The 72,089-nt window shown below is 45.9% G+C and overlaps 1 long non-coding RNA gene across 1 annotated transcript; it reads left to right on the top strand.

The window, feature by feature from the left end:
- The first annotated feature begins 32,171 nt into the window (after window positions 1-32,171).
- Window positions 32,172-50,316, top strand: LOC121816475 (uncharacterized). Its single transcript, XR_006056088.2, has 5 exons — window positions 32,172-32,223; window positions 47,725-47,772; window positions 48,457-48,586; window positions 48,786-48,888; window positions 49,642-50,316. It is a non-coding gene; the product is annotated as an uncharacterized LOC121816475 (long non-coding RNA).
- Window positions 50,317-72,089: the final 21,773 nt, after the last annotated feature.

Consider the following 72,089-nt stretch of genomic DNA (forward strand, 5'->3'; position numbering starts at 1 on the left):
ATTCACACCTCTGTCCCCATGGAGGAGGCTGCTGTCAGGAGCTTCAGGAGGCTGGGGAGGTTAATGATGAGGAATGCAGGGCCTGCCGCCAAACTCATTTGGATTTGAATTCTGATTTGCCCATTTTATACCTGTATGACCCTGGGCCAGTGAGCACCTCTAGAGTCTGAGGTCCTCTTGCGGTGAATGGGGGGAAATAAGTAGGATAATTCATATGAAATGCTAGTACAGGGCCTGGCACAGAGTCAATACTTAGAATATGTTAAGTTGTTACTACTATTACTGGGGTAATCAAAAGTGTCCTGGACTGGGAATCAGAAGACTTGGGGTTCAGGTTCAAAACCTGATGTTGTATGGAAATAATAATTGTATGGAAATAATAGTTCATCATTATCACACACTGAAAAGGTACTGAATAACTTGTTAAATATTGACATCAGTCCTCTCCTTTAGGCCTCAAAACCATTGTAAGAGGTGGGGATCTTCATTCATCCAGATGTTGTAGGTGAGGGAGCTGATATACAAAGGGATGAGGAATTTGCTCAGAGCCCATGGCAGCAAGACCTCCAGAGCCTCCGCTCTGAACTAGTGTGTGCAACCAGCCCAGTCCCTTCCTTCACTGCTCCTGAGGCTGGCTTTGAGTTTTCCAAAGTACTGTGACTTTTTTTTTGTAAATTTCAATTTGAGGATAATTGCTTTACAATGTGGTTTTTGTCATACAGCAACATTAATCAGCCATAGATATTCATATGTTCCCTCCTCTTACGCCTTCCTTTCACCCCTTTAGGTTGTCGCAGAGCATAGGGTTGAGCTTCCTGTGTTATACAACATCCCACTAGCTATCTGTTTTACATATGGTAAGATATATGTTTCAACGCTACTCTCTCAATTCACCCCACTCTCTCTGCCCACCTCTATGGCCACATGTCTGTGTCTCTATTCCTGTCCTGCAAATAGGTTCATCAGGTACTGGGATATTTTAAAGGCTATTTTGAGGCATTAAAAAGCTGATATTGCTGTTAGTGTGACACTTTTGTTTTTGAGAACCTTGCTAGTCCTCACTGGCAGAGATGCTTCTGCCTCAGGGCCTTTCACTGGCTGTTTCCTCTGCTGAGAGCACTCTTCCTGCTGATCTCTGCATGGCAGCCTCCCCTACTGCCTTCAAGTCTTCACTGAAATCTTACCTAGTCAGTGAGGCCTACCTTGCTACTCTCTTTATAATCATATCTGTCTCCCTGCCCCTAATCTTTCCATATGCCATTAGTACGGTACTCGTCCCCTTCTAACATACCATGCAATGCGTTTATTCACTATGTTCATTTTTATTATGTAATTCTTCTCTTCCTGCCCCATTGAAATGTACTCTCTATTAAAATGTGCCCGTTTGTTCTCTGATATGTCCCATGTGTTTAGGTCAGTGCCTGGTGTATAGTTGTTGTTGTTCAGGTGCTAAGTTATGTCTGACTCTTTGCAACCCCATGGACTGCAGCACTGCAGGCTTCCCTGTCCCTCTCTATCTCCCAGAGTTTGCTCAGACTCATGTCCATTGAGTCTGAGATGCCATCCAACCATCTTGTCCTCTGTTGCCCCCTTCCCCTCTTGCCCTCAATCTTTCCCAGCATCAAGGTCTTTTCCAATGAGTCAGTTCTTTGCGCCATGTGGCCAAAGTATTGGAACTTCAGCATCAGTCCTTCCAATGAATATTCAGGTAGGCATTCAGTAAATAGTGATTAGTTGAATCAGTAAGTGAAGATGACCCTTTAACCACACTCCCCTCCCCTGTTTAAAATCCTTCCTAGGCATCTTGTCCTACAGGTCACTCATGGGGTAGAACAGTTTTTTGTGGGTTCCATGGTCATCTCTGGCTACCATAGTCGGTCTGGGCCCATCTGCTTCCAGTGGGCACCCTGGTGGAGGGGGTTTAGATTGGGGGGAAGATGAGGAGGGGGATTTTGAGTAAATCTGGAGGGAGGGGAGCCTGATGTGGCCTGATCCCTCTCTTCCCCGAGGACTGGACTCTCCTCCCCTTCCTTCTTGCAGCTGGCTCCACATTCGCAGGGCCCAGCCTGCCAATTCTCCCTCCCCAGTCACCCGCTGGAGAAACCCAATGCAATGGTTGGAAAAGCCTCGACCTTTGGCTCTGGCCTTTCCCAGGGGAAGAGCAGCTGCCGCCCAGGCATACCAGTGGCTGGTGGCCGTCCACCATTTTCTGCCTGCACTGCAGCCACAAGTTCTTGTTCCTGGGCCTCAGTTTCCCATCTGACAAATGAGATGGATTATATTGTCGCTTCTGATCTGACTCTGTTTTGCCAGGATTCTAGGACTTGATTCCAAAGCCCTTTTGTTCACAAAGTTAGCCCTTCTCTTCTCTGGCTCCCACAGTGCCTTGCTGGTCATCTGTGCTTGTCCTCACCAAGGGCATGGGCTATAGTTGTCCCTCCATCTCCCTCTGCCCTGCTGCTGCTGCTCCATCCCTCAGTTGTCTAACTCTTTGCAACCCCCTGGATGGCAGCATGCCAGGCTTCCCTGTCCTTCACCATCTTCCAGAGCTTGCTTAAACTCACCCAACCATCTTGTTCTCTGTTGTCCCCTTCTCCTCCTGCCTCCAGTCTTTCCCAGCGTCAGGGTCTTTTCCAATGAGTTGGCTCTTCGAATCAGGTAGCCAAAGTATTGGAGCTTCAGCTTCAGCATCAGTCCTTCCAATGAATATTCAGAATTGATTTCCTTTAGGATGGACTGGTTGGATCTCCTTGCTGTCCAAGGGACTTTCAAGGGTCTTCCCCAACACCACAGTTCAAAAGCATCAGTTCTTTGGCATTCAGCTTCTTTATGGTCCAACTCTCATATCCTTACATGACTACTGGAAAAACCATAGCTTTGACTAGACAGACCTTTGTTGGCAAAGTAATGCCTTTGCCTTTTAATATGCTGCCTAGGTTGGTCATAGCTTTTCTTCCAAGGAGCAAGTGTCTTTTCATTTCATGGCTGCAGTCACAATCTGCAGTGATTTTGGAGCCCAAGAAAATAAAGTCTGCTGGAAAGGACTGAATTGTGTGCCCCCCTTTCCCAATTCATGTGTTTAACATGCCTGTGTCAGGAGATAGAGCCTTTAGAGAAGTAATTACATTAAGTGAGGTCATGGGGTGGGTCCCTGATCCAATAGACCAGTGTCGCTATAAGAAGAGGAAGAATCAGCAGAGATCCCTGTAGGGGCATGCACAGAGAAAATATCCATTCTTAACCCAAGGAAAGAGCTCGCCCTAGAGATCAATCCTCCTGGCCAGGAGTCTTGGACTTCCTGTCTCCAGAGCTGTGACAAGATAGATTTCTATTGTTTAAGCCACCCAGTCTGGGATATTTTGTTATATCTGCTCTGCAGACAGAGCAGACTGATAAACGCGCTTTCCTAGTCTATCTGCTTCCAGAGGGTAGGGCCTGCCTTCAGTCCATTGAGGATGTTCTCAGGCACATGTGCTTACCTTGTCTCCCCACCCTGAACCCCCCGCCCCGCACTCACCCCCTGACCCTTCCTCCCCGATACCATTCCTGGTAGATAGTTGAAGAATGGAAGAAAAGACACGTAGTCAGAAGACTGATTTTGGAAATATATACAAATAGTCATTCCTTCCCAAGACATTTGCTAGGCTGGATCTTGTGTAAATGCTGCTGTTGAGTGCTGTAGGGAGGAGAGCAAGGAGATCAAACCAGTTAATCCTAAAGGAAATCAACCCTGAATATTCATTGGAAGGACTGATGCTGAAGCTGAAACTCCAATACTTTGGCCACCTGATGTGAAGAGCTGACTCCTTGGAAAAGACCCTGGTGCTGGAAAAGACCCTGGTGCTGGGAAAGACTGGAGGCAGGAGGAGAAGGGGACGACAGAGGATGAGATGGTTGGATGGCATCACTGACTGGATGGCCATAAGTTTGAGCCAACTCTGGGAGATAGTGAAGGACAGGGAAGCCTGGTGTGCTTTAGTCCATGGGGTGGTAAAGAGTCTGACATGACTGAGCAACTGAACAACAACAAGGGAGGAGAGGGAGGCTGGGAGTGAAGCTAGAGGTTCTGGGTTCAAGCCCTGCTCCCCACTTAGCAGCTGGGGCCCTGGAGATAGGTTCTTAACTGCCTGACCTCGGTTTCCTCAACAGTGAAACAGGAATAACACTCTCTCCTAAGCAGGTATTAAATGGCGCATGAGACTAGCCGTGTGTTAGCACATTGGACTGCTCATCAGTGAGAGTGAGTTTATATTAGGAGTATTAGTGACTCCTATTTCTTCATTGATTTAACGCATGTTTGTGGAGCACCCGTTAACTGATGGTGAATCTGCTGGTACTGGACGTACTGCGGTGAGCTTCCTGGATCTGGGTCCTGCCTTCCTGGTGGGCGCGGTCCTGATGACCTCCAGAGCCAAGCTACTGGATCCCATTCACTCCTATAACAACCGATGGGCTAGCGGTGTCACCGGGTCCCCGAGTGTGGAGGCCGCACCAGGCCCCAAGCGGCCCGCGCCCACCCCGGGTCTAGAAGCAGATGGGAGAACTGAACCCCGCGCTGCGCCCCCCGAGGCGCCGCGCCCACCGCCCCGGCCTCCCCGCGGCTCGCGCGGGCACAGCCGGGCGGGCTGCGGGGAGCTGGCTGAGCACGTCTCGGCGGTAAACAAGGCGCTGAACATGCTCCGCGGTGAACCTGGACGATTTAGACACTCAGCCCTAATTGCAGGGAGCCCGGGCTGCGGCACCCGCGCGGGGCGGATGTGCCTCGTCGCCGCCCGGCCCAATTGCTCCCATTTATCCCGGCCTCGCCCGCCCTGTGGGGAGCGCGCCGCCAGCAAACGGCGTGTCTTCAATCCGAGCGGCGGGGCGGCGGGATCGATGGCCGCCCCGCCCGTCATCAATCCCAGAGCAGGGACACGGGTCGATGCGCCTCGACCTTCGCGGGCTCCCGCGGCCTCCCCGGGACTGGATGCAGCTGGCCCGTCGGGCAGAGGCCGCGCGGTGCCGCGTCGCCCCGGGCCGGCTCAACCCGGCTCTGGGGGAGCCCTCGGGCAGTGGGCGCGGGGACAGGGGGCCGGGGACACAGCACAGGGCCGGGGTGGTGACCGTGCGGCCGCAGAGAAGGCTGCTTTCGCCGTCTCTCACCGTCCCCTCCCTTCCCCGCTCACCTTGCCCCATCGCCTGTCCGCGCCTCATCTCCATCTGTCTCTCCCCCACGTCTCATCTCACCTTTCCCTTTTCTTTCCTGCGCTCTCCCCCCACCCCCTCTCCACCTTCCGTCTCCCCCACCTCTCCACTCTCCCCCACCTCTCCACCCTCTCTTCGCCTGCCCTTGCCCCTCCTTTTCATCCCTTGTAGTCCCATCTGCCACTCCTGGAGGCTTCTCCCTCCCCTCCGCGAGTCTCTCGACCACTCTCGGACTGGCTCTGCCCGGGCGGGTCAGTTTCAGAGGTTTACACCCCACCCCCCGCCCTACCCCACCCCCACAGTCCCCTCCCCCACGCGCCGTCCCATTTAATGTTGCTCGATTGATTGAAAGGCTGTAGCGCCAGCCCTCCAGGCAGAGGCGCTGGTACCAGGCACTGGGTAGTAATTGCTTACTAGAGGGTGGGAAGACCCTCTCGACCCTTCAAACAGAATCAAGATAATGTCAGCAAAATTAAACTCCGGCCCTCTAATTACCTCCTCATTTTACTAGTAATGTTTTCATCTGAGCGCATGTTGAATGAGTCTTTGTCAGAGAAAATCAGCAACGCCAGCCTCACAGACAGCCAGAGAAATGCGAAGAACCTAAAACAGCGGAGGGAGCTTTTTGTTTAGACTCCCAAACATTTGAAAGCACCATCACTGTGCGACCCCACTCCGCCCCCCCCTAATTCTTTCTTCATGTATGTGTGTGTTAGTTGCTCAGTCGTGTCTGACTCTATGTGATTCCATGGACTGTAGCCTGCCATGCTCCCTTGTCCACGGAATTCTCCATGCAGAAGAATACTGAAGTGGGTTGCCATGTCCTTTTCTAGGGGATCTTCCAGATCCAGGTATCAAACCTAGGTTTCCTGCATTGCCGGCCAACTCCTTACCTTCTGAGCCACCAGGGAAGCACAGTCTTTCTTCACAAAAAGGAGGTCTTCCAATGCACAGGATCAGTACTAGGACAGCTGCTAACGCTCTCCTGCCTGAGGAGTCACACTCTGCTCTAGGCATTATCATCTTCCAAAGGGTTCTGTCTGCTCCCATCAGGAAAAAACAAACAAACAAACAAACAAAAAACCAGTCTGATTCTATGGGGTTTTTCTGCTAGCCATTACTCCAGAAAGTTCAAATCCCCATCTCCCTTTTGAAACCTTAAAATACTAAGCTAAAGTATTTTAGTTCCCTTGGGATGTTCCCTTGGGATGTGGGCTCTCCCAGCCTGAGAGTGGTGTGTCCCATTACCTACAAATCTTTCAGATTCAAATAGGTGGGAAGGATGCTTCTGATTAACCTGCAGGATCCTCTGCTGCGTTCAGCCCACCTTCCTATCCTGAGTGATTTCTGACTTTGTTGAAAAATTAGTCACAAAAAAGAACCACAGTATTAGTAGATTAAAAGTAGTTCAAAATTAGAATTGCAATAAGCAAACTTTGTTCTTCCTCCCTACACTCTTCCTCCCCTATTTTTAGTTGGACTTTAGGGATTTTACAGCAAGGAGATCAAACTAATCAGTCCTAAAGGAAATCAACTCTGAATATTCATTGGAAGGACTGATGCTGAAGCTGAAGGTCCAGTACTTTGGCCACATGATGCAAAGAGCCAGTTCATTGGAAAAGACCCTGATGCTGGGAAAGATTGAAGGCAGGAGGAGAAAGGGATGACAGAGGATGAATGGTTGGCTGGCATCACTGACTCAATGGACATGCATTTGAGCAAACTCCAAGAGATGGTGAAGGACAGGGAAGTCTGATGTGCTGAAGTCCATGGGGTCCCAAAGAGTCGGACATGACTGAGCAACTGAACAACAACAGGGGTTTTACTATTTGTGTGTGAGGATGGGAGCAAGAGAGACTCTGCCTCACTTTTACAAAAGGGCCTCAAAATTAGACTTCTGATACAGTCTACTGATAAATAGAGTCTGCTGTAAATTCATGTGATAACTTAGTGTGAATTGAAGAAAGATCTCTCTTTCACAAGACATTTTACTGCCAGCTGTCAGAAGATTGTCACGAAAAGTGTGCAAATCTATGGTAACTATGAGGAAAGTGGTGCCCTTGGAGGCCTCGCTCACAGTCAGAGCACGTCCATCCCTTCAGCAGCAACGTATGCGTCACTAATGGAGCACAGAGCTGGCAGTGCTCTGTGAATTAATGTTTTAAATCAACTGCATTTGTTTTGTGATTAGCACCAGGACACTGTATTAATCCCTTTGTGTGAAAACATTTGCTTGTTGAAAGTAGACATTAAGAATATCTCATCATTTTTATAAGCATCTTCTGGCATTTATTCATTTGGTTCAACATACCAGAACTCTTACAAAATTAGTCTACCCTCTTCTAACCTCTCAGGGGCCCTGGGAGCCGATCCTGAAGCCAGTCCAGCACCCATTGTCTTTCAGTACTCCCTCTGGAGACCACCTTTTCTCAACTCAAGAACTTCTGGTCATAGTGGGCCTAGACCTAACTGGCCAATCAGACTACTGGATTTTTCTTGAGATGGTCATGTGACCACATTTCCCATTGCGTTTGAATTTCAGAACTTTGTTTTAGACTGCTGTGGAGCACTCTCTGCTATGTGCTTTTCTGCTGGGGCTGCGAAGGCCTTGGGTTCCTGGCAGCCACTTTGCCACCATGAGGTGAAGATAGGCTGTGAGTGGATCTAACACAGAAGACAGAGATGGAGAGAGAGAGAAGAACTAGTCTTTCACACTCTGCTATTGACTTAAGCCGGGGAGAATTGTCCTTCTGGCCTAAATGAGGGGTTTTAGAGGTCAAAACCTCATTTCACAAGAGGAAAAACCCCAAGGCCTAAAGGCCAGGAAGCCAGAAAAAGCCAGAGCCAGCCTGAGAATCCAGTATTCCCTGTTCTTTTGTCCACAGGAAGTTTGATGGCCATGGTGGAGAAAAAGGGACCAAGGAAAAGCAGGTCCTGTGATAAAACAATTGAAATCTAGGCTTTTAATTAAATTAAACTCATTAGACATTTTGGGGAGCAACTCCCATTTCATACAGATATATGATAAATATCTGTCAAAGGCCAAATAGGTGTACTGTGTCAGGCACTGTGGGTGCAGTAGTGTGCCAAAGCTGACTCAGAGTGAGAGCTTGTGGGCTGCTGAAAGGGGCTATGTGCCTTGTCCACTGCCCAACCCAAGGAGGATCAAGGGTCAGAATCTCACATTGCGCAGAGCACAGCAATATGGCACCTCTGGGGGCTCAGTAAACAGTTATTCCTGAATATTGTCAGCCCAGTGGATTGGAATGCAGAACTTGACATGGTGCCCCCGCCCTGTAGGAATTTGCTCTGTCACATGGGACAGCCCTTCATAAGGTCTAATTCCCTGACTTTAAAAACAATGAGAAGAGTGCCAGGGGCACATGAGGAGAAGCTATCTCATGCCCTGCTGAATGCCAAGTTTCTTAATAATTTTCGGTGATTGGGAAGAGGGGGATGGTGAGTGGGGAAGCCAGAGGGGAACTGATGGAAAAGAAATGCTGTGGCCAATTAGCTGAAATGTTACAGTCAGTGCATCGCCGCCTGACGGGCTCATTAAGCCACAGAACTCTTTGACAGTTTTTGGTTGTAGTTAAGAGCCGACGTGGACCCTCCACTTTGCATGTGTGTGCAGTTGTGTACTTCTGCGTGTGCCAGGCTGTCTGTGCCTCTCACCCCCTGGGTGCTCCCCCTCCTGCCCCCCCCCCACCCCCCCGAGGGTCTGTGGCTTGTGCTGGCCGTTCCCCCCTCAAGTCTTTTCCAAATACCAAATGATTTCCCTGCATGCACAGATCCTATTTTCCCCTTGAAAGTTTAATCTGAATGCTCAATGTTCAGTTGCCAAAGGCTGTGAACTAATTTCTCCTGTCATTGCCACTTGGTGAAAATGTCATCATTAGTGAGGCAGGAGATGTTGAAGAAAGGCGAGAAGGGGAGAGGAGGTTGGGGAAGAGGGTCCGAGACCCTCCTGGAGACTCCTAAATGCCACAGCATTCAGAGACCCAGTGCTGGGTGAGGGTACTGCCCAGATGGAAGTCCAGCTGCATTCAGGGGGCTGACTGCTGGGCCGTGTTCCCTGGGTGCAGGGGAGCTCGCTTGGCCAGTATGTCCTGGGGACAGGCAGCCAGAATCCCGGTGACCTCTGTAATGAGAAACATTCCTAAACGAGAGCTCTGCCTTTTGCAAAATCACTGTTCTCTCTGTGACCTGGTGTGGCTTATGTAAGGGTCCTTGCAAGAATGACTCCTTGCAACTGGGCTGGGCAGGCTTTACGAACAAATCTGCCTGCTGCCTATGACTGTCACTTAGAGCTCAGCCAGCCGCTAGGGTCAATGCAATGCTAAGTTCCACCCTCAAAATTGCTTCCTGTCCTGCCGTGTCTGGTCATGTTCGTATTTCTCGTCCCTTTCCATTGCTTTTGCATCCCTGCTTTACATTTGATGTAATTTCTTTTGTTTAAGAACATGATTTTGAAATTAGCAAATAATTTCATTAAAAACCTACTAGAAACATTTCTGATACACGTTGACTCTTTCTACTTCCGTCCCTGACACACAGTTCTGATTTCTTTGTGCTAAATTTCATAAGTCATCTCATATTCAATTGGGGAATGAATAATTTACAAACTTAACAGGAACAAATACTGATTGACTGCAGCAAGAAATGCGCCAAACACTCTCTTCATGATTCTTCCCATTTTATCTTCACAAACAGCCCGATGAGGCTATGGTCCCAGTTTCCCGATGAGGGTCAGAAATAGTGATTTGCCCCAGAGTTCATAGTGCAGTAAATGGTTGAGCTGGGATTTGATCCTGAGACTAACTGACTTCTAGCACTTGTGTTATTTATAACACATTCCTGTTAGTGAGTTATAATCAGAGCTGGTTATAAATAGCTCTATCCCAAGCACTGATAACAGTGGTTGGGGCATGGGTTGTTGCAGTTAATTCCTTTTGTCTCTAGGCCTCAGTCCCCTTATCTGTGCAATGGGTATAATGTTCTGGGCCCTGCCTCCTTCACCAGTTTATTGTGGGAACTAAATTGGATAGTACATGGACAAAGTGGTAACAAAACAGCATTAGTCAGTGTGAGGAACATAAATGAATAGCTTAGAGTCTTCCCAACATCTTCCTAGCAGTCTTGGGCCTGTAAGCTATCATAAGAATCATGACCTGGAATAAGCCTTGGCTGGGATCTGGAAGTCCAAGTCCAGGGCTGAGGAAGGGATGGTGGGTAGCTGGAAGCTTCCTTGTCTAGAATCTGCATCCTTTCACCCATTGCGTAAAAACTGGTGATCTTGTTTTTAAAACTTTCCTCATTTCCCGGCTGCCCCCAGGAAAGAAGTTACATTTCTGCAGCAAAGTCTGCTTCCATATGTTCCCATTGCCACCCTTCCAAGCTGGTGGGCTTGTGTCCTCTTGGACCTGTAATGGAGGAGGGGCAAGAGACCTGTGGAATCTGGTTGGCAAGCACTGTTAAGGCGTTCCTTGACACCTGGATGTTGTCCTGGGCCTGCGGACAGGTGGGCTCCTCAGGGGCTGGCACAACCATCAGAGCATGGCCCCATATTGCCTCCTGGCTGAGGTGGTGGTCAACTCCAGTTGGACAAGTAGAGCAGTGACTGGGACCCTGGGACCACTGGCTGCCTCCAAGGCTAGTCTGGAAAGATGTCAGGAATGTATTTTGTACGATCACTTTGGCCTTTCTATGCATCTGCTGCTCTGAGTAGCTTCCGAGATGCCCAGCCAAGGGCCCCATCAGGCTGAGAGGTTTTCATCAGGCAGTGAAGTGCCCTCCCCTCCTGGCCTGCATCTAGAGTTAGGGACCCATCTTCCTGTGTCAAATGCAGAATTCAGGGCTGCCAAACTTGTTCCCTAGGCCCAGGGGCCCACCGTGCCTTCCTTCTGCACCTTTATTGCTTCTTTGATTTGAGAGCACTTACCCCAAACACTTACCTTGCAAAAATGGAGCAAAAGGGAACAAATGGAATTGGCTGTTCATATGAAATTTTATAAGATGCCAATATTTTTTTGCCCAGACACAGAGCAGTCCCTGAGATGCCTGTGAACTTTGGGGTCAAGGTCTGAGTCATGACCCCTGGGGGCTCTGTAGTTACAATAATACTCACTAGCACCTTCTATGGGGGGAGGCCTTGGCTTGTTGCTGGGAGATAGGACTGCCTTTAAGGAATCCCCCTGTTTCATAGCTTCCTGGGGGTTCAGGAGTGAGGGCCTGCTCTCAGGAGCTGACTCTGTAAAGGAGGAAAGATTGAGAGGCAGGTAACTAGCTTGGCATCCTCTTTCTTTTTCTTTTATGTCAGCTTTACAAAGGTTATTTCCCCCTTATTACCTCATTCATCATGATCTCTCAATAACTTAGTGAGTAATCAGGGAAGGGATTTATCCCCATTTTATGGAACTGAGGGTCAGAGAGGCCAAGCTATCTTTCCAAGGTCACTGGCCCACTGTGAAAATTGAACCCAAGATTCAAATGTATTTGTCTGACTCCAAATTTAACCAGTGCCTCTTCCAAGGATCAGTGTTTCACCTGGGTATTTTGTGAATGATGCAAACTATTGGAGTGTTTGCAGGGGTGCAGAACGAGAGAAAGTCTTATTAGGACAGGGGTAGCCCAGGAAGGCTTCTTGAAGGAGGTGGGTCTGGGCTGGCCAAGGAAAGAATCTGGCCACGCAGAGGGTGAATGACCTCTCAAGGTTGCTCTTTGCCCAAAGTCTCTGATTTTGCAGGATCCAGATGCTATCCTCGCCTCTGTCTCCACCTCTCTCATCAGGGACCAAAAGGCTTGAAATTAAAAAGTCATCATTTGCTGGAACAAGGCAGCTTCAGGCCCTGGGGCCTTGTCTATGAGGACCATACTTGACGGTGCCTGTTCACAGCCTGCCTGGGCTAAGGGGATCAGAAAGTCATTACCATCTGGCTGCTGAGCCAGGCTGGTCAAAGGAAGGACACAGTGGTTGGGCTGGACTCGCTGTCACCTGGCTCATGCTGGAAGCTACATCCCCGACTGGCTTGCACCTTGACCCCACTTCCTGCCCCTTCTCTCCAGCTGCTCCCTGACCTGAATCCCACCCTTGACTTAGGCCTGAGGAGGGTTACTGAGAAAGTCTGTAAACATAGCTACTTTCATTTCTGCGAGAGACATTTCCATAGCTTTTGCTCTGACCTTCCTGTGATGATGGTTCCCAGAGTGTCTGCTCTGGGCCAGGTGTAGTGTCTGTGCTGGGGAGGCAGAGAGAGGTCAGACACTCTTTTCCTTTGGAGGAAACTGTGTCTGGTGTGGGGTTATATGACGGGGACTCAACTTAGCTTGTTTTGCTTGTTGCTCCTGCTCCACATCTGAAGAAGGGTGTGGATTTCAGATCTGGGAAGCAGAAGAGAAACAGAGTAGTGGGGTACAGGGTGGGAGGCACCAACTCAAATACTTAGAGATCCAGGCAGTGAGGTGGGCCAGGTGGGGAATGTAGGGACCTGGTGGCTGCGAATCCCACCCCAAAGTGGGCATCACTCAGCTCTGGTCACCTGTCTGCGTGGAGGAATATGGACCCAGATTGCCACATCTCTGGATTTTTCAAAAGAAGCTGGAGATCTGGATTTTTAAGTATATGAAACTCTGAAATAACTGATAAAAATTCAATTAGTTATTTGAAAACATGGCACGGCGCACACATACACATGTATGTACGTGTGCAGGTCAGTTTTAGGCCACAAGTCGTGACTACAACTCTGTAGTAGAAAGAGAAAGTCTCGGGGAGTTCTCTGGTTGCCTAGTGGTTAGGATTCTGGGCTTTCACTGCCGTGGCTCAGGTTCAATCCCTGGTCAGGGAACTGAGATCCTGCAAGCCTTTTGGCATAGCAACTGTCCCCTCAATTTCTTCCTTCCAAAAATGTCTGGAGAGTGAAGGAGGAAAGGATTGGGAGAACACAATCAGAGATGCTATGTTGATTTACAAAGTAAAGGGCAAGGAATGAAAAAGTAAGAGAAAGAAACACTGTACATCTTGGGGCTGGAGGGAAGATGTAGGGTTTTGCATGAGAGACACTTGAAGGAGGTAGTCAGGTGAGAGAGATATCTGAAATAGAGGGAAGGACTTTGATTAAGATTGCTGTGGGGTTATGAATTAGACACTTTTAATGTACTCCAGTCAAAATTGATACTTCTCTATGGAATTTTCACTTGGCTGTTGGCTGAATTTTTAAAAAAATAAATTTATTTATTTTAATTGGAGGTTAATTACTTTACAATATTGTATTGGTTTTGCCATACATCAACATGAATCTGCCACAGGTATATACGTGTTCCCCATCCTAAATTTTTTTTAATGTAAATTTTTGCAATCCTGAATGACATGGAACCACAGCTTATATTTAGGATATAAGTATCACGTAGTATATTCAGTGTCATGACTCATCTGGAGTAAGTTTGATGAATTCATTATAACATGCTTGGTGGGATAGAGGAGAACAGAGCAAATCAATGAGGGTGATTCTGCCAGCCTTTCCAGCCCTTGTTCCCGAAGGAAGCATGAAATGAAGCTCCGAGCCCCTGTCAGCCTCAGCTCTCACACATTTCTCATGGTGTGAGCTCTCTGTGCTGAGTATGATTTGGGTTAGTTGTGTGTGTATGTTTTGTTCAGTATGGATCCTAACCACAAGTCAACCATTTCACTTAGTACCTCAACAACAGAAACAGAGTTTTCTTCCCAAGCTGAAAGAAAACAGGACTACTGATGGGTTGATGACTAAGCCATGATGGCATCCTTCTGAAGATTTTCAAGGGTGATTTTGAGCCTGAGTGACTTTTGCCTTGTGTGCTGACTTTATAACCTACTCTTTGCATGCTATGTTATGTGTTGGTTATAAAATCATAAAGAAAATACCGTGATTGTCCAAGGAAAGTGCTGATTGTCTTTAAAGATGTGGTGGGGTGGGGTGGATAAAGGGAGGGAAAGGTTGAGGAAGGCTTTACAGAAGACGTAAAATTTCTCTAGGGCCTAAGTAGAAGTTTGTCAGACTTGGAGGTGTAGAAGTGGAAATTCAGAAGAAAGACATTCTAGGCAGCATGCAAAGGAAAGAGAGGAAAAAATATTGACCGATTTGGGGACTGGCATGTCATTTTATGTGATTGGAGGTGATAATTAGCAGGGATAGCTCCAGCTATGGCCAGATTACTCAGTTTTATACATCATGCCAAGAAGTTTGGAACTTTATTCCATAGATCATATTTCAAAGCAATGGAAGTGGTGGGTTTTCCAGACTTACCTAGCATCCAGTCAAAAAGGGAGGAATATAGATGAGATGACTTTGAAGGTTCCATCCACCTCTGTGATTCCGACTCTGTTTTCCAGGTCTTCTCTCTTCCAAGGAGGCTTCCCAATCGTGCATTCCCACAGGTTGTTTCCTTGTGTAAGGCAATGGCACCCCACTCCAATACTCTTGCCTGGAGAATCCCATGGACAGAGGAGCCTGGTAGGCTGTAGTCCATGGGGTTGCGAAGAGTGGGACAGGACTGAGCAACTTCACTTTTACTTTTCTCTTTCACCCATTGGAGAAGGAAATGGCAACCCACTCCAGTGTTCTTGCCTGGAGAATCCCAGGGACGGGGGAGCCTGGTGGGCTGCCGTGTATGAGGTCGCACAGAGTCGGACACGACTGAAGCGACTTAGCAGCAGCAGCAGCAGCAGCAGTATTTTCTGTATGACCCTCACACATAGTACATGTATATTGTTTATTTACTCATCTATTTATACTTCATTTATTCAGCACATATTTAATCTATGCTTTTCTCCATTTTGGATATAATGTTAGACTGTGTGCATGAAAAAGATGAACAAGATGGAGGAAATGGCAACCCTCTCCAGTACCCTTGCCTGGAAAATCCCATGGACAGAGGAGCCTAGTAGGCTATAGTTCATGGGGTCACAAAGCGTCTGGACATGACTGAGCGACTTCACTTCTCCATTATGGGTATAATGCTGGATTTTGTATATGAGAAAGAGGAACAAGATAGGCATAACCTTACTCTCACAGAGCTCATGTTACAGGAGGGAAGCAACCTTGCACAAATAAGGATGTCGTTTCCAGAGACTTATAGGCATTTTAAGAAAATATCATGAGGTGACTTGATTGCTTCCGTGGGGTAGAAGACCAAAGATAATTTCCCCAAGAAGTGTATGTGGTTTTTTTTTCAACTGAAAATAAAAGATAGGTAGAAATTAGGAATAGAAGGCAGCAAGAGTACTTCAGGGGGAGAGAACAGTGTGGGCCGAGGTCTCGGGGTGGGAAGGACTTGTGGGATTTGAGGAACTGAAGAAAGGGGAGCGTGGCTGCAGTGCACAAGGGGATGAGGAGAAGACAAGGCTGCAGAAGCAGTTCTGGCGGACTCCTGGAAGGACTGCCAGGTCTTCCTTTGGTGTCACAGGACGTCACCGAAAAAATTTGACATGGTACTATCTATATTTTACAAAGGTTACTCTGTTTGCACTGGGGAGACTGGCTAGCAGGGCCAGACAACAGAGGGAGTTTAGGGGCCATTACAAGGATTCAGGCTGGATTAGGTATGGCAGTGGAGATAGACAGAAGTGGACAGATTTGATCAACACTTGTCTGGTTAGCTATAGGAGATGAGGGAGATGGGGTTGTCAAGGGCTTTGGGCTTGTGTGTATATACCACAGGCCACCAGGTGGTCAGTAACTTCAGTGGTTCCTTCACCTGTAGGACTACTGATTTTGTATATTACAAGGACTTAGTAGATTTAAAAACAAAGCAACTTTACTGAGATATAGTTCATATACTGTACAATTCACGTATTTAAAGCATACAATTCAATGGTTTTTACTGCACTTACAGAGTTGTACAGCCATCCCCATAATCAATTTTAGAACATTTTCATCATCTCCCAAAAGAAATTCCCCACCCAATAGCAGTCACTCCCCATTTTCCCCTCCTTCTCACAGCCCTGGGCAACCACTAATCTATTTTCTATCTCTGTGGATTTGCTTAATCTAGATATTTCATAGAAATGGAATCATAAAATATAAGGCCCTTCCTGTCTGGCTTCTTTTACTTAGAATAATGTTTTCAAAATTTATTCTTACTGTATCATGTACTAATTCATTCCTTTTTATTACCAAATAATTTCCCGTTGTATGGATAGACCACATTTCATTTATCTATTTTGTTAATGGATGGACTTTTGGGTTGCTTTTACTTTCTGAATGTTAAAAATAATGCTGCTGTGCACTGTTTACAATAGCCAAGACTTGCCAGCAAACTGAGTGTCCATCAGTGGATGAATGGATAAAGAAGATGCGGTGTGTATATATATATATATATATACAGTGGAATACTACTCAGCCATAGAAAATGAGATAATACCTTTTGCAGCAACATGGATGGGCCTGGAGATTGCCATACTAAGTGCGGTAAGTCATCCAGAGAAAGACAAATATTAATATATGATATCCTTATATATGGAATCTAAAAAATGATACAAATGAACTTAAAAACACAAAACAGACTTACAGACATAGAAAATAAACTTTTAGTTACCAAAGGAGAAAGGCTGAGGGGGAAGAGGGGTAAATTAGGAATTCAGGAATAATATGTACAAACTACTATATATAAAATAGATATCAGTAGGGACCTACTGTATAGCACGGGGAACTATACTCAATATTTTGTAATAAACTATATGGGAAAAGAATCTGAAAGATAATATATATGTATGTAGCAATACATGAACTGCGAACTTCCAGAGGTTCAAGCTGGTTTTAGAAAAGGCAGAGAAAGCTGAGCGCGGAAGAATTGATGCTTTTGAACTGTGGTGTTGGGGAAGACTCTTGAGAGTCCCTTGGACTGCAAGGAGATCCAACCAGTAGCCATTCTGAAGGAGATCAACCCTGGGATTTCTTTGGAAGGAATGATGCTAAAGCTGAAACTCCAGTACTTTGGCCACCTCATGCGAAGTGTTGACTCATTGGAAAAGACTCTGATGCTGGAGGGAATTGGGAGCAGGAGGAGAAGGGGCCGACAGAGGATGAGATGGCTGGATGGCATCACTGATTCAATGGCCCTGAGTCTGAGTGAACTCCGGGAGTTGGTGATGGACAGGGAGGCCTGGCGTGCTGTGATTCATGGGGTCACAAAGAGTCGGACATGACTGAGCGACTGAACTGAACTGATGTACGTGCACACACACACACACACACACACACACACACACACACACATACTTCCCTGGTGACTCAGCGATAAAGAACCAACCTGACAAGCAGAAGATGTAGGTTCGATCCCTGGGTCAGGAAGATTCCCTAGAGAAGGGAATGGCAATCCATTCTAGTACTCTTGCCTGGGAAATCCTGTAGACAGAGGAGCCTGGCAGGCTACAGTCTATGGGGTCCAAAAAACAGTTGGACATGAATTAGCAACTAAACAGAACCAACAAAATATATGTATACATGAATCACTTTGCTGTATACCAGAAACTAACCCAACATTGTAACTGAATGACATTTCAATTAAAAAAAATTATCTTTTGGAAAAAATAATTCTGCAATTAGGTTCATTTGTATCATTGTCCCACACATATGTGTTATACAAACTTTGTTAATATGCAATAATTGTTTTTCTTTTTCTGACTTACTTCACTCTGTATGACAGACTCCAGATCCACCCACATTACTAAAAATGACCCAGATTTGCAGGGCCGGAACAGAGAATGCAGACACAGAGGATGGACATGCCGACACAGGGAGGGGAAGAGCAGGGCGGGCTGAATTGGGAGAGTACCACTGACATATACACACTCCCACGAGTAAAACGGATGGCAAGTGGGAAGCGGCTGTATTGCACCGGGAGCTCAGCTCAGGGCTCTGTGATGACCTAGAGGGGTGCAATGGGGGATGGGAAGGAGGCACAAGAGGGAGGGGTATATATATATATATACATAACTGATTCACTTCCTTACTTCAGCAGAAACTAACGCAACTGGTAAAGCAATGATACTTCAATAATAAAAGGAAATAATGCTGCTATGAACACTTCTGTACACGTTTTTGTGTGGAAATATGCTTTTACTTCTCTTGGATGTATACCAAGTGGAATTGCTGGGTCATATGGTAACACTGTTGAAACTTTTGAGAAATTGAGAGACTTTTTTCCAAAGTGGCTGCACCATTTTACATTCCTACCAGCAATATATGAAGGTTCCAATTCTCTGCATCTTTACCAACACTTGTTACATCTTTTTTATTATAGCCATCCTTGTGGGTATGAAGTGGTATCTCTCTCATTATAGTTTTGATTTGCATTTCTCTAATGGCTAACAACAGACTGGTTGCAAATAGGAAAAGGAGTACCTCAAGGCTGTATACTGTCACATTGCTTATTTAACTTATATGCAGAGTACATCATGAGAAATGCTGGACTGGAAGAAACACAAGCTGCAATCAAGATTTCCAGGAGAAATATCAATAACCTCAGATATGCAGATGACACCACCCTTATGGCAGAAAGTGAAAAGGAACTTAAAAGCCTCTTGATGAAACTGAAAGAGGAGAGTGAAAACGTTGGCTTAAAGCTCAACATCCAGAAAACGAAGATCATGGCATCTGGTCCCATCACTTCATGGCAAATAGATGGGGAAACAGGGGAAACAGTGTCAGACTTCATTTTTGGGGGCTCCAAAATCACTGCAGATGATGACTACAGCCATGAAATTAAAAGATGCTTACTCCTTGGAAGGAAAGTTATGACCAACCTAGATAGTATATTCAAAAGCAGAGACATTACTTTGCCAACAAAGGTCTGTCTAGTCAAGGCTATGGTTTTTCCAGTAGTCATGTATGGATGTGAGAGTTGGACTGTGAAGAAAGCTGAGCACCAAAGAATTGATGCTTTTGAACTGTGGCATTGGAGAAGACTCTTGAGAGTCCCTTGGACTGCAGGGAGATGCAACCAGTCCATTCTAAAGGAGATCAGTCCTGGGTGTTCTTTGGAAGGAATGATGCTAAAGCTGAAACTCCAGTACTTTGGCCACCTCATGCGAAGGTTTGACTCATTGGAAAAGACTCTGATGCTGGAGGGAATTGGGAGCAGGAGGAGAAGGGGCCGACAGAGGATGAGATGGCTGGATGGCATCACGGACTCAATGGCCCTGAGTCTGAGTGAACTCCGGGAGCTGGTGATGGATAGGGTGGCCTGGCGTGCTGCGATTCATGGGGTTGCAAAGAGTTGGTCACGACTGAGCGACTGAACTGAACTGAGCTGAACTGAACTGAACTGAATGGCTAGTGATGTTAAGCAGCTTTTCATGTGCTTATTGGCTATTTACACATTTTCTTTGGAGAGATATCTATTCAGATTCTTTGGCTATTTTGAATTCAGTTGTTTGTCTTTTAAGTTGTAATAGTCCTTTGTATATTCTAGGTACAAGTTCCTTATCAAATATATGATTTTGCACATATTTTATCATTCTGTGGGTTCTTTCCACTTTCTTAATTGTGTCCTTTTGAAGCACAAAAGCTTTTAATTTTGAAGAAGTCCATTTAATTCAGTTTTTTTTTTGTTTATGTTTTATTGTCGTGTCTAAGAAATAATGGTCTAATCCAAAGTCACTAATATTTACACCTATGTTTTCTTTAAGGAGTTTTATAGTTTTAGCTCTTAGATTTTGATTGATTTGGAGTTAATTTTTCAATATGGAATGAGGAAGGAATTTATTCTTTTACATATGCATATTTGATTGTCCCAATGCCACACCCAGCGGAGAGACTATTTCTTCCTCATTGAATGGTCTTGGCCCCCCTGTCAAAAATCAAATGGCCCATGTATGAGTTTATATATGGGCAGTCAGTTCTATTCCGCTGGTCCATATGTCTCTTCATGTGTTAGCACTACACTGTTTTGATTACTGTAGCTCTGTAGTAAATGTTGAAATCAGGAAGTGTGAGTCCTTCAATTTGTTCTTTTCCAAGATTATTTTGGCTGTTTGGGGCCCCTTAAAATTTCCTATGAATTTAAGAATCAGCTTTCCTTTTCTACAAAAATGGCCATTGGAATTTTGAGAAGAATTCTTTCAGATCTATAGATTGCCTTAAGTAGTACTGATATCTTAATATTAAGTCTTCAGGTTCTTGAACACTGGATGTTTTCATGTTTATTAGGCTCTTTTAAAATTTCTTTCAGCAGCATTTTATAGTTTTCAGAGTATATGTTTCACACTTCAATTAAATTTATTGTGAAGTATTTTATTTTTTAATGCTATTGTTAGTGAAATCGTTTTCTTAATTTAATTAATTCAGATTGTTCATTGCAAGTGTAGAGAAATACAATTGACTTTATATATTGATCTCATATCCTGAAACCTTGCTGAACTGGTTATCAATTCTAATAGCTTTTTAGTGGATTTCTTGAGATTTTCTGTGTATTAATACAAGATCATGTCATCTGGAAACAGAGACAGTCTTACCGCTTCTTTTCCAGTTGGCTGCATTTTATCCCATTTTCTAATCTAATTTACTTGGCTAGAATCTTCAACATGATGTTGGATAGAAGTGCTGAGAGTGGACATCTTTACCTTATTCCTGGTAATAATTTTTTTAAAAATGAAATTCAATTTAGATGGCAAGTTTCTTGAAAGCATCTTAAGTGAAAAACAAACTCTTAGGGAAAGAAAAAAACACAAAAGCTTGATATTTTGTGAGTGAGTGAAGTGAGCAAAGTTGCTCAGTCATGTCGACTCTTTGTGACCCCAGGACTGTAGCCTACCAGGCTCCTCTGTCCATGGGATTTTCCAGGCAACAGTACTGGAGTGGATTGCCATTTCCTTCTCCAGGGGATCTTCCTGACTCAGGGATCGAACCTGGGTCTCCCTCATTGTTCAGTTCAGTTCAGTTGCGCAGTCATCTCTGACTCTTTGTGACCCCATGAATCGCAGCACGCCAGGCCTCCCTGTCTATCACCAACTCCCGGAGTTCACTCAGATTCATGTCCATCGAGTCAGTGATGCCATCCAGCCATCTCATCCTCTGTCGGCCCCTTCTCCTCCTGCCCCCAATTCCTCCCAGCATCAGAGTCTTTTCCAAGGAGTCAACTCTTCTCATGAGGTGGCCAAAGTGCTGGTAGACAGATGCTTTACCGTCTGAGCCACCAGGGAAGTCCATGATACTTTATAGCCATGCATATTCTACTCTGGAAGGTTTATCTGTCCTGAAATCTCTCCATTATGGTGCCTCATTGTTCAGTGACCTGGCAGAGACTGTATTACCCTGAAACAATGGAAACTGTGCTGCATGGCTTGGCCCAGAAGCCCCTCAAAGGAAGGACTTGTTACCCAGTTGCTGGGGAATGCAGTCACTCTACGGCCTCCAGCTATCAGTCCATTCAGGGATTATTTGGGTTGCCTTGCCCAAGATCACACCTCTTCCTGGGTGGTTTAAAGGCATGATCTTCTTGCCCCACTTTGGCCCAGCTCCTTCATTCTCTCTGATGCTCTTGGTAATTGCTCTCCTTTCTTCCCCAGTAGCATATTGAACACCTTCTGACCTGTGGGTGGGGGGGCTCATCTTTTGGTGTCATATCTTTTTGCCTTTTTATATAGCTCATGGGCTTCTCATGGCAAGAGTACTGGAGTGATTTTCCATTCCCTCCTCAAGTGTTTTAAAAAGCTAAAACATCACTTTGCTGACAAAGGTCCATATAGTCAAGACCTATGATCCTTCCAGCAATCATGTACGGATGTGAGAGTTGGACCATAAAGAAGGCTGAGCACCAAAGAATTGGTGCTTTTGAATTTTGGTGTTGGAGAAAACTCTTGACAGTTCCTTGGACAGCAAGAAGATCAAGTCAGCCAATCATAAAGGAAATCAACCCTGAATACTCATTGGAAAGACTGATGCTGAAACTGAAGCTCCAATACTTTGACCACCTGATGCAAAGAGCTGACTTATTGGAAAAGGTCCTGATGCCGGGAAAGACTGAAGGCAAAAGGAGAAGAGGAACACAGAGGATGAGATGGGTGGATGACATCACTGATTCAGTGAACATGAACTTGGGCAAACTCTGGGAGATGGTGAGGGACAGGGAGGCCTGGCATGCTGCAGCCCATGGTGTTGCAAAGAGTCAGACATACCTTAGTGACTGAATAGCAGCAACTTCTTGCCCCAACTCAGGACAATTCTGAAGATCATTCCAACTCTATAGCTCCTAGGAGGCTTGGCCAAGCCTGTTGTTGGACTTATATTGCACCTCAACTTCACTCTTCCTTCCTCTTCGGCTTCCTTCTTCTCCTTCCACTGGTGATGATCCCACCACCTCATGTGGCGCTGTGTGCTTGCACTCAGTCGTGTCCGACTCTTTGAGACCCTAAGGACCGTGGCCCACAGGGCTGCTCTGTCCATGTAATTTTCTGGGCAAGAACACTGGAGTAGGTTGCCATTCCCTTCTCCGGGGAATCTTCCCAACCCAGGAATTGAACCCGTGTCTTTTGCACCTTCTGCATTGGCAGGTGGATTCTTTAACACTAGTGCCACCCGGGAAGTCCTGGTGGTAAAGAATCTGCCTGCTAATGCCGGAGACATAAGAGACTCGGTTTTGATCCCTGTCAGGAAGATCCCCTGGAGTAAGAAATGGCAGCCCACTCCAGAATCCTCATCTGGAAAATTCCATGGACAGAGGAGCCTGGTGGGCTACTGTCCCTGGGGCCTCAGAGAGTCAGACACGACTGAGCAACTGAACACACACACACTTCTTGCTCCAACTCAGGACAATTCTGAAGATCATTCCAACTCTATAGCTCCTGGCAGGCTTGGCCAAGCCTGTTGTTAGGCTTATATTGCATCTCAACTTCTCTCTTCCTTCCTCTTCTTCTTCCTTCCTCTGTTCCACTGTTATTGATTCCAAGGGCACCCCTTCATAGACATCTGGCATGCTAAATTCCATATCAGAGTCTGTTTTCTGAGGAATCCCACCTATAGCACTCATGCCTGCCTGTTTCCATGCTGATGGGACACAGAGCTCAAGTATCTACATAGGGAACTGTGTCAAAAGAATAACATCTCTTGGGAGATTTAAATAATATTTTTTCCCATATGTAGGCCCTGGGTCCTTTCTTTTTTTGGGAACCAGTAATGACACTTTATGCATTCTTGGAGTAATTTTATATATGTATATAAATACATTATGTATTCCTGTGGTGACTTCTGTTGAGAACCAGATATATGATCTTCTCCAGGATGCTGACTAAGGAGTGATTCCCCTAGAAGTTGATCCTAGCCCATGCTGAGCTTCACTCCTAATTTTGTCCAGGTCAACATTTTTTTTTTAGTAACTCTGGCTAAAAAATGACTTCCCAGAGATATCAGGACCCAGTCCCAGGAACTATAAACATTATCCTCTAAGAAGTCTTTGCAGGTGTGATTAAATTAAGGGTTTTGGCATTATCTGATGATCCATGATTCTGGATTATCTAGTTAAAGTATTAATAGCTCAGTTGTGTCGGACTCTTTGCAACCATGTGGACTATAGCCCTCCAGGCTCCTCTGTCCATGGAATTCTCCAGGCAAGAATACTGGAGTGGGTTGCCATTTTATTCTCCAGGGGATGTTTCTGACCTGAGGATCAAACGTGGGTCTCCTGCATTGCAGGCAGATTCTTTACCATCTGAGTCACAAGGGGAACTCTGGATTATCTAGGTGGATCCCAAATCCAATCACAAGTATTATTAATATATAAGGGAAGGAGATTCAACACAGATGAAGAGAAGCTGATGTGATTATGGAGCAGAGATTGCAGTGATATGGCCACAAGTCAAGGGAGGCTAACAGCCACCAGAAGCTCAAGGAGGTAAGTCACAGATTCTACCCTAGAGACTTCGGATTGGGTTTGGGCCTTTGATTTCACTGGGTGTGTCCAAGTAAAACTGATTTTCAACTTTTGGCTTCTAGAACTAGGAAAGACTAAATTGCTGCTCTTTTAAGTCATCAAGTTTGTGGCACTTTGTTACAGTAGTTTCAGGAAACAAATCTAGTGGTCTTTACTTATGCTTTCCCCTCTGAAGTGTCTCTATACTCCTGAAGCAATACTGAAGACAAGGAGCATTCTACAAGTAAGATCTAAAAAGAGCTTGTGGAGAAGAGAGAACCCCACCATTTCCTGGTACAAGGTCCTTCAAGGCAGCTATGCAGAAGATGTGTGTGTACCACTTCTCGATGTTGGTACAGGTTGCAGCTAAAACCAGGGATAAAATAACAGGTCTGGAGGCTTGTCAGGTTGCAGTCTCCTTTTAAATCTTTCACAAATAACTTAAATGTTTCTCCTTATGATTGGGAGTTGAATTCACCAAGACAAAATGAACCAGGCCATGTGCATGCATGCGAGTGTGCTAAGTCGCTTCAGTTGTGTCCAACTCTTTGTGACCCTATGGACTATAGCTTGCCAGGCCCCTCTGTCCATGGGATTTTCCAGGCAAGATTACTGGAATACGTTGGCATGCCTTCTTCCAGGGAATCTTCCCAACCCAGGGATCTAACCCTGGTCTCTTATGTCTTCTGCCTTGGCAGGTGGGTTCTTTACTAACGTGCAACATCATCCTAATTCTTTCCTTTATTTGTGTGCATTTTGTCTCATTGTTACATTATTGTCATATACTAGGGACCCTGTTTCTAGGAAAACTGAGTGAAGTACGAATGGCTTGGATTTACGTAATCTTTACTTGGTCCAATCCAACTTGATCTTGGGGTTGATCTTGGGTCCCCTCATTATGGATGCACAAATACAAATGTTAGGCATTTCCTCCTCTTTTCTGTTTATTTTTTTCACCCAAATTGTTGGTGTCCTGTACACTTTTCCCTCAGTTTACTCTCTTAACTAATTTGATTTCTACTAAACTTGATAACTTTCTTCACTCTGGTGCAATAGATTTCTCATGGATCAGTACTGTTAACACATTTCATCAAAGACAGTGAGGGTTTGCTTTAAAAATTCATAGATGATAAAACCTGTAAGGCAGAACTTTCTAATTCAAGCATGGGGTGGCAGAGTCAGGATTTAGAAAGATTTATGATTGTTTGGAAAGAGATATCCCAAACCACCATACTGAAATGAAACAAAAGATAGAACTATAGAATCTTGCATTTAGTTTCAAAATGATCAATTGTATATGTGTAGGAAGGGTGAGACTTTATTTTCCAAATGAAAGTCATTTATATGAAACAGATCTGGAGGATTCAGTTGAGTCCAGTCTCAATATAAGCCAATTGTGTGATGTGCCTGCTAAAAATCTTGCACAGTTGTGGGCTGCATTAATAGGAGTATAGTGACAAGATTGAGGGAGGAGATTATGTTTTGGACTGGCCAGGTTGCTCGTGTTCTCTTCTGGAGTTGGATGGGTAGGATATATAAGGAGGGGTGGAGTTCAGAGGATAGAGGATTTGAAATATAGAGAGTGAGGGATCTGAGATGGTTCTGGAGAAGAACAGACCAAGGGCAGACAAATCACTATTTCAAGTTCCTGAGGGACCAACTGTGTGAAGGAGACACAGCTAAGGGCAGCCCTGCCCCAGGACTAGGGCTGGGCAGATCTCAGCCCAGAGAGGTGTCCGGCCAACGGAGGAGTTTCTCTGAGCTGTCTGGAGTCTCTGTCTTTGTGTAGGGGGAGAATGAACATCTGTCAGAAAAGCTCTGGAAAGAATGCATTTGGAAAGAGACTGGACCAGATGAGCTCTTTCCAGCATTGACGGTCCTTGCTTCTTTGAGGTCCACTCAGGTCTCACATGAACTGGGTAAGGGAAGCAGAGTGGTGATATGATTTCTGTTCTGGAGGTGAGAGTTGAAGCGACTTGAATTGCAGAGGAGTGACTGAGCTGGGACTGAACCTCAGGCTGACTGATTCCCAACCCACAGCTCTGTCCACAAGCCTGGGGTTTGCCCTAGAAGTATCATATGGAAAACTGATGGTTATGTACACCTGCTGTGAAAGTCTTAGTGAAGAACCAGGATCCTCTGCTGGGCCGGGCCTGGGGAAAGGAGAAGGTTGTCTTTCTCTGGGGAGGGAAGCTGCCACTTGCTCTGACTTTCTGAAATTCAGGTTTGCTCTGCCCACTCTCTGCCTCCACTTTCCTGACTGAATACATCTGGATGCACAGGAAGAACAGTGACTGATTTCATGTCACCCCTCTCAGGAAGGGGACACCACAGACGAGCCAGTGCAACTGGCCTGGACACTGAGTGGTTGCCACTGTGAGCTGTGTGTTATGCTGGGATTCATGACCTCCAGCGGAGAGGATTTCGATCAGGGGTCAGAGATGAGGCTTGACTACTTGGAGCTTTTTGTGTAGCAATCTTTTATTAAAGCATAAGAGACATAGAGAAAGCTTCTGACATAGACATCAGAAGGGGACAGAAGGAGTGCTTCCTTGCTAGTTTTTAGCAAGTGTTTTATGCCTTTTAGAAAGCTATTAATCAGAAGAGAGAGACACCTCAAGGCTGAGGGAGTTTCACCAGGCCCCTCTCCCACAATATTCATTTTTGAGATAGGATGGCATAAGGTATATCATCCCCTGGCCATTAAAACAATTGACATGAATACTGGTTTGATCCATTATCAGCCTAAGGTTTGAGAAAAGAAAAAAAGGTTAGTCTTAGGCAGAACTGGTCAACAGAGAAGGGAAAAAAACTGTCGGCCACTTGTATTCTATTTCCTCCGGCTGCTTGGGGACCTCTGGGCTTCCTACCTGTCACCCTCTCAACAGTTCCTTTTCGCCCAAATTGAGGGGCATATCCCAGCCTTCTTTGTGTTTTTCTGACATGGTGAGGCAGCAGATCTGACTCAAATGCATTTTTTCTCATCTGGTTGTCTTCTGGCAGAAATCACCTCTTGCCCGGTTGCAAAAACTTTGGCAGACTGTGGCAGACTGGGAACGTGAGGTTGCAGGTAGGAGACACTAGAGGCAGGGTGATGGTTAGGTGGCATTGGGGATGGCTGTTGGGATAGGGTGGGTTGGTGGGGTTAGGAAGAAGTGGATTTGAAATATTTAAGATGTGTTATCTGGCTGCTTCCAGGTAACTTCCTAGTGACTCAAAGGACTGAGTGATTATGAATTGACAAGGAAGGGATCTCCTTCACAGCCTTATCATAGTGAACGAGGCTTGTATAACTCAATAAAGCTATGAGCTATGCCATGCAGAGCCACCCAAGACAGACGGTTCATAGTGCAGAGTTCTGACAAAATGTGGTTCACTGGAGAAGGCATGGCAAACCACTCCAGTATTCCTGCCATGAGAAGCCCATGAAGAGTATCCGTTCAGTTCAGTCGCTCAGTCGTGTCCAATTCTTTGTGACCCCATGAATCACAGCATGCCAGGCCTCCCTGTCCATCACCAACTCACGGAGTTCACTCAGACTCACGTCCATCGAGTCAGTGATAACATCCAGCCATCCCATCCTCTGTCATCCCCTTCTCCTTCTGCCCCCAGTCCTTCCCAGCATCAGAGCCTTTTCCAGTGAGTCAACTCTTTGCACGAGGTGGCCAAAGTACTGGAGTTTCAGCGTTAGCATCATTCCTTCCAAAGAAATCCCAGGGCTGATCTCCTTCAGAATGGACTGGGTGGATCTCCTTGCAGTCCAAGGGACTCTCAAGAGTCTTCTCCAACACCACAGTTCAAAAGCATCAATTCTTCGGCTCTCAGCCTTCTTCACAGCCTTCTTCACAGCCCAACTCTTACATCCATACATGACCACAGGAAAAAATATAGCCTTGACTAGATGGACCTCTGTTGGCAAAGTAATGTCTCTGCTTTTGAATATGCTATCTAGGTTGGTCATAACTTTTCTTCCAAGGAGTAAGCATCTTTTAGTTTCATGGCTGCAGTCACCATGTGCAGTGATTTTGGAGCCCCCCAAAATAAAGTCTGACTCTGTTTCCCCATCTATTTCCCATGAAGTGATGTGACTGGATGCCATGATCTTCGTTTTCTGAATGTTGAGCTTTAAGCCAACTTTTTCACTCTCCACTTTCAGTTTCATCAAGAGGCTTTTAAGTTCCTCTTCACTTTCTGCCATAAGGGTGGTGTCATCTGCATATCTGAGGTTATTGATATTTCTCCCAGCAATCCTGATTCCAGCTTGTGTTTCTTCCAGCCCAGCGTTTCTCATGATGTACTCTGCATATAAGTTAAATAAGCAAGGTGACAGTATACAGCCTTGAGGTACTCCTTTTCCTATTTGGAACCAGTCTGTTGTTCCATGTCCAGTTCTAACTGTTGCGTCCTGACCTGCACACAGATTTTTCAAGAGGCAGGTCAGGTGGTCTGGTATTCCCATCTCTTTCAGAATTTTCCACAGTTTATTGTGATCCACACAGTCAAAGGCTTTGGCATAGTCAAGAAAGCAGAAATAGATGTTTTTCTGGAACTCTCTTGCTTTTTCCATCATCCAGTGGGTGTTGGCAATTTGATCCCTGGTTCCTCTGCCTTTTCTAAAACCAGCTTGAACATCAGGAAGTTCATGGTTCACATATTGCTGAAGCCTGGTTTGGAGAATTTTGAGCATTACTTTACTAGCATGTGAGATGAGTGCAATTGTGTGGTAGTTGGATCATTTTTTGGCATTGCCTTTCTTTGGGATTGGAATGAAAACTGACCTTTTCCAGTCCTGTGGCCACTGCTGAGTTTTTCAAATTTGCTGGCATATTGAGTGCAGCACTTTCACAGCATCATCTTTCAGGATTTGAAATAGCTCCACTGGAATTCCATCACCTCCACTAGCTTTGTTCGTAGTGATGCTTTCTAAGGCCCACTTGACTTCACATTCCAGGATGTCTGGCTCTAGATTAGTAGTCACACCATCATGATAAAAAGAGATTAAAAAAGCAAAAAGATATGACATCAAAAGATGAGGCCCCCGGGTCAGAAAGTGTCCAGTATGCTACTGGGGAAGAGTGGAGGGCAATTACTAATAGCTCCAGAAAGAATGAAGAAGCTGGGCCAAAGCGGAAAGGATGCTCAGTTGTGGATGTGTCTGGTGGTGAAAGTGAAGCCTAATGCTGTAAAGAACAGTATTGCATAAAACTTGGAATGTTAGGTCCATGAATCAAGGGGAATTGCACATGGTCAAGGAGGAAATGGCAAGAGTGAACACTGACATCTTAGCAGTCAGTGAACTAAAATGGATGGGAATGGGCGAATTTAATTCAGATGACCGTTATATCTACTACTATGGGCAAGAATGCCCTAGAAGAGAGGGAGTAGCCCTCATAGTCAACAAGAGAGTCCAAAATGCAGTTGTTGGGTACAATCTCAAAAACGACAGAATGATCTCGGTTCATTTCCAAGGCAAGTTATTCAACATCATAGTAATCCAAGTCTATGCCCTAACCACTGATGCCAAAGAAGCTGAAGTTGAATGGTTCTATGAAGACTTATAAGATGTTCTAGAACTAATACTGAAACAGATGTCCTTTTCATTATAGGGCATGGGAGTGCAAAAGTAAGAAGTCAAGAGATACCTGAAGTAACAGGCAAGTTTGGAGTACAAAACGAACAAGGCAAAGGCTAACAGAGTTTTGTCAAGAGAACACACTGATCAGCAAACACCCTTTTCTAACAACACAAGAGATGACTCTACACATGGATATCACCAGATGGTCAATACCAAAATCAGATTAATTACATTCTTTGCGACAGAAGATGGAGAAGCTCTATACAGCCAGAAAAAGCAAGACCTGGAGTAGACTGTGGCTCAGATCATGTATTTCTTATTGCAAAATTCAGGCTTAAATTGAAGAAAGCAGGAAAATTCAGGTATGACCTAATGCCATAGGAAGCATTACTACAAACAAGGCTAGTGGAGGTGACAGAATTCCAGTTGACCTATTTAATATCCTAAAAAGTATGCTGTTAAAGCACTGCACTCAATATTTCAGCAAATCTGGAAAACTCAGCAGTGGCCACAGGACTAGAAAAGGTCAGTTTTCTTTCCAATCCCAAAGAAGGGCAATGCCAAAGAATGTTCAAACTACTATACAATTGTGCTCATTTCATATGCTAATAAGGTTATAATCAAAATCCTTTAAGCTAGGCTTCAGCAGTACATGAACTGAGAACCTCCAGACGTACAAGCTGGGTTTAGAAAAAACAGAGGAACCAGAGATCAAATTGCCAATGTTCACCGGATCATAGAGAAAGCAAAGGGATTCCAGGAAAACATATTTCTGCTTCATTGACTACACTAAAGTCTTTGACTGTGTGGATCACAGCGAACTGTGGAAAATTGTTAGACAGATGGGAATACCAGATCATCTTGCCTGTCTCCCGAGAAACCTGTATGCAGATCAAGAAGCAACAGTTAGAACCTTACATAGAACAAGACTGGTTCCAAATTGGGAAAGGAATATGATGAGGCTGTATATTGTCACCCTGTTTATTTAACTTGTATGCAGAGTACATCATGCAAAATGCCAGGCTGGATGATTCACAGTCTGGAATCAGGATTGCTGGGAGAAACAGCAACAGCCTCAGACATGCAGATGATACTGTTCTAATGGCAGAAAGTGAAGAGGAACTGAAGAGACTCTTGATGAGGTTGAAAGAGGAGTGTGAAAAAGCTGGCTCAAAACTCAACATTCAAAAAACCAAGATCCTGACATCTAGTCCCATCACTTCATGACAAATAGATGGGGAAAAAGTGGAAGCAGCAACAGATTTTATTTTCTTGGGCTCCAAAATCACTGTGGATGGTGACTGCAGCCATGAAATTAAAAGACGCTTGTTTCTTGGAAGGAAAGCTATGATAAACATAGTCTAGGCATTAAAAGCAAAAGACATCACTTTGCCAATAAAGGTCTATGTAGTCAAAGCTGTGATTTTTTTCAGTAGTCATGTATGGATGTGAGAGTTGGACCATAAAGAAGGCTAAGCACAGAAGAATTGATGCCTTTGGATTGTGGTGCTAGAGAAGACTCTTGAGAGTCCCTTGGACAGCAAGTAGATCAAATTAGTCAATCCTAAAGGAAATCAACCCTGAATGTTCATTGGAAGTACTGATGCTGAAGGTGAAGATCCAATACATTGGCCACCTGATGTAAAGAAGTGATTCATTGATTGGAAAAGACCCTGATGCTGCAAAAGATTGAAGGCAAAAGGAGAAGAGGGTGGCAGAGGATGAGATGGTTAGATAGTATCACTAATTCAATGGACATGAATCTGAGCAAACTCAGCTAGTGAAGAACAGGGAAGCCTGGCGTGCTGAAGTCCACAGGGTCTCAAAGAGTCGGACACGACTTAGCAACCGAGCAACAACAAGGGAGGGATGTTGGACCAGGCTGGTTGACTTGATGATGACTACATCCCTGACTCATCAGCCCCTGATGTCTCTGCCTCCATGTCCCTTCGTTTTCTCTTGCAGGTGGGTGTCCTTCATGGGAGAGGACTTTTGTGGCCTTTGCTGTGCAAGGACCAGCTGGCTGAGAGTTGACCTTCCTGTTGAGAGCATGCACATTAACCCAGGTCTTAGCCCTGTGCCTGGCAACATGCAGAGGCCATGAGGTCGCGTCCTTGGCATCCCTTTTCTTCCTCTGCTCCTTTGACCGCAAGCATGTATTTCACATCTGACTCTGAGCCCCAGCAGAACCCATCCACCTCTTCCATAAGATGGCTAAGGGTTGTCAGTAGGCTGCAAATGAGCAGCCTCGATTGCTCAGGAAAAGATATTACAATTTTATCTCCTTGTACTGTTCAATAAAACATTAGTATCTCAGCATTTTTATTTAACAATAGGCAACCTTAGGCCAGTAATTATGCAACAATTATAATCATAAAAACTGTCCCCTGCTGCTCACCTAGGAACATGAATATATTAAACCAAGACTAACCATCTAAAAGGCAAGCAGCAAAGCCCCCTCATTTTTAATGTCCCTGCAGTGCACCATGGGAAGCTAATAATTCACCCTCTAATTAGTATCCCTTCTGCTGCTGTTGGCGCAAGGACAGACAAAGAGGGAGCGGCTTCGGTACAAACTCGCCTCGGTAATCTTTAAACGTCGGGATGCTCTGCGGGTTGGCAGAACTGAGCGGGGCCAAACTGGGTGTGCGGTTAGAGGCGGGCAGGAACGCACCTTGTCCTGACAGGGTGTTGCTGCCCTAACGAGCTCCAGGCAAGCACCCCGCCAGCCCATCCCCAGACCCCTTTGCTTTTGAGCCGTGCCGTTTCTTCTTGCTTGTCCTTTATTAAATGTGACTGTGGGAAGGGATCGGAGTGGCAGCGCTGGTAGAGAGGGTGGACAGGGAAAGAGCGACAGCCTGTCTGAGGGTCCCCAGGCTGGGACTGCCCTGGAGGGTGAGGGAGCCAGTGGGCAGTGATGGGGAAATTCCAAGAATGCCATCTGCCCTGGAGAGGAAGGCGTGTGTGTCTCCCCAAGTACCCCCTCCTCACCTAACCTCTGAGTGAATGCTCTGCTTTATTTCATTGCCTCTGACCCCCAAAAGGCCGTCCTGCACACAGCCCTCTGAGGGGTCACGGGATCAGGTAGAGCTTCTTTGGGATTCCTTGGTGGCTCAGTGGTAAAGAATTCGCCCGCCAATGGAGGAGACGTGGATTCGATCCCTGAGTCGGGAAGAGCCCCTGGAGAAAGGAACGGCTACCCACTCCAGTATTCTTGCCTGGAGAATCCCACGGACAGAGGGGCCTGGCGGGCTACAGTCCATGGGGTCGCAAAGACTCAGACAATACTGAGTGAGAAAACAACAAACAACAGGGTCTTTTAAGGACTGCAGAGTCCCTTCTCGCTAACCCCGTCACTGTGCAGGTGAGAACAGCCGAAAGTTAGGTCAGGGAACCGTCACCAGGCGTGACAAATACCAGCCTTTTCAAGGACCCCAATGCTGGCAGCAGTAGGGAGTGATGGGGACTGCAGTGAGCTGAGGCTCACACACTCCATTCACAGGGGCACTGGCTATCCGATTCTAGCTGGTTAGCAACATGTTTAGACCTTGGGCCTCTTGCGGTTCTTTGGATTTTGTAAGAGAAACCAGAAATCTATAATTTTTTAGGGGAGAACTTCTGAAGTAAATACTTTTTAACACTTTAGAATTACACAATTGTATAATTGTTTTTTGTTATTTTAATATTATTATTTTTTAGTGCAACATGCTTCGCCAAGCCAGACCTAGCCTCTCTGCTCTCTGTGTGAAGCTTCTGGGTCACGGACCACCATCTGTGGGCCCATAGCCAGATGACATGGATTTCTCTGAGTCAAGTTCTGGATCGAATTTTACCACTAATTGGCCTTCTCTGCACCTTGCTTGTGTGGCCAGCCGGTCAGGCTCTCTCACTGGAAGGGTGAAACTGGTGTGGGAGAGAGCCGTGGAATAGCCGGCTACAATTAGGCAGCCAGGATTAAGGCTAGTTTTAAAAAGATGGGACATTTTGCTCTCCATCATCAGCTCATTAAGTTTCCCAATTTGACAGCTGAAGCATTCCTGAGGCTGGCTGAAGCCAGATTTTTTTTTTTTCCCTCTAGCACCAGTTGAGAGAGAGAGAGTACTGAAGATTTGGTAACCAGGTTCTCTGTGATCTGAGATGAGAGGGCAGCAGCGGCTGAGTCATGAACTCCTGGGGTACTTGAACTGATTCTCTCGAGCACCACCCTCTGTCCAAAGACCAGGCCCTGCAAGAGGAAGTGGTTGGAAGCAGGCCAGAACTGCTTTGCTTGCAAAGGGGAGATGCCCCCAGGCTTGTGTTGGAGCATCCATTGCTGCCAAGGTCTTCTTGCCACCAGCCTTCACCACATCACTGCTTCTGACGGCTGCCCCAACCATTATCAATAGGAGTGTCTGGGTCACCATCCAGGGTGGGCCGGTCCAGGAAGAGGGCCAGCAGGAACCTCAGTAAATTATATCAAGGTTGAGAAGACATCAAAGAACCTTTCTTGAGTTCTAGGGCACCAGAAATTTGGAATATTGTTAATGCAATGATTTCAGCTACAAGGGAATCACTGATTTTCTTTTTCCAGGGACACCCTAGCAGAAGGAGAATGCCTTTTATTTGACCCTTTTGTTTTTCTGAAATAGCAAAAATGAAAACAGGACTGGAGCTCTCCTCCTGGCCCAGGGAAGAGTCTGTGTCCTGAAAGATGGTTGGAGTGGCAGGGACAGCTGCTGCAGTAATTGGGTGTTAAGAGAACCTCCTGGGCGTGCTGTGGCTGATCTTTTGGCAGGAAAAGCTGAGGGCTCTGTTCTTAGGGAGCAGGCTGTTTTATGCAGGTGCTTTTTTTCTTTTTGAACATTAAATTTAAAAAATCACAATAGGTTTTTGTTCAGCAGAATATCTATTGGAAACACAATAGATAAATATTTCTATCACATTCTTGAATTCATATTTCAAATATCTACCATGAAGGGAATGGAGGAGAACTAACATTTATTTACTGTTATTAGGGTTTTAAGTTATATTTTCTTATGTAGTTTCTCAGTTACATTTTCTCACTCAGTTACTCATTCATTACATTTTCTCATGATGTAGATATTATTCTCCCCACTTCCAGGTGAGGAAACACTCAGAGACATTAAGTCACTTGACCCAGGTAGCACAGCTGGTAAGACGATGGAGTCAAGTTTCAAATATACGCAGAAGAGACTGTAACTGTGCTCTCCCAGCATCTCAGATGGTCTCCCCTCTTTTCATCCTGCAAGTTAGTGGTTTTCGACTTGGAGCATGTTTCTGAATCAGATTCCTGTCTTTCATCCCAGAAATGTTCAATTATAAGTACACCAGGGCCCAAGTATTTATTTATTTAAGGCCTTGCAGGTACTCCTGATGTACACCTCAAAGTGAGCTCTGCTGGTTTAGAAAGAGGACAGAGGTCTGGAATCAGGAGTCCTGGATCTGAGCCCTTCCTGATGCCCCTTCTCACCTCTCATCCCCACCCTGTCTTTAAGTGAGCTCAAAAATGCATTACTGTGGAAGGAGTCAAATGAAATTCTGCCCCTGTAGGTATTTTGTAAACTCTAGAGTTGCTATGCAAATGTTGGTCATCATTCTTGTAGACACTCTGAGACTTGGGCCTGATCTTTCCCTCCAGAGTTATGCAAGTTCAGGGTCACAGTGGAACTCTTAGTCAAGAGCCCTTGTTTGAAAATCTGACAACCTTGCTGCTTCTTCCCGCACAATTGTTTGTTGATGATTAAATTATTGTAAATTAGTTCTACGTGTAGCATAATAAATGTCATTAGCATGACTAATCACATACCTGATTATACAACCCACTCCTCCTCCCCCAGTTTATTTTCTGCTTCCCACACCCAATAAATCCAGTGTTGATGTAGAGCCCTTGTTAGGGCTGATGGATGGTGCATGGGGGTGTTTGCTGGGTGTGGGCTCAAATTCCACCCATGACCAGAAAGAGCTTTTGCGAGTAGCCACAGACCAGGGCGGAGATGTGCAGGACCAAGGTACCAGGTTTTCGCCTGCTTCTTTGGCTTATCTTCCAGGTGTTATTGTTACTGCTGTTGTTTTTATAATTTAGTTCCTACTACTACGACCATTTGTTGGATTCCTTATGTTTCAAGCACTGTGTTAAACCCCTTTAGGTTTGTTATTTTATTCATGGAGGTATTGTTTTGTTTATTCCTTATGGAAAACTTATGATGTGGGTATTACTACAATTGTCCCCATTTTAAAGAAACGAACACTGAGAGAAAGATTAGGTAACTTGCCCGCATCATCCAATTAGGAAGTGGCAGAACCAAAGTTTATGCTTGCCTGCCTGGCTCACGAGCACGTGCTCACTCCAGTCTCCTGCACTGACCCCCTGTGCAAAAAGGAGCTGAGCCAGGCCCACTCTCCTGGTGGGTTTGGGCGATTTAGGGGCTTGATGAGAGGTGGAGGTGGGAGAACCAAAGTGTCAGCACCCATATGGGGAGCCGACAAGTGTGTTCTCCTGGTTGTTAAGGATTTGGAGTGGGTGGGGACATGGTGATGTTGTTGGCAGTGGTCACCTGTCCCGGGCAGGTGGTGGTAGGTAAGAAGATACAGTTTTGTGCTGTGCAAAGAGCACAGGATCTTAGTAAGAAGACCCTTGTCCTAGTCCTTGCTTTTCCCATTTCCACTTGCCCTTAGGCTTGTCACATAACCCGTCTGGACCTCAGTTTTCTCATCACAGGGCTGTTTTGAGGATCAAATGAAATTAAGGTTGTGAAAGCAATTTGTAAGCTGTGAAGTGATTTCCATATGCAAGGAACTATTTTTACCCTCCTTTGCTGAATGAGGGCAGCCAGAATAGAAGACCTACAGCCTCAAGTCTTACACAAGTGGAGATTCATGATTCAGTTAAGCAGACGATGAAGGTGGGGGCAGCAAGGCAGATGGTCCACACTGGTGTGAGGATGCCAGCTCTGGAGAGGATCCACAACTTGTGGGTCCTTCTTGCGACTTTGTTAATAAGAATGTTCTGTGCTTTACAGAGAAGAGACATTCTTCAGATTAAATTTCTGTAACAATAGTAAAAATGAGCCCCCCAAATTTGAATGTACAATGAGTTGCTTTTTTTTTTTTTTTGGCTCAGCACTAAATCTTCCAGCCTAAAGACAACTCAGCCAGGCCTGCTGGGTGGAGTGAATAACACTGGGAGAAAAACTGTCCTGTACTTGGGCATTGTCTTTCTTCCCAGAACAGCACCCACAGGTCCCTGTCCTAGGTTTGTCTCTGTGTGTTCACAGCTTAAAGGAATTGCTAGGTTTGGGCTGAAGGGCAGAGCAGAGGGCAGGAAGTAAAGGAAGTGCTGTCCATGGTAGTAAGAGTTATTTGGAGTTGGACTGGTCTGGCAGGGAGCATGAGATACTCAGTGCTGAAAGATCCAGTGTAGTCATGGCAACCGTGGGGCCAGGGTGGTGCTCCTCTCTCTCACCTCCCTAGTCCTCCTAGTCTTTGATCATGACAGACATCACTAATCGATAATAGCTTTCTTTCCTGTTGAACCTCAGAACTCTTCAGCTCCGCATCCTAAGCAGCCATCCCCAAGAAACTAGAGCTGTCATGAGTAAAGAAACCCAGAAGATGCTGCTCTGGAGCAAACCACTCATTTCTAAGAAGAGGAGGTCTCAAGTCCGAGAGGTGGAAAGAGAGTTGTGCAAGGTTTATGGCAGAGTTAGAACCAGAGGAACTCTCTTCACTTTACATCCTGGAAACTCCAGTCTCTTCTTAACCTGTCCATACCAAATACAGTCATATATGTATCAGTTTTGAACAGGCTCCTTAGGAGAAGAAAACACCTATAGTACAATGAAAGGAAAGGTAAGACTGTATGTTAATTACCACTGAATAGCAAACCATTCCAAAATATCTTAAAACAAGGACCATTTATTGTTTCTCACGAGTCTGTAGGTCCATTAGCAGTTCTGCTGAGCTGGACTGGCTGGACTGATCTCAGCTGGACTTATTCATGCCTCTGTGGGCAGCTGATGGGTCAGCTTGGGGCTGGATGGTTCAGGATGACTTCATTTGGGGCAGCATGTCTCTCTTTCACATGGCCTTTTGTCCTCCAGCAGGCTAGCCCAGGCTTACTGTTGTGGCAATGGCAGGTTCCAAGTGGGGGAGGCTAAGGCTCAGAACTGGCATGATGTCATTTCTGCCACATTCTGTTGGCCAAAGCTAGTCTCCAGCTGAACCTGGACCAGGGTGAGGGGAGCAAGGTACCTAGGTCACACATTTTAAGGTGGCACTCATTCTCGGGTGTTGACATCACACACACATGACCCTGAGAGTGAAAGCCTCCTTAAATTTTGAGCCCTAGACCCCTTGTTTGCCATATCCTAGACCCAGCCTTGGTCAGAAGGCCAGGCCAGATTTAAGGGGTGAAAAAACAGACCTCACCTCTTAATGCAAACTCACATTGCAAAGGTTACAGATATAAGGAAGGAGAAGAAGCGAGGCCCTCAACCCAATCAACCAACAGAAAGATATTGCAGACCCTCAATTATCAGGGTGAACCCAACGCTTCACAGAGAGCAGTCAACTGAAGTTTATGACCCTTAACTTCATGATGATTTTCTCCCATCAACTCAATAGTCAGTTATCACAAAGAAGCCTTCATCCCATCCCCATTTGCTTATTCCTAAACACTTCCCCAGTACTGCACTAGTTAGAATCAGTTGCAACACTGCAGGGCCTTGGCATCCCTGGGTATAATCTAAAGTCAATGGCAATGTAGTCAATGTGATGTGAGGACTGCTATATACAGTCATAGATTTTGTATGTGTGTATGCGTGAGCACCAGAGAAGACAATGGCACCCCACTCCAGTACTCTTGCCTGGAAAATCCCATGGACGGAGGAGCCTGGTAGGCTGCAGTCCATGGGGTCGCTAAGAGTCGGACATGACTGAAGCGACTTAGCAGCAGCAGCAGCAGCAGCATGCGTGAGCACTCAGTCATGTCTGACTCTTTGCAACCCCATGGGCTGTAGCCCACCAGGCTCCTCTGTCCATGGAGTTTTCCAGGCAAGAATACTGGATTGGGTTATGATTTCCTTCTCCAAGGGATCTTCCCGACCTAGGGATCGAACCTGCATCTCTTGCGTCTCCTGCATTGGCAGACAGGTTCTTTACCAGCTGAGCCACCAGAGAAGCCCATAGACCTCAATTATCTCAAAATTGATATCCAATGATACTTTGGCTCAGAGTTGAAGTTTTTGTTTTTGTTTTAAGAGGATGTATAGCTTTAACATATTTGCTAAAATCTTCGCTGTGTTCTTCTTCCAATAAGATTCTAGGAATTTACAGAGCTCATGGGTTTTCAATTGAAGAAATTTCTGAAGGATCCAGGTATCTGAGTGCATGTTTATATTTGGACCTGAAAAATGTGGATCCTTTGGGGCCAGAGATATTGTCAATAGAAACAACACCTGGATTTACTGCTGCAGCAGAGAGAAGCTGTTTTCTGCATGATGATGGAAATCTTGCCACCTGCTACATTGTTATTACAGCTGAATTTAAGGTCACTCTTTAGCCAAGAGTATCATGCTGGGTCAATAGGAGATAAATTGGCCAGGCTACTTGCTTGAATAATGGCATCAGCCATGGTATGATGTCCAGGATCTGGGTACTGCATCCAACTCTGGTTTGTTTTTCAAGGAGGCCTAGATTTGGTCTTTAAATTTTTGTCTTTCTTTGCCATTTGACCTTCACCTCCTGATAGAAAGCCTGTCTAAAACTGAGCTCTAATCATGTCATGTTCGATGGCTCTTAATTATCTCCATGTGCCTGGCCCTGCTCCTTTTCTCTAGCCCATTTCCTTATGCTTCTATCATACAGAACATCCTCCAGTCAAAATGAACCTGTTTTTCACATGTGCCTGTGGCCTCCCCTTGCCATGGCCATGCTCACTCTGTCCCCTTTCCTTGGAATGCCCCTCTTCATCTCTGTAAGTGCAGATTCTATCAATTTGCTAAGACTAAGATTAGGTTCCACCTCTTTTATGAAGTGATTACTTCCTTTTCTGAGCTCTCATGACCTTTTAGGGTATTAAGAATATGGCTGGGCTTCCCTGGTGGCTCAGCAGTAAAGAATCCTGCCAAGGCAGAAGACTCGGGTTCAATCTCTGGGTTGAGAAGATCCCCTGGAGAAGGGAATGGCAATCCACTCCAGTATTTTTGCCTGGGAAATCCCATGGACAGAAGAGCCTGACAGACTACAATCCATGGGGTTGCAAAAAGTCGGAGATGACTTAGTGACTAAACAACAACAGAACTATGGTTGAGGATGGAGTCTTTGGAAATGGCTCAGCTGGTAAAGAATCTGCCTGCAGTGCAGGAGACCTGGGTTCGATCTGTGGGTTGGGAAGATCCCCTGGGGAAGGGAAAAGCTACCCACCTCAGTATTTTGGCCTGGAGAATTCCATGGACTCTGTAGTCCATGGGGTCGCAAAGAGTCAGATACAACTGACTTTCACTTTTACTTTTAGAATCAAATGCTAATTCTATTCATTGCATGAACTTGAGCAATATTTTTTACTCTTCTGTACCCTAGCTAGAAAATGAGATTAATAATATAATCAGTTTATAGGTTGTGGTAAGAAATGAGCACTTTTGTATGAGATGATTTCCAATAACATCTGGTGTATGGCTGAACTTTATTGTTGCTGTTTTAAAGTATCCAACACTAGTTACTGAGCATCTACCAGTCTCATGTAAAGCATTGGAGATGTACTGGGAATGATGGACATCACTCTTGCCTCATAGAGATTGGTCTAACAGGTTAGAGATGTCAGTTGAGGTGTGTATTGTAATGATTGGTATATTGATTTTTACCTTCTTTTCCAGACCATGAAGTTCATGGCTACTATCTTATATTTTCCTGTAACTTTTGGGTGCCCAGAATAGTGTTTCACGTATAGTAAATGGTGTGCTAATAAATTAAAGGTGGCTAATAGCAAAATCAGGCACCAATTCAGGCTGGAGCTTTCCCTACCAATAATCGTTGGTCATGGACTCTGGATCACATTGGAAAGATCTTGACTAGAACACTTTTGCTGGAATCCTGGGTCAAGGACAAGGCCTGGCTGAGGAGCTGCTTGGAAGTAGGGACCAAGGGCAGGAGTCCTACTGCAAGGTGTTTTGGAGCAGACTGCCCTCAGTTCTCCTTGCCACCATGAAATAAATCCCTTGTTCCTAAACTGTAAAATGCACAAAGCAGATGCAATGGGAAGCATATTAGTTTGGGGGCTGGAACATCTGGCTCTCAGCACAGGCTCTGCTGCAAAGCATCTGTGTGACACTGGACAAACCTCTTCCACTTTCGGAGCCTCAGTTTCCCCACTGGAAAAAATGAAGGGGTTTTTATTTTTTTTATTATTTTTTTTATTTTTTAGCAGTTTTTAAACTCATCCTCTTCCTTCTCAGTCCTTTTATTTGTTCCCTTCTTTCCCCTCTTCTTATCCTATTGCAACCTAAGCCATTTTTATAATAAATTCAAATTCAGAGATATTCTGTTTGAAATGAGACTGGAAATCCCAGAGCTTCTGACATTCAACTCTCTTTCCCTTCTCTGCTTCCTATATTGGTCCAAGAAGCACTTGTAAAAATCCCAGGGGTTCCAGTAAACCCTGGCCTCTTAGCTCTTGGGGCCCTTATGCTTTAGCATTCTATGACTCAGGGCAACAGAACCCAAACGTCTTTAATTAAAATCATTTCAACTTATCCCCATTAACTATGATTGATGCTCCTACCAGAGAATAAGTGCATTAATGCTATAATTATCTGTTGAGGATGTTTTATTGATTCTGCAATGATATTTTAGTCAGTTTGTATTATTCGCTTTCTGACTTAAGTCAGGAAGAAATGGCTATTGGTGAAGAAATTAATCATCTAAATCAAATTATCATTGATGCTTCTAGAAATAAAAACCTAGCATAGGACTAGCCATGTCTCTTACAGGCTGATCTTCGTGGCTATGATGATTGATAATGCCAGCTGAAGAGGCTTCAGTTTGCCCCTCTAAAGTTGCAGGTGAAATATCAGTTCCCCCTTGGACTTTTGTAACAGTCTTTTCTCCAGCTCAGCCTTCTGGAATCCATCCTGGATTGGAAGATGACTCCAAGGCAGGGAGATCCTAAGGATTTGTGAGTTTCCAGGTCCTCAGGAGCTTCTCTGAGCAAGGACACTTTGGCTCCTTTGTCATGTGTGATAACAGCAGGGAAGGTCTGAGAGGGTGAGAACCTCAGATTTGGAATCTGTTTCAGTGAGAAGCCTTTTAATTGCCCGTGACAGAAAACCGGGTGCAAACAGACCTGAGCTGAGAGAAAGCTGGCTTCCTGAGCAAAACGTCCAGCAGAGGACCAGCTTTCCATGGGGTCTGGTCTGAGCTCAGGTGATGCCACAAACCTGGCTTCTCTGTGGCTTGGTCTGGTTTTCCTATGCATCTGGGCCTTATATTTTAACTTTGTGGTGGCGAGAAAGGGGCAGCAACTCCATCTCTCCAGTTCCAGCTACTTGCCCCATGGGGAACACTGCCTGTCTCTCTCCTAGACCCCCAGGAGAAGATGCACCGTACCTCACTGCCTGTAGGCATTTCCCTCTTATATGAAATGTTAGGGGCCATGGAGTGGCTGCCACATCCGTGGTCCTGCTTGGCCCTGCTGGGCTGCCCACCACGCGCCTTCTCATTCAGGCTGAGGAGCAGCACCAGGGTGCAGAAGAGGAGGGACCCGAGCTGACCCATAGAGTCAATCTGAAGCTTCTACTCAGACGTGGTATGCCATGACCACTTATATTCTCCTGGCCAAAGATATTCACATGGCTGAAACAGTATCATAGGGGCTAGGATGTATACTTTTCCCATGGAGAGAGAGGTGAGTGAGCATTTGCAAATGGTAATACAATCTTCCATAGCTCCCAATTTATAAAGGCTGAGAGGGGAAAGGGGGTTTTCTCAAAAGGGTGCAATTTTCTGGAAGAATGGTAAAGATCAGTCATCCTCCTCTGATATATTATAATCACCGCATCCAATGACCGAAATTCCTGGACTGTCCAAGGTTACACCCATCCTCTCTCTTCCAGTGAAGGGATTGATAACCTGCAGAGGCAAACTATTCTGTATTTTGGTTGGCTGCCCATCCCTCCAAGGAAAAAAAAAAGTAGTGAAAAATCTTCTGTAGCTCAAGCTACTGGTATGGGCTTATACAATAGAAGAGTGGGGACAAAGATGAAAGCATAAACACCTTGTGACTCACTTGGGGGGGCTTTACTGCAAGGAAAAAGAAAGAAACAGGGTGTAGAAAGGATAAGCAAGATAGAAAACCACCCTCTGAAGAGCTCTCCATGATAATCTGTGCCGAGCAATGAAAATGCTTGCTATTCATACATCATTTCGATCAGAGTGATAGATCTGTGAGTAAAGGCAAGAATCCTTATGGGGGCAGAGGGTGAGTCCTTGATCAATGGGAACATGACTTACTTCTCTTTCATATGTCTTTGGATGAACTATTTACTTGCACTTGCTTTTAATTTACTGGCCAACAGTTAGAGCCAGCTAACAGGCCAACAAGCTGGCATGATGCACCCAATTATCTCCTGAAAATCTATTTCTGTGATTGGAACTTTAATTGCAGCTTAAATCAAATGCTCATGAACCCAGTCACCATCGAGAGAATGAGACCGGCTAATGAAATAATGAGAGCTCTGACTCCAGTTCAGAGGTAGAGAAACATGGGGAAAGAAGATTGTTCCTTTTTAAAATTCCCTTCCTTTTATTTTTTAAAAATTGCTTTTGAAGACAGTGATGTCATAAATCCCACCATGAGGCAGTGATGTTACAAAATGGGCAGTGTGTTCCAATCAGATCACAAATGGAACATGAGCCTGTTTTGTTTCCTGGGATTCACTCTCACATTTACCTGCATGGGTTTGTGTGGACGCCAAGGTTTGCACTCCTGTAAGTCCAGATTCAACATCTATAGCCTTGGATTTCAAAGTCATGAAACAAGCTCCCCTCTCTGAATGCTATTATCTGTGATGTTGGATGTGAAGACTTGCTGCAGGGTCACATGAGGAAGGAGCCCGAGTCCCTGGGACTGATTCATTTATGCAGATGCGGCTTATGTCTAGAGCCCAGAGCTGTAGGCTTCCTTTCCCGCTAACTCACAGTGCTTAATTCAGATTACCTCCCTCTTATGAAGAGCCGATTTGCCAATTATCCCTGAAGTTGTTGATTGGGTGCTTTTTACCTAAGATCCTGTGCCATGGGCTATGCCCTTCTGAGGTTCATTTAGTTTCCTCTGAAAGATGATAGTGGTTTGTCTGAGAATCAGAAGCGTTCCACTATTTTCCAATACAAGCAAGTCCTTTGTTCTTAGAGGTCTCATACCTTTGGCTTTGCGTCTGGACAATGTGGATTATAAACAGCAATGGCAATGACCATAATAGCTACCATTTATCTAGTGAAGTGGCTGTCTTTCCAGCTGCAAATTAGAATCTCCTAGGGAGCCTTAAAATGTACTGATGCCCAGGTTTCCACCCCCAGAGGTTCCAGTTTCATGAGTCTGAGCTGGAGACTGGACATCAATATTTTTAAAAACTCTCTAGGTGATTCCAATGAGCACCCAGGATTGAGACCCATCAATTTCACATTTCCAGTGGGCCAGGGACTGTGTAAACAGATAGACACATAGTCATAGGAACTTGAATGGGGTAAATATTTTTAATCCCCATTTTATAGACAGGGATATTATGCCCAGAAAAATTTAGTAATTCATGTAAGATCACTCAGCTAATAAGTAGTGATGGCAGGTTATGAGGATTACGTTCTCCAAAGTGCAGGATGCTTGAATTGTTTGAGGCGTAAAGGCCAGAGAAGAGACAGCATGAAAACTGATGGCAGAAGTGGGCAAACAGCAGTGTTTTCCTTTTGCAGAGACAGGTGAGAGGACACACCTCTCTGTCTGTGAATAGGCACACACCTAGTGCAATGAGCATACATTCCGTGCCTTTTTGTTGTTGTTCAGTCACTAAGTTGTGTCTGACTCTTTGCAACCTCATAGACCGCACAGCACAAAGCTAAAGATCGTACCTGATTTCTATGAAGAACAGTATACCCAAGAACTTGAGAAATGCCCGAAGAGAAACCTCAGTGTCCTCCATCTCTCTTTCCAAGAGAGCTGATATTTGTCAAATAGATATACTTTCCTTCCTCTGCCATATAGAGGAAGAAGTCACACAGAAGATTGGCCACCACTGCTTCTTACCCTCTGTTGTCAAACAGACTCTCCCTGGTACTGGCTAAACACTTTGCTTTTTCTCTTATTATGTTTGTGTTCAGAGCTTTTCCAGAGAAGGCAATGGCACCCCACTCCAGGACTCTTGTCTGGAAAATCCCATGGATGGAGGAGCCTGGTGGGTTGCAGTCCATGGGGTCGCTAAGAGTCGGACATGACTGAGAGACTTCCCTTTCACTTTTCACTTTCATACATTGGAGAAGGAAATGGCAACCCACTCCAGTATTCTTGCCTGGAGAATCCCAGGGACTGGGGAGCCTGGTGGGCTGCCGTCTATGGGGTCGCACCGAGTCGGACATGACTGAAGCGACTTAACAGCAGCAGCAGCAGCAGCAGCAGCAGCAGCAGCAGCAGCAGCAGCAGCAGCAGCAGCAGCAGCAGTAGCAGCAGCAGCAGTGCTTTTCACTATTATTTCTTCCCTACTGGTCTCCCTGTTAGGATATGCTGGCTGAACGAGTGTGCATATGTTTTAGAAACACCTAGGCCGTGGATATGGGGGCTGAGAAGAAAACAGACACGAGCTATTGTTTTGCTCATCTCTATGTTCCTCTTGTTCCACATGCTAAGAATCACCTCTCAGGGGTAGGTCAGCAGTTTTAGAATCTGCTTTGTTTACTGATATATCTCCTTGTACTGCACCTGGCACATAGTAGGTGTTCAGTAAATATATCTGAATGAATGGATAAATAATGAAGTGCAAGGAAAACAGAAAGTCATAGACTCACCAACTCAGGGCTAAGAATATCAGAAGACATTATAAGCAAATTCTCCTAAGACTTCTGCAGTACAATGGTATCAAGTTGAAGTGGGATACAGGATTGTCTGAAATGTCCCATATTTTATCTCCATCACTTCCCACATCCACTTATGGGATGGATTAGTGTTGTGGATCATTGTGATTCAATATCATTGTGTGTAGCAAGAGAATAATACCTCTCTTAAAGAGTTTTGGGAGAATTAAAAGAAGCAACACCATATAAATTGCCTACAATAATGCTCAGTGAATGCACTGAGCCTAATAAGTGCTTAATGAATGGAAGTTAATAATTATTATCAAGAATAAGGTGTGACATGTCCCCTTGACCTTACATACTAGGGATGATTAATATAGGAACTTTTAGTTAGTTATCTGTATTCTTCTAAGTCCTCTTACTCCCATTTACCATTCATTTTCTTTTTCCACTACCCATATTGAAAGGAGAAGACGATGGCACCCACTCCAGTACTCTTGCCTGGAAAATCCCATGGACAGAGGAGCCTGGTGGGCTGCGGTCCATGGGGTTGCGAAGAGTTAGACATGACTGAGCAACTTCCCTTTCACTTTTCACTTTCATGCATTGGAGAAGGAAATGGCAACCCACTCCAGTGTTCTTGCCTGGAGAATCCCAGGGACGGGGGAGCCTGGTAGGCTGCCGTCTATGGGGTCACACAGAGTCGGACACGACTGAAGCAACTTAGCAGCAGCAGCAGCATATTGAAAACCTGCTTAGCCAGACTCTGAGCTAGATTCTGGAGATGGAGTGTTCTCCAACACAAGGCAGAGTGTTCCAATACACTTGATGCTTCCTGCAGAGATGACAGCCCAATCCCAGGAGCCTCCCTTGTAGCGCTCCCACTTCTTGCTGGCCAGGGGAAGACCTGGCCTTATGTCGCACAGTCTATAATGTTAGTAACTTGACTTAGCTTGATTGGTGGCATCTACAATAGAGGAGCTGGAGAGCCACTGTGCAGTGCTCTTTACTTATAACCTTGTTTGGCTCTCTTCTCTTTACTCAGAACTCCACACAAATGGTGCTTCCCAGGGAAGAATTTCTGCATTCCCAATCCACTCTACCCCATCACTCCACGTTACATCACCTGTTCTGTTTCCTTCATAGCACTTACCAATGTCAAACATTATTTGATTCATAAAATCTTTTATTTGTTTATAGTCTATCTCCCCTCCTAGAATATAACCTCCACAAGGTCAGGGATGATATGCACCCTTTTAATAGTTGGTACCATTGCACATAGAATGGGGACTGGCATATCATCATTATTTGCTTCATGTTTGTGGCTGACTATCTCCAGACTTCCAGAGGTTACTTTGGGCATCTCCCAGAGCTTCTGGAAGGTAGAATTGTCTATTGAAGGTTGATATGAGATTCATCTGACAATAGAGTCAAAGAAAGCAGCCATAACCAGCGGAGTTGACAGTGTCCTTTTAAGAGCTGGCATGGAACATTTGATAAAAATACAGCGAGAGATCAGAGCACAATGAATCATATTTAGGAGGAAATCTCTTTTGAAAAGCCCAGGGTAGGTCATGTTTTTTTCATGCTTGTCAACTTGGCTGAATAATTTGCTTAAAATAAATGGACGAGAATGGTAAGTTGCTATGTAAGGGAAATGAAACAGACTCCTGGCTTCGTGTGCCACACGTCTCAGCTTCTGAAGGGTCTGGCTTGGGTGGTGGTGAGCTTTGAGGGTGGGGAGGTGGCTCATGCATTTAGACAGGTTTAATGTCTTCTTGGCGTTAGCACAAGATTTCTGGGGCATCAGCACATTAGCCAATTTCCAATGCAAACAGATTTGATCCATCACTGATGTTACAAAAAAAAAAAGCCCTACCTCTCAGATCTGTCAGGTTCTCAAACATGAGCCAAATGAGTTAATATCTTCTCATTGTTGTCTTTATTAAGCCTTTGTTAAGCCAGTCTTGAATAATGATGTGTCTCTGTCAGAGGGCTTTTAATAAAGTAAGTGTTCCTTTATATAACTTCTCCAGGGAGAATGCTATGGCTTTAAAAACACGGGGAGCCACAATGTCCAAAAGGTAAGCAACAAGGCTAACCCCAAGTGTTGGGCCTGGGATTTTAGCAGTAGACCAGGGAACACCTCAGTATTTGTGGCGCAGGCTCTGGAGGCAATATGCACAGGAAGCTAGAGCTGGATGTCCTTTAGGCTATAGAGGGGAGGATGGATGGATGCTCTGGTGACTGGGACAATGCAGGCTTAGTGCCAGTCTTCGCACCGGGGGAGGTTCAGGTTGTGACTCAGAGCCAAAGCCATGGCAGAGGGACAAATGGAGAAAAACCACATGGACTGGCCTAGTTCTCCTTGCCTCCACCTGTCTACAAATAGGGATGCAAATTTCTGGGAAACCCACGTTTGGTTTATTGGCAATTCACAGCTTGCACACCAGGCTCAACCTGGACAGAAACCAGTTTCCAAAATTGTCCCTCCTCCTTCCTTTCGTCAGAACTCACTTGCTATCACCTAACTATTTTGCTGTAAAGAGCTAAATAATAGATAAACGAATTCAGCTTTAAAACTTATGTTGTAGGTAGCTCATAAGATGGCCTCAGGTATTTTTGCCTCCCAGTACCCACAGCCTGTGTAAACCTGTCCCCTTTTAACCAGTAGAATACTTCAATATTAAGGGAATGCCACTTCTGTGATTGGGCTAGAAATGATTACTATACCTCTTACTAGCAGACCCTCTCTATTGCTTTCTCAGCTTGCATGCTCCTGCTGAAGCCAAAAGTCAGGATGGAGAGGCCCTTGTGGCAAGAACTGAGGCCAGCCTCTGGGTAACAGCCAACAGGAAACAGGAAACCACAAAGAACTGAATCCTGCCCCCAGCAAAGGTGTGAGTTTAGATCCTTCCCAGATGAACTTTCAGATGAGACCTCAACCCTGGCTGATACATAGGTTATAGTCTTGTGAGACACCAGATGTAGAGGACTCAACTAAGTTGTGTCTAGACTTCTGACCCACAGAAACTGTGAGATGATAAATGTGTGTGCCCTCAAGCCACTGAATTTGTGATTATTTGTTCATCAATAGAGAACTTGCATGACGGACAAAGGCTTAGCGGTCTGTGTATTCCAGAGAGGACACATGTCCATGGGCTCCATCACAGTAAAGCCAAAGAAGCATATCCCTGATGGTGAGACTTGGTGGTGGGCAGGATGGGCAATCCAAGGGTTATTAGCAGGGAGAGATTGTGGGAAGTTTCTGGAGCTTATTTCTGATTTGTCAAAAGACTAACACTTCACTCAGTTGCAAGGAACCATGGAATCTTGGTTTTCCCTTCTAAAGTAAACCTCTCAAGTCCTAGCCATCCTATCTCAGTGGGGCTGGCATGATTTGCTTTCTTGGGTTTTCATGCTGACAAAGGTTTTAAATGATTTCCCACCCATCTGCTTGGCAAATACCAATCCATAATCTCCCATGCTCTTTTAACAATCAGTTAATACCTCTCCTTCTTTAAAATGGGAGGCATGCTCTGGCCAAAGCATGCGCCAAGAGCAGTTAAGAGCGTGGTCTTAGGAGCTACAGTTATGCTTCTCCCACGGTTAGCTGAGTGAGATGAGCTCTCTGTGTCTCAGTTTCCTCGTTGCAAAATAGAATTAAAATCATGCCTATCTCCATATGGTCACTATAAAGATTAAATGTAAATCTCTTAGAGTACTCAGTGGAAACTAAGGAGTAGGTACTCAGTAAGTGTTAGAGGTTATTATGGCTTTAACAAATTCTTCCCTTTGATGCTTGCCTGGGCCCTAGGCTCTGACAATAGAGTACAGGTCCCACACCTAGAGGTGATCCTTGTCTCAAAGTTGTAGCTTGTTCACAGAGGTGAGGCTATTCCTGTGTCCCAGGGTAACTGCCTGTTTCCAAACACCCCACTATTCTCCTCCAGCGATTCAGGGGAAACCAAGACATCATGCCAGCTCTACCCCTCACTCCTGTGACTTGAGTGGATCAACTCTCCTTTCTGGACCTTGGTTTCCTTATCTGCTGGATAAGACTAAATGTAGCCTACTGTTCCCCGAGGGATGGTGGTGAAAGCTCAAGGGATGGGAATCTGAGCTGGACTAACCCACACTCCAGTGTTCTTGCCTGGGAAATTCCATGGACAGAGACGCCTGGAAGGCTGTGGTCCATGGGATCCTGCAAAGGGTCAGACACAACTTGGCAACTGAGCATGCAAGAGACTTTCTGAGACTCTGAAATGGAGTAAGAAAGCAATATTGGAGAATGAAGCTGAAGGTCAGGGGAAACTCCAAGGAGAAGAAGGCAGGAAGCACAAAAGAAAATCTCCAGGCTGTACAAGTCCCAGGCTTCTCATCCTGGCCTTCCAGAGCAAGTGGTGGTGGCTCCATCTCCCGGCAGGACAGTGGGTGCTTGAGGCTGAGTCTGTGTCCTACCCATTTCTTTGTTGGAATATAGGAGGCAGTTGGCTAATGTCTGTTGAGTGGATGTCCCAGTGAATAAGCAAGATGGTGTGTTTTCTAAGTACCTGTGGCCCACACATGACAAACGTGTTCCTCGGAAGCTTAGAGACTCCTGAGAAATAAAGGCCTGGCCGGTGAAACTTCTGGTCTGGGCTTGGGTTTGTTCCTGCCCTGCTGAGGCCACATCATGATTTTCATTCCAGCAGCAAGCCTGTTCATGTCAGAGGCCCAGGCCCACAGGGGCAGTGGGTGGCCCAGGCATACTCATCCAGTCCTGCTCTTGGAGGGGGAGAAATGGAGCAGTCTGGTGACCCAGAATGCCAAGGCCATTCTCAGGCTAACTCAAGGTAAGTTAATGGGCAGACATGCTGATGGTTTCATCTGCTTCAATGGGCTACTCAAGAGCCAGTATGTAAGAACCTTGGGTTTCCAGATGACAGTCCAAAGTAGAGGGAAGGTTCCCTAAGTTGATGCCCGACAGTCCCTTTGGTGCCTGTAGGGGTCCTAGGCAAATGGCCTATGATTGCTCCCCAGCCCTCGTCACACTGATTACTGCCACCTGAGGGTCCTGGGAGGGCAGAATATGGCTGATCCATCTGCGTCCTTGGTGCCTGGGCCTGGGGGTAAGTCAGTGCTAAATGAGGAAATAAACTCATGAATGAAAGCACAGAAGAGTGCAGAGGAGAAAATTCAGATATTCTGGAAAGGGTACTACTGTGGAAGCTGAGAGTCCCTTTCTCCCATGTGACCCTGGGCTAATCGCTTCCCTTTTTCTGATCCTTAGTTTCATCCTCTGCAGAGAAGTGAGCCAGCCTAGACTGGATTACCCCTTCAGGTCCTGAACGTTTTTTTTGGCCAGCACTGGATTTCAAAACATATGAGACTTGCATGTCTTTAGGCAGGGCACACACACTGCCCAGCTGTCCACAGGAGAGGCTTGCCCCAGTACTTAATGCTTGTTTTACACACTTATGTGAACTGCTGGCCCCCAAGGACATCTGAGTTTGTTACCTCTGGACCTGACTCCTCTGGGAGCATTTTGGCTTTGTCATGCTAGAATTCTATTAAAGCAAGAGGGAAAATAAATGGAGTGAAAGAGAAGAAAAAGGGCAGAGGGAGGGGAAGAAAGAGAGAAGAAACAGGAGGTGAGGGAGGAGGAGAACAGTGACGTGGAGAGAGAGGTCACCTAGGAAGGAAAGTTCCATTCAAGGTTTATGCCAACATGTCCCTTCAGTCAAAAAAGCAAACAAGCAAAAAAACAGAAAACTCAAAACCGTGGCCACCTTTGAAGGAAACAGCATCAGAGGAAGAAGAACATTCTGGCCTCGGGGAGACCTCCACTGTTCAGGAGAACTGAACACAGGATGGGTCTGGGGATCAACTCATCTCTCTTCCATAAGGATTCCGTCTCCTTTGAGGACCAGGAAAGCCCTCAGATATGACTAACCTTGAGAAATGGCATAGACCTGGCCTCTGGGGCTCCTCAAGGCCATGGGGTCCAGGCTGTTTCTAGAGTCAAACCCAGGAGGAACCCAAAGCTGGGAAGGGCAGGGCCCAGAAGTTCTGCAACCCTGGCCATGGTCCTGAATTATTAATGTTCATTTCAGCTATCCTTCAGTTCAGCAGAAATATGACAAAGCAATCTCAGATAATGAAATCACCCACACTTTCTGCTGTTCACAGCAGGCTTGCAGGGGCAAATTCTGCTCCCACCTTCACAGTGTTGATTGAGTTACACGTTTCTGGGTGAGGGTGTGACTCTTCTTGTGTTATTGATCGTTGTGTAGAACATAGATTAGAGTAACCTGAAGACTTTCCTTTCAGCAGGTCAGTGACTGTTCATAGTCAGCTAGTAGAAGAGGAAACTTTACAGAAGCAACTTTACTCTAAAGAGGGTTTCTGGGCGGGGGTGGGGGTGGGGTTGTTAGGAGGCCAGGCAGCCCTGGTCTAGGCTGCAAAGACTCCAGCATTCTCCCTGATCCTCCCTCTCAATCTACTGCCACTGGACCCTCACACTTTGAATCGTGCCCTATTATGGCATCTCCAAACTCAGCACTTTTACAGGAGAAGAAGGAACTTGCCCAGGGTTACACTGCTCTCTTTTTATTTCTTCCTTTCTCTCTCTTCTACTATCTCCCCATGATCCTTTGATGTCAGTTAAAAGAAATTCAGAATCCAAAAAAAAAAAAAAAACAAAAAACAAAAAACGAGAGAAAACAGAAAATAAAGTTACCATCATTTACCCAGAAATGGGCTTCCTGGGTGGCTCAGATGGTAAAGAATCCACCTGCAGTGCAGGAGACCTGGGTTCGATTCCTGTGTTGGGAAGATCCCTTGGAGGAGGGCCAGGCAACCCATTCCAAGAGTCTTGCCTGGAGAATTCCCATGGACCGAGGAGCCTGGTGGGCTACAGTCCATGGGGTTGCAAAGAGTAGGACACAACTGTGTGACTAAGCACAGCACACATCCAGAAACAGCAGAACCCCAAATCAGGTAAAGCAGACATTTGTCAATGGGCAGAATTTGCCACTCAGTCATGGCGTATTTCTTCATGGTGATCAAATCATCTACCTGGTGACTGAAAACATCAAATTTAGTTGATTACATTTTAAAATTGGTTAATCACATAAAAATCTAAAGGCATGAACTCTTCTGAAATAGAAGATCTGGCTATTCAAGCCCATGGAGTATCAACTGTCCAGTGATGAAACTTGAGACTATTTTATTTTTCTCTAGTTCTTTGAACATTGCCAATGTATGCAACTTTCTACAACTGATTAACTAGCATATACCACACTCTGAACTCAAAAGGAGGATAGAAGAAGATTTTGGTGGGTTTTGCCATAAATGTAACTGGAATTCATATGATACTGTCCCTAGAGGTGGTTGCCATCCAAGTGTTATTTCCTTTCAAAATAGTAATAGCTAGTTAACCATTGTTAAGAGATCTAATTTTAAACCTTTATAGGAGATAAAAGTACCCTTATTCAAAGAATAAAAATATTTTACAGGCTGCAGTAGGTCAATATCACCCTGAGAGGGGATGGAGAGTGTCAGGGTTCTCTAGAGAAATAAAACCAACAGAATACACACACACACACACACACACACACACACACACACACACACACACACACAGATTTGTTACCAGGAATTGGCCCATGTGGTTATGCAAACAGAAAATTCCCCTGCTCTGCCACCTGCAAGTTGGAGGCCCAGGAAACCTGTTTCAGGGTGAGCTCAGAGGCCTGAGAACCAGAGATGCTTATAGTGTTTGTCTCAGTTCAAGTGCAGGAGGGGATCAAAGCTCAGGTAGCCAGGTAGAGGGGGAATTTTGTTCTAGTCAGGCCCTCAGTGGATTAGCTGTGGAGAGCCATCTGCTTTACTTAGTCTACCAATTCAAATGCTAATCTCATCTGGAAACACTCTCATAGACGTGTCTAGAATAATGTCTAGCCAAATATCTAGGCATCTCAAATCCTGGTCAAATTGACACACAAAATTAACCATCATAGACGGTAAGATTAAATTGAAGATGAGGGCTTCCCAGGTGGCACTAGTGGTAAGAACCCACCTGCCAGTGCAGGAGATGTAAAGTGAAGCAGGTTAGATCCCTGGGCTGGGAAGATCCCCTGGAGGGGGGCTTGGCAACCCACTCCAGTATTCTTGTCTGGAGAATCCCTTAGACAGAGGAGCCTGGTGGGCTACAGTCCATGGGGTCACACAGAGTTGGACATGACTGAAGCAACTCAACATGCACACATGGTATGGAACAGACATATATGATCAGTCCAGGTTCTCTGGGCCAGTCTGGTGGTGCTTTGGCCCTGCTGGTGACACCGGGTGCGTGCGTGCTCAGTCACTTCAGTCATGTCAGACTCTTTGTGACCCTATGGACTGTAGCCCACCAGATTCCTCTGTCCAAGGGATTCTCCAGGCAATAATACTGGAGTGGGTTGCCATTCTCTCCTCCAGGGGATCTCCCCAACCCAGTGATCAAACCTCTGAGTCCTGCATCTCCTGCATTGCAGGCAGATTCTTTACCCACTGAGCCACCCGAGAAGCCTGCTGATATTGGGTAATATTTAGTAATTGTCAGCTATTGGGTAAAGCTATTGAGTGACATTTGATAGTTGCTTGCTATGTCGTTCATGATGAGTTTTGGGATGTTCTATTTAACAAATCGCGATGGTCTAATCCTGGGATTCCCTCTTCCCTACTTGGGCCACTAGGGCTGAGGACATCTTCGTGGAACTGATTTGAGCTCCATCACGTCTCTGATTGGGCTTCTCTGATAGCTCAGTTGGTAATGAGCTTGCAATCCACTTGCAACGCAGAAGACCCCAGTTCGATTCCTGGGTCGGGAAGATCCACTGGAGAAGGGATAGGCTGCCCACTCCAGTATTCTTGGGGTTCCTTTATGGCTAAGCTTTTAAAGAATCTGCCTGCAAGGCGGGAGCCCTGGGTTAGATCCCTGGGTTGGGAAGATCCCCCAAAGAAGGGAAAGGCTACCCACTCCAGTATTCTGGCCTGGGGAATTCCGTAGACTGTATAGTCCATGGGGTCGTAAAGAATCAGACATGACTGAGTGACTTTTACTTTCATGTCTCTGGGGTCAGGGCCAAACAATTGGCTTGCACTGAGGCAAGGCTTGTTGGTTGCAGTGCCTGCCCCTACCTTGTGGAATGTGAAGATAGAATGGCAATAAATACACATAACATCACCCTTTTGAAGGCTCCAGACTGGATCTTCGGCTCCCTGACATTTAGTTCTCAAAAACAGCACTGGCAAATAATCAAACATGCACACAGAAGACAAGAAAAGACAATATCCACCAAAAATTGGGAGATAACTCACAGTTTTCCTGGAAGAATCTCTTTGGAGGTCATCTTGTCCAGCCCTGCGCCTCCAGGCAGATTGACCCTGACTCCACCTTAGAATGATGGAAAACTTCCCTCTTCTCTACGTCTTGGACCCCATGACCCTCTGCAGGTCCTGGGCGAGATAACCCATTATTCTGACAGGAAACCCCTGAGGTTTGCTTTGGGGCTGTGAGCCTTAGCACCAGGCCTTTGGAAGCTCCTCACCTGTGTCTCCCCTCCCTGACAAATGTCTCTTTATCGGTTGCCAACAATTAGCTTCTCAGAGCACCTCTGGCTTTATTTTCTCCCATGAACATTATCTATTTGTCCTATTCATCCCAAAATAGCCCGGCCCAGCCATTCCATAATACCCCTATCCTGTGTCACTCAAAATGGGGCCCCGGCAGGAGCTTTGAGCCCTTCTTCCTGTCCTTTCTCTTCTCTGATAAGCAAACCCCGGGCTTCAGTCAATGCCTCTCCTCCAGATTCATGAGTTGGCTGCTTCTGCAGCGGCCCCAGATCCTGGCAGATAAATCTCCCCCAGAGCTGTCAACACAGACAGAGGGGAATGGCTCAACCGGGTCCTCAGAGAAGCAACTGTAGAGACACCAGATTTATCACCACCCTGTCCCTTAGGGCGTCTCCTCCTTGACCTTCAGGACAAAGCAGGACCAGTGTATGGTTTTTGCTGCCAGGAACTGAGATGTCAAAGGCACTGCCTCCAGAAATGCCCTCCTGGCTTGTCCTTGGTGACAAGTGGAGAGCCTGATCCTGACGATGGGAGGTGAGGCCCCTTTAGCTCCCCAAGGGAAAAGCAGCTGCGCTGCTGGCCTTGCTAGGAACACACCGCCACTGGAGGGAAACGTGTTGATTTCCAGCCCAGCTCTCCAGGGTCACTCTGGGTTAATTTTAGCTGCTTCCCTGCCCCTGGATGGGCCACACATTTTTCCTCCTTAGCCATGTCCAAGGCTCTCTTCTCATGCAGCCCCAGTGCCTGCCCTAGCAAAATTGAGACATGTGCTTATGACAGTGTGTTTCCATGAAGACAGATCACTCTCTCTCCAAGGTCAGAGCTCCCGCTGGCCAGGCTCTCTGGCAAGCGATTCGTCAAGCAGGGCAGCGGGCAGCCGGCAGTCAGCTCTAGGGCCCCTGGCCGGTCGACTCGTCAAAACCTTTCAGAGGATTACTGTGCCCTGTAGAACTTTTCTCCTTCTACAGTCTGTCTGTGTCTCCCCTGCCACTCCCGCACCCCCACCCAACACAGAGGGAGGAGTTGGCACAATATTGGAAATTATGACAGGGACCCAGAAGGCAAAACAAATCCTTCTGCAGAAGCTGGGAACTTTTTCTGTTATTTTGCAAGGCAAGAACTGTGGTCCCTTGTGAGGTTTAAAAAACAACAGTGAAGACGTGGCCTGCTGTGCCTGTCCGTTTCCTTGTCTGGCTCACACACCTGTGAGCAAGCCTGCATCTTGTTCTCTGCCAACCCACAGCCCAGTGCTGGCTTTCGTTAATTTGTGAATTTATTCTTTTTTAAATGCCTCCTATTAGCCTGGTACTGGGCATGTGGTTCCTATCCCCATGGAGCTGGCTGTCTTGTAGAAGACGAGGCATGATAAAAAAGTGAAAGAAATAAATGAGAAATAGTGGATTGAGAAAGTGTCGCAAAGGTTACTCTGGGAGGCAACCTTGAAAGGGTGCCCAGTGATCCCATGTGCTAATAGTCAGGTCCTGTTTTAAAGCTGCCCCCTTTAGGGTGGCCTGGGCCTATTCTAAGCAATGGAAGGTGGCCAAAGTGATGGGCTGGCACTTTGAAGATGATTAAAATAAGTGACTTCTGCTGTGCTTGCCACCAGTCTTTCTCTCCCACCCCTTACTCTGATGGAAGGCAGCTGCCTGTGCGTAGCCCTACTAGAGACCTCCATGGCAGGAAACTACGGCTTCAGTTCCCGAGCCCTGCCAATGGCCTTGTGAGTGAGCCTGGAGGTGGCTCCTTCTCAGGTTGACCCTTGGGGTGACTGCAGCCTCAGTCCACACCTTGATTCCAACCTCTCCAGGACCCTGAGCCAGAGACCCACCTGCACACAGTCAGACCCCTGGCCCACAGATACAGTGAGATATTGGATGCTGGTTGTGTTAAGCAACTGAGTTTCGTACAGCAGTGCTCTTCAGGGAGTTTTTGAATAGAGGTTTATAGAGGAAGCCCTATGGAAGCGGGGTGGCTGGGAAAGGCCCCTCCGAGGACACTGTGTTTAAGGTGAAGGTTGAAGGATACGCAGGACCGGATGTACAGACCGCCAGAAGAGCAGCATTGCAGCCAAAGGGAGCGGCACGTGCAAAGGCGCTTCGGCAGGAAAGGGCTTGGATTATTTTGAGTTGTGACTGGAAAGTCAGTGCCTGGATGTTAGGCTCATCCCTTTATTTCCACTGTCTTTATTTCCCAAGCCAGCCTTGAAAAGTGGGCATTATTATCCCATTGTTGGGGAAACTGAGGCAGAGAGCCATTCTGTCACCAAGTTAAGGTCACACAACCAGAAAGGGAGTGGGGCTTGGAGTGAAGCCTGCATTTTCCTGAATCTCAAACCTACCTGTGTTTCGGCTCATGTCTCTTAACACTGCATGACTTCTTCCAGCTGTTTCTCAGACAGCCTCCCCACCCCTCACATTCTCCTACTGTGTCCCAGGAACACCTGGGCCCCTCATGATGCAGCTCACGGCTTGGAGGGAGAGCTAGACAGGACAGTGAATGCTTTCCAGGGCTTTACCCCTTGTTTCTCATATAAACCCTGCAGATCAGCTGGGGTGGGGCAGGATCATCCTTGTACTGATTTACAGACTGGAAAAGGTAAGCCCAGAGGGGATAACGGCCAGCATAGGGTACCTTGTTGAGGGTGAGATGACATTTGGACCCCAGGGCTTCTGACTGCAATTCTCATGCTCTTTCCTTCACCCACACAATCCTGATTCACTCAGGAGCCTCTGAGAAAGGGGTGGAGTGCTTTTGATAGTCAAGAGACTTTTTTCATAGCCAGCTCTGCTGTTAAACTAGACTTGTATGCATCATAGTGGCTCAGACTGTTCTCATGAAGCAGTTGAATATGGAAAACTTATGTATGATACAGAGAAGTCTTTAACTGTACAGTTTTCACCACTGGCTTCATTTATAATAACTAGAGTTTCTGGTTCATTAATCCTAAAATCTCAAGGAAAAACCCAGACTCACAGGGCTGCATGTATCTCCTCAAATGGGCAATTTACCTTTTTGTGCCTACCTAACTCCCACCACACTTGGGTCTTAGCTTAAATGTGACTCCCCTAGAAAGGCCTGGCTTGAGTCCCAACCCCAGTTCAGGCTGTGCTCCCTCACAGTGCCTTGCCCATCTCCTGCTCAGCTCTGACTACTTGCTCAATGGACATTAACTTGGGGTCCATTCATCCAGTGCGTATCTCCTTCACTCAACATAAGCCTCACTCAGTGTGTTTGGAGTTTACTGTTGAATCTCAGTCTAGCACAGTGCTTGGGACACAGTGGAACCCTCTAAGTTTTGTTAAATTAAAATGGTGCCATTGGGACTTCCCTGGTCGTCCAGTGGTTAAGAATCTGCCTTCCATTGCAGGGGATGTGGTTTGATCTCTGATCAGAGAACTAAGATCCCATATGCCCTGGGGCAACTGAGCCTTTGCTCTGCAAACACTGAGCCTGCATGCCACAATTAAGATCTGATGCAGCCAAATATATATATATATATATATTATATATATATATATAATATATATATATAAATTATTTAAAAATAAATAAAATGATGGTGTCAACTCATCACAAACACTGTGGGGCAAATTGCTGAATTGTGAGCACTAGAAGAGGGGAGAAATATTTTTAGTGACATTGCACATGAGCAACCAGAACATAATAACAACAAAAATTAAAATATAAATTTATAATATGAAAATTATAATATAAAATTCATAGTGCTTTATAGAGTGTGCGTAAGTATTTCAAGGGTAGTTAGTTTAGTTTAGTCAGTTTAAGCAGTTTAAGCAGCTTCAAAGAATAACTTAGAGACAGTTATTTTGCACACAAACATTCTCATTTGCAAGTGATAAGGTCACAAAGTTGTCTTAGTTTGTGTGGGACTGTCTTATTTCTAAAACTGGAAGTCCAGCATCCTAGGGACACCTCCCCACCCCACTCAGGCTCAGGCAAAATGAAATCAATGGTTATCCTAGCAGAGAAGGGGAGGAAATTTGGACTTTTGCCAAAAATAAAAAAATAGAATTTACAAGAGAGGAGAGAGGAGGGAGAGAAAAAAATCTGCAGTGAGGCCAGAAACAGTGAATCTTGTTTGCATTTGTCAGGGGTGTGTGTGTATGTGTGTGTGTGTGTGTGTGTGTGTGTGTGTGTGTGGAGAGGAGGTGATAAACTGATTAGTTAGCAGCTAGAAAAGAGGCCAGGTTGTGCACCTTGTCCTTGAGAAGAATAGAGAAGGATATTAAAGAAGACAATTTTAATTGTGTATGTTTCTGTGGAAAGCTTGTACAGCGGATGTGGCGGGTGCTCAGGTCATGTCGGCTGGGTCCTTCCAGCAGACCAGCCCCTAAGCTAGGCCAGCTCTGCGTCACTTCCCTTAGCTGAACTTCTCAGGAACCCGTGGGAACACTACAGTGCAGCCAAACCCCAGGCTTTGGGGATGCAGCGCTGGGGAGACTTTAGTTCCAAGATGAGAGAGAGGAAGTGGCAGCTAGGGAGGCAGAGTGTTCATTTTCCCTGTGTTTCAAGTGAAGAGCTCCAGTCCTCAGTTGTCTGAGCCCAATAAATGTCACTTTGGGTCATCAGAGCATCCGTAGACACTCAGTTGCTGTTTCTGGTACTCGTGGTCCCTTAGGGAAGTTCAGCGCCATGGCACCGGCAGCTGAGGGCCACATGACTGGGTGCAAATTCTAGGGGCTTGTAACCCTTGGCTGCAGAAACACTCCGTGTTCTCAGGCAACAGATAATGAAGTGTGAAAATGAATTTCTCAAGGACTTGAAGACACATCGTGGCTCCTGAAGGATGAGGGGGATTTCTCGTTGTAACAAAAAGTGATCCCATGTCTGTGTGGCTCTCAGGGGCACCCACGAGATGAGAGAGGATGTTTGGTGTGCAAGGCAGGGTGTGGGCAGGAAGACTGGGGTCTCCATTCTTGACTGAGACCATGTATTTGTTTGCTTATTAAAATCCATTCCTTTCTGCATGCTTTTATGCATTCTTTCATTTCTCATGAGTTCCTTTATTCTTATGTACTCATGGGTTCACTTACTCCTTCATCAGTGCTCTACCTGCCCCCCCCCCCCACCCCCATTCTTATTTTTTACTGAACACTTACTGTGTTGTCAGAGATGTACTGAGTTTTCTGGGCCAAAAGGGATCCCTGCCTCAGGGAGCCTTCCTTCCTGCTGGAGTGGCCGATCCTTCCCCCATAGCCCATAATCCAAGGCCTCTTGGGCCGAGTCACCTTGGCAAGCCCTGGATGATGCCTGTTTTACCGCATCTTTGTGAAGAGCTCCTGGGTACTCAGAGTCACTGCGAGGTTCAGTAGGGTCTATGGGCCTTTGGGTGATGCCTCTAGGGCCTGGACTCCTGTGGGTGACCAATGAGACGCTTCTGGCCCCAAAGTAGATTTTCTCTGGGTTGAGACCATGGAAAGCCAGGTCTCCGTTTCTTGGTATGGTTGGCCAGGTTTACAAGGCAGTGACAGAGGCACATAGGATCTGATTATATGGGCCACCCAGTTCTTTCTTGCTTGTCTACACAACCTCAAGAATCTAGAGGTCCAGAGATAGGATTCTTCCTCTTTTTTTAATTGGAGTATGGCTGCTTTACAATGTTGTGTTACTTTCTGCTGTACAGCAAAGTGAATCAGCCATGTGTAGGCACATATCCCCTCTTTTTTGGGATTTCCTTCCCCTTTAGGTCACCACAGAGCATTCAGTAGAGTTCCCTGTGCTATACAGTCAGTTCTCATTAGTTACCTATTTTATACATAGTATATAAATGTGTGTATATATATATACATGCTGCTGCTAAGTCACTTCAGTTGTGTCCGACTCGGTGCAACCCCAGCAGCCCAGCAGGCTCCCCCGTCCCTGGGATTCTCCAGGCAAAAACACTGGAATGGGTTGCCATTTCCTTCTCCAATGCATGAGAGTGAAAAGTGAAAGTGAAGTCACTCAGTTGTGTCTGACTCTTAGCGACCCCATGGACTGCAGCCTACCAGGCTCCTCCATCCATGGGATTTTCCAGGCAAGAGTACTGGAGTGGGGTGCCATTATAGTATATACATGTACATATGTCAATCCCAATCTCCCAATCCACCCCACTTCCTGAATTTTATTTCTTTATGTCTCAAAATACCTATAGGAAACCAAGCCAAGTAGGGGTTCAGGAACCAGGCACCAAAATTCCCAGAAAGGTTGCCCAAGGTCAGATGTCCTGTCTTCATAAGCCCTATTGAGCACTCAGCCCCGTGGTGGGAATCATGTGGGACCCAAGAGGGAAGAGACAAATCAGTCCGTGATTTTGAAAGGTGCCAGGAAAAAACGTGGAGCTTTCCTGGCGGCTCAGAGGTAAAGAATCTGCCTGCCGTACAGGAGATGCGGGTTTGATCCTCAGGTCGGGAAGATCCCCTGGAGGAGGAAATGGCAACCCACCGCAGTATTCTTGCCTGGGAAATCCCATGGACAGAGAGAACTGGTGGGCTACAATCCATAGGGTCGCAAACAGTCAGACTTGACTGAACAACTGAGCACAGGAAAAAACACAAAACCCCAAAATAACCAACACTTGTATATCATTTACAAACAGTTTTGACATGGCCCTTCTCATCTACTCCTCACCTGGACTGTGTGAGGAGGTAAGATGCTATTACTTTCATTTTACACGTGAAAAGACTGCTGGAATTGTCCACAGTCAGCAGAGTCAGATAGCAGAGACAGACAGCAGGGTCAGAATTTGAACCGGTATCTGTTTTGTTCCGTATCACACGTCTGCACCATGAACATGCACCACAGCGTGTAACCTACGAGAGCTGAGGGGTGGCCTCCTTAGATGCAGGGAGAGGTCACTGCCACGAGGTGTGGCTGGAGAGTTTGGAATCTCCTTTGGATTGAGTCAGAACTAGTCATGAATTTACCCTTGTTTTTATTTTCTATCTTCTTTACTATATGAGGGGGTGGGTTTTACCTGCTAGCTCTCACCTCTGCCTGGGGAATGGGAAACATAGCTTTTACTCCTCAGTAATATCAAGACTTGGGCATGAGACCTGACTGGCTCAGTGAATTTAATCATTCAACAAGCAGCTTTGCCTAAGAGCAGAAATAAGAACTGACGCAGAGTCCTCTCTATGGGTAAATATAATTAGACTGGCTATTATGCTCCAAATCCTCCCTAAGCCCCTACACTCAGGTGGCAAAGGGAAACTGCTGGCTTTTGGTGACTCTTAAAACCAAGAACCTTTGCTGGGGCTGCAGTAATTTGATTTATCTCAGAAACAAGCCAATGTTACAAGCCTGGGTTTGCAATTTCAATATGCAGAGATTAATTTACACGCAGAGCTAATTAAGCAACTGAAACACCCACTAATTGATTATTACATGAAAAAGAACACATCAATTTGGAGAAATACACTCTATAAGGTTGTACAATATTTGCAAACTTAATTGCCAAGTGGAAATTCCTCTTCTAGTGGCTGATAAATTTAACCAATTAACCTTTGCTGGGATGGTCTTTAATTCTTGGAGTCCAGCGGCACTTATCAGGAAAGCTTCAGTCTTTGCTTTTTCAAGCTCAAAGTCAGAAAAGTCAGTGGCTCTGGGCTGTTTCTGTACTTGGCACAGGCCTGGTTCATAGTAAGAGCTCACAGTAAATGCTGTGAATAAGGGCCCAAAGAGTCTATAGCAATTATTTCCCTTTTATCTTTTAACATTTATTTATTTACTTTTGACTGTGCTGGGTCTTTGCTGGGACTTTCTCTAGTTGTGGCGAGCCAGGGCTACTCTCTGGCTGTGGTACATGAGCTTCTCACTGAGGTGACTTCTCTTGTGATGCACAGGCTCCAGAGTGCATGGGCTTCATGGGCTTAGCTGTTGTGCAGCACGTGGGATCTTCCTGGATCAGGGATGGAACCCATGTTCCCTGCATTGGCAGGTGGATTCTTAACCACTGGATCACCAGGGAAGTCACCACCCCCCTCCCCCATTTATTTTTTATTATGAGAATTACTCTAGATCATCATTCTGGAAAGCATATTAATGCAATCTTTTCCCTGGTGGCTCAGAGGTTAAAGTGTCTGCCTCTAATGCGGGAGACCTGGGTTCGATGTCTGGGTTGGGAAGATCTCCTGGAGAAGGAAATGGCAACCCACTCCAGTATTCTTGCCTGGAGAATCCCCTGGATGGAGGAGCCTGGTAGGCTACAGTCCACAGGGTCGCAAAGAGTCGGACATGACTGAGCGACTTTACCTTTCCCAACTCAACCCTTTTACAAAAGCTACATGGCATTCACAGAAGCCTATAACTAATCCAGTCACAAAGTTAGCAGAGGGTGGATTTTGGCCTTGAACTCAGGCCTTCTGACCCCAGTGTTTTGTTTTGTTTTTTTCCTCACTCCATTTCAAGACTTTTCTTGTGTCCCATGACTAAAACTGACTGTCTGCAGGGCTGGAATGAAGTAGTCAGTGGGAGGCCATGACATAATGGGCCCAAAGAACTCCAGCTTCAAAGTCCCACTCCCACTGATTTGACACAGGGCTGGATCCCATCTTAGAGAATGATCCCTATGACTGAAGGAGGAGTTGGATCTTCAAGTCCTGTGTCAAAGCGCAAAGACCTCTTAAAAGAGTTGCCGTCAACCTCTCCCAGTCACTATAGCCCTAGCGAATGTGCCCATGCCAGGTAAATTTACTTTTTAGCTGGAGTCATGGGCTACAAGGATTCATAGGTACAGGATGTGGGACAGATACACCTTAACAGGTCAGATAGATGGCATAACTGTCTGGGTCTGTGGCCCAGGAAAGAATGGTCCTGATGGAGTGGGGGTCCTGGGTTGCTAGAGTCCCCAGAAGGACACAGGTACATTGAAGATTTTGAAGCAAAAAGGGTAAAGATTATGGGCAAATGGACAAGGAAAGATATGCGTTTACTCCTCATGTGGGTGTTGAGAAAGCTGTACAATGCCTCCAGGCCTCTGTTTCCTCATCTGTAAAATGGGAGTCAGGAGACTGCTCTTCCAGGTATGCGTAAGGCTTACATAAGCCAACACTAGAAAGCTCTTAGCACAGTGCCAGGCACTTAGGGACTGTTGGGCATCTGGGGCTCTTCCTGCAATTGTTCTGGGCAGCTTATTCCCTTAGCACTGGACAGACTCCGAAGGCCTGTGTTCTAGTCCCAGATCATCTGCCAACTCACTGAGGGCCCTGTGTAAATACTCTCTTCCTTCAGCTGTCACTCTCTTCTCTACAAAACAAGGCTGTAGAACCGGAGGATTTCTAAGGGCCGCTCTAGCTCAATTTAGTTCAGTCCCTCAGTCATGTCTGACTCTGCAACTCCATGGACTGCAGCATGCCAGTCTTCCCCATCCATCCCCAACTCCCTGAGCTTGCTCAAACTCATGTCCATTGAGTTGGTGATGCCATCCAACCATCTCATCCTCTGTTTTCCTGTTCTCCTGTCTTTAACCTTTCCCAGCATCAGAGTCTTTTCCAATGAGTCAGTTCTTCGCATCAGGTGGCCAAAGTTTTGGAGTTTCAGCTTTAGCATCAGTCCTTCCAATGAGTATTCAGGACTAATTTCCTTTAGGATGGGCTGGTTTGATCTCTGTGCAGTCCAAGGGACTCTCAAGAGTCTTCTCCAACACCACAGTTCAAAAGCATTAGTTCTTTGGCACTCTGTAGCTAACTTATTCCTTTATTGATTTGCTCGGTGACTATGTCTTGAGAGCACTCTGTGTGCCAGACACAGTGTTAGGCAGTGGGGATATAGCTTGGAGAAACAACGTCTCTGCTCTAAGGGAGCTCATGTTCCAGTGAAAGAAGGAGACAGAAAACAGGTATGTGAGATAATTTTAGATAGTGATCTGTTACGTAAAGAAAAGCAAGAGTATCTGTGTTCATCAGGCTTTTAATTTTACTTCCCAAGGTATATGAACAGTACTGACAAGTTTAAGGGGAAAAAGGCAAGGGCAGTTGCTTATTGGCAGGATTTGAGATTCTCACAAATTCTGAGGAAGATCTAAGCCCCAAACCCCAGGAAATCTAAGAACCAGATTAGCTCTGGGACGCCACAGCCAGCTTCCATGGAGCCCTCTTTCTGGAAGGCTCCTAACAACTTATCCCCATGAACTGTTCCTTTGATCTGCTCTGTATGTTATTTTCCACCTTCTCTGCTTCTATCAGTTCAGTTTCCCATGCTGTGTAGTGGAAGATGTGGCCAAAAGTCACATGTTCTTTCTCTCTCAATCACAGCCCTAAATTCCAAGGGGAGGGACTCTGGCTCCCCCTGGGTCAGGTGTCCACTGTGGACCAATCAGCTGTGAGGTGAAGTGTGTGTATGCTATTATGAAAACATGGCTGCCATAACCACAGGGGAAAAGGCAGGGGGAACAGTTTCCAGAAAGTTGGGGTCAGGTGGTGACGGTGGGTGGGGGGTGGGGGTTGTCAATCCAATACACAGATTAATCAGGCTGTGATGCATGGAGAGGTTCCCACATCCAATTTACTTTGGATTTGAAGGCCCTTCCTAAGTAAAAGGTAGTGATGTAACCTGCTGAAAAGTTGTTCTGGGTATGGAATCCAAAGACTGGATTCTAATCCCAAGTCTCCACTAACCTGATGTCTGACCTTAGATGGGACATTTACTCTCTCTGAACCTTCAGTGGAACGTGGGATAATAATACTAGAGTTACTGTGAAGTTCAGAGGAAAGCAAGGATAAGAATAGAATTTCCCAGAGGGATGGTACGGAGAGGGAGGAGGGAAGGGGTTTCAGGATGGGGTACACGTGTATGCCTGCGGCTGATTCATGTTGATGTACGGCAAAACCAATACAATACTGTAAAGAAATTAGCCTCCAATTAAAATAAATATATTTTAAAAAATAGAGTTTCAAAATTCTGTAGTAAGGTACAACATTGGAGGCTCTCAGAGAAGGGTGGGTGCTACAGAGATGACAGAAAGGGAACTTACTGGAGAATTCTGCAGGAGTTCTTCCCTGGAGTATGAGGTTTGTTTGTTTGTTTGATTTCTTCCCCAGAAGGTTCACGTTTGGAGTTCTTCTTTGTCTGATTTACTATCAGGGTCTATGCATCCATGCTTACACACAGCATAGGTCATTCCCAGGACGCAGGTTATAGGCAGGTTTATAACCTGTCTATCAACCTGGCAGATAGACACAACTCCCCTCATGGAGTAGGACATACATTTTCCTGAGTCAGTGGAATCAAGCTATTTGGTGCTCTCATCTGCACAGAGCTTCACAGGCAGCAGGGGAGGAAGTCTGGTCCACTCCCTTGATCCAATCCCACTCTGCACACTGAAATTCCAGCTTCCTCTCTACTCTTGATAAGTCATCCTGGACTCCTTTCTTAACCCCAAGTTCTGTGGGTTCTTCTCCAGGGTATCTCTCCCCAGTGTGCATGGATGCTAAGTAGCTTCCATTGTGTCCATCTCTTTGAGACTTTACAGGCTTCCAGGCTCCTCTGTCTGTGGGATTCTCCAGGCAAGAATACTGGAGTGGGTTTCCATTTCCTCCTCCAGGGGATCTTCCCAATTCAGGGATCAAACCAGCATCTCTTACATCTCCTGCATTGGCAGGCGAGTTTTTTTTTACCACTAGCGCCACCTGGGAAGCCCACAGATGGTAGGAGGGCCCTCAACTCAAGTGGTGACCACATGAATCTATACATATGTTAAAGTTCACAGAATTGTAACAAGAAAAGAAAAGAAGTCAACTTTACTATATGATACTAAAAAAATAAAATTAAAAGACCCCTTTGGGCAAAAATTCAAATTATTTGAAATAATTTTAGAGCATCTCAGGTCTAGTTCCTGCTTTCTTTACCAGTTCTGCCTTTGGTCTTTCTCTGGATGTTGATCACTAGAAATATCAAAATACTCACAGCACTCCAAATGGGCTATGCAGTCTTGCCTCCTGGCTGAGCCTTCTGCCTTACTGATGAGGTAAACTCCTATTCATCCTTCAAAACACTGCTCGCAGTTAGTCTCCTTTGCGTAGCTTTCCTTCTTCTTCCCAACAAACAGATTTAGGGACTCTGTTCTATGCTACTTCTGAATATTGTAGATTCTTTTACTATTGTAGGTTATACTCATTGTAATGGCCTATTGCCAGCTTCTCTGTGCAGGGCGCAACTTTCCAGTTTCTGTCTCTGGGGCTTTCGTTCAGCAGTGTAGGAATCAGCTTGGCTCATGCTCTAGCAGAGCTCAGACGTGGGTGATTACTGTCTGGGGCAACACTTAGGTGGACAGTTCTGGGAGGTGGTATGGACACTCAGAGATCCTAGTGGATTCAAGCCCTGGCTGTCCATTGCAGCAGTTGTAACAATACACCATTTTAATGACTTGTCCTCCTTCACTGGGCCACTCTCTTTGTTCCTTCACTCTTGCTTGCGATCACCCCCCGAATTAACAACCTGTGTAACGTCCATGTCTTGGACTCTATTATTGAGGGAGACCAATCTAATACACTTTTTTTTCTATTGTAGGGGAGGAGAGAGGATGGGTCTGAGTGATTTGCAAGAAGAAATTTCCCAGCAGGGTTCCTTTCTGAGTCAGGAGACTATGGCTTTGTTCCTCTCTGTTGAGGAGACCTTGGAAAAATCTGCACCTGTCTGAGCCTCATTTAGTTCTGTGCTGCAGCTTAGGCTTTCCAGAATCTGAGCCTGGGGCACAACATATTTATTAGGTCCCAATTTCTGAGAGACAAGTGGGGAGAAAGCAGGAGCAGATGAAGAAGTGAAGCTGCACTGGAGACCTGACTGGGCATTGACCAGCCCCATCCAAGAGGCACAGGCTGCCTGGCAGCCCCTGGGTGTGATGCTGGCTGCCCTGGGCACAGTCTGACCAAGGATGAGGGAGCTCCCTGCAGCTGAGGCGAAGCCTGGAGGAGCGACAGGGTGAGGCCGTCTGTGGGCCACACTCTCTGCAGTTGGGAGGCAAGCCCATCCTTGCAGGGCCATCTGGGCAGCACATCTCCATATCTATTTCAGGACCCAAAGGAGAACACCTATAGGCCCCAGGCAGGTAATGCCAGTGAGCCAGGTGGGCTGAGTGTGATGCAGCATGGAGTGGCGGGGACTGTGGCGGCCTGCGGTATGTGTGCGTCCGTGCTCAGCCATTTCAGTTGAGGCTGACTGTTTGTGACCCTATGGATTGTAGCCCGCCAGGCTTCTCTGTCCATGAGGATTCTACCTGGGGAATAGCCACTACTCAACTCCATCTGACTTGAGCAAGCAGGCTTATTGTGGCCAAGCTCAAGAGACTCTAGGCATTTCAAGTTTTCCATAAAGTTTCTGGTTCTTAAACCACCATGTCTTTAGCTAATTCATAACGCCTCTGAATGCCTCTGGGTTGACCTCTGATCTAGAGGACTAGCTTTCATCTTGAGTAGTCCTGGGGGCAGGAGAAAGACTGAGGTGTTTCTGGATGGGTCCAGAGCCATCTTGCAGAGCTGGGGAGCTCTTGGGGTTAAAGGCTGGGCAGGGCCTGAGTGGGGGGCACAATGTTTCCCTGTGTGGACATCCACCATCTGCAAGCATGTCTCACTCAGTACATATGACTGAGGTTGAAACCTTGGGTGCTTGCATCAGATGTGAACTGGTCTCAGGAATGGGAAGCGGTCCCTGTTGGGGCCCCAGATGCCTGGCGTCAAAGGCTCTGGGATCCGTGGCCTGTGCACAGTGAGGCCACATCTGTTCCCATGCACCTTAATTACACCACAGACGGGGCTGGTGGAGCCAGAATTGTGTGTTTAAGGTAGCATCTCTAGTCCTGTCTATTCACCCTTGCTAATACGGCAGGCCAGGTTTTTAATTCCATGGAGTCAGAAGGCTGGAATATGATTTCCCTAGTGAGTACCACTGGCAGATCTCTGCTTGGAGGGAGGGAGCAGCAGGACCTGGTCGACTGAGAGGGAAAGGCATGGCAGGTCTCAGCAAAACCCTGCAGCGCCCTCTGGGTGGGGGCTTCCGAAGTCACAGGGGACTTTGAGTGAGTTCCAGAGCATACTGGTCGGGGCTCATGCTGCTGCAGCTACCTGGCCCAGCCTCCTTCACTCTCTCCTGGGAAATACTATGGATTCTCTGGCCAGGGGCTCCTACAAGAGTCAAGGTGAACTCTCCCTCCCTCATTCCTGTGCATGGACAGGCAGAGTGAGAGCCAAAATGACACTGGTTATTTTCCAAAGGTCAGATTAGGTTATGGTTGTGGTTTCAGCTGCCCTAACGACTTTTGGGGTTGAGGACTCACCAAGAAGAATCCAGGCTTTGTCAAATCCTCTGGACTCCTGAGTTTCAATGCTGCTGAGAAGATGAGAGGGATATTGTTTTGGGGAAGCTGCTTTGTGCAGGATGGAAGGGACCAAAGTGTTATGTGTTGTAACAGTTGTCTACCCCTGCATAAGAAACTATTTGAAAACTTTGTGGCTATTTATTTGCTCATGATTCTAGAGGTTACCAGTTTGATAAGGGTCTCCCCTGTGGCTGCAGTCATGTAGTGGCTTGGCTGGGGCTGGGTGGTCTAAGATGGCCTTATCACATATCTGGTGATTGGTGCTGGCTGTTAGCTGAGTCACACTTTCCCAGCAAGTTATTCTGGCCTTTTAAATGTGGTGGCTGTTCCAAAAGTAGCAAGAAAGAAAATGAGCCCCCTTGTACAAGATTATGCTTGGGTCATTCTTGCTAATGTCCCATTAGCCAAGGCAAGCTACGTGGCCAAGCAGATTCAATGTAGGAGAGGCCTATACAAGGTTGAGGATACAGAAAGACAAGTTTCACAGGGTCTTTTACCGTAATATCTACCACAGTATGTTCAGGAAGAAATGGGATATGATTCCTACTTCATTCATTCATTCATTTAAAATAGATATTTATTGAGTATCAACCAGATGTCAGGTATTCGTGGGCACAGGAATTTCACAAAGTGAACACGACAAACACCACTGCTGTCACGGATTTTACAGTCTAGTTGGGGAGTCAGATGATAAACAAAATATAGTCAGATGGCATCACTTGTCTATGGACAAAAATAAGGCAGAGGAAGAGTGGGTCCAGGGCTCCCTAGTTCTGGGAGTTGTGGACAAATACCCTGGCAGCACATGACATTTGCAGAAAGGAAAGAACCCTGAGTACCCTGGCAAATGTTGGGCCAAAAAGTACAATGTCTGACCCAGAGAAGGCTGGCTCTACTGACTGGACCAGAGGCAGATGTCGCTGCTTTATCAAGGGGGATCCTCTGCTGTCCAGAGGCTGGGGTGAAGCTGAATCTGGCTCCATGAACAGTTACATGGAGTCCACAGCTTCTGATGGAACTGGCCTGAGCAGGACCCCTCCCCAACACCCACATGTCTGCAGACCGGGGAGGGAAACTACTGTCTTTCTTCCTTGTCCCCCAAGCTAGAAAATGTGAAAAAGGGAAGAAGAGGGCAAACCTCAGATCTGGACCTTGTACTTCTTTCTCATCTCTAAGCAGCTCAAGTCTGGCTGGGGGAGGGAAGAAGAGGGGTTTTGAATCAAAGCCAGAGATTAAAGGGGAAAAAATTACAAGAATGAGTCTATAGTATTAACGGAATAACTGGTAGTGGCAGCAAAGTTATGGAGACGGACCAAGGCATCACGAGTGACTCTCTGGATTTAGAGTGTGAAGGGCTCGATGTCTAATACTCTGCTTTCCTGCCTGTTGTTGATTATTCGCTCGGTTGCGTCCTACTCTTTGTGACCCTGTGGACTGTAGCCCGCCAGGCTCCTCTGTCCATGGAATTTCCCAAGCAAGAAATTTCCGTACTGGAGTGGGTTGCCATTTCCTTCTCCAGGGGATCTTCTCGACCCAGGGATCGAACCCACATCTCCTGCATTGGCAGGCAGATTCTTTACCACTGAGCCACCAGGGAAGCCTTTCCTGCCTGTTACCACAGAGGAATCATCTGGGCCCCAGGATGAAACCGGTCCTTCCAGGTGTGCACCAAGTCCTGTTCCTACTTGCCTCTCGAGGGACATCACTCCAGCAATCCTTTCCTCCACCTCCTACTGCAACAAAAAATCTCTCTGCTGGGGCTTTCTCTGAAACATGCAAGCCGTGCTGTTATTTCTCCCCAGTTAATATCATACCTGACCCCTTCTACTGTATCATCTACAACTGTTTCTTTTCCCACCTCTGAAGCACAACCTGTTGTCTGTGTTTGCTGTCTCCAGCTCTTTCCCTCCCCTTTCACTTAAACCAAACCCAGTCTGATCTTTCCTCCCACCACCACCCCACAAAATTGCCATTGGCAGGACCATCAATGACTTCCATGTTACCAAATCCAAAGGTCAATTTTGTGTTCTCATCTTGGTTGAACATCAGTCACAATCGCCCCTCTCTTTGCTACACTTCCTTTCTTTGACTCTCAGGAAATCACACTGTTACTTTTCCTCCTTCACACTTTTAACTCCTTCTCAGCTTTTTTCTGCCTCCTCTTCCTCCTCTCACAGTCTCTGAATGTTGGAGGTCCCAAGACTCAGTTCTTGGGCCTCTTTCCTGTGTGTCTTTCCTTGGCTTCACCAGGTCTTAAGGTTTCAAATACCACCCTTATGTCCGTGGATTCCCAATTTATTTTTCCAGCCTGGACCTCTCTCTTTCACTCAAGACAAGTGTCCCCCACTGCCTACTTGCTATTCCCACCAGGATGCTGTAGCAGATAGGAGAGACTCGGTTATGCTTTGCTAATGATGACCTCGAGTCTCAGTGGCATATCACAAAAAAGTTTGTTTTTCCCTCATGTATCCTTCACGCTCTGCACTATGTCAT

The sequence above is a fragment of the Ovis aries genome, chromosome 14 (genome assembly GCF_016772045.2).
Source record: "Ovis aries strain OAR_USU_Benz2616 breed Rambouillet chromosome 14, ARS-UI_Ramb_v3.0, whole genome shotgun sequence".
NCBI lineage: Eukaryota > Metazoa > Chordata > Mammalia > Artiodactyla > Bovidae > Ovis > Ovis aries.